Source organism: Pelobates fuscus, chromosome 1, assembly GCF_036172605.1.
Source record: "Pelobates fuscus isolate aPelFus1 chromosome 1, aPelFus1.pri, whole genome shotgun sequence".
Classification (NCBI taxonomy): domain Eukaryota; kingdom Metazoa; phylum Chordata; class Amphibia; order Anura; family Pelobatidae; genus Pelobates; species Pelobates fuscus.
The window spans coordinates 175,882,475-175,954,563 of record NC_086317.1 but is presented as its reverse complement, the minus strand read 5'-3'; the positions used below and the strand labels follow the sequence as shown (position 1 = coordinate 175,954,563).

Here is a 72,089-nt window from a genome sequence, read left to right as displayed (position 1 = left end):
AGAAACAATTCTGCAAACTCCTCTGACAATAACTCTGAAAAATCCAATTCCAATGGGAATAAACGCCCCTGGGTTAATAAAAACCAAGGCAATTCCCAATGGAGAAGGAATCCTCAGGGAAATAGGAGATATGGAAACAGAAACAACCAATCTGCTTCCAATAACTCCCAACAGTCTCAGCCATCCCAGCCAAATTCTAATGGGCAAAGACAAAACGGCAATGGGGGAAATAATTTGCGTCGTCAGGTTGGTCAATTGACAGACCAGATGGGCAAATTAATGGAGCAAATGACAAAGATCAACCAAGTCTTTGAAAATAATCCTTTTTTAGGAACAGCTCCCAGGATAGAGCCACCTGTGCAACAACAACAACAAGTGCCGCAGCAAATATAGCTACAGTGACTAAACAGGATAGGTTGTCAGTAGATGTAATGCCTAACCCTGTTTCCTTTCCAGGTACTAACAGTCAAATAAACAATAGTTGTGTTAGGAAACCTATTGCCAATCCCGTCACTTCACTTCCGGGTGAAGGAGGCGCAACGTGTTCCTCTGTTTTTTCATTTCAGCCAAAGGCTAAAATAGCCCCAGCAACCACTAGTTTCCAGGATCCAGCCCTGAAAGGGTTAACTGATGAGATGCCGACCACTAGTTCCCGCTTGACAGTTCAAGATATTCCTACAAAGGATGGGCCTGTGGGTAAGACTGAGCATTCCTCAGTACAGGTAGAAACTACTGCTGTGACCGGTAATGTATGGAAAACAAGTAATATGTTGACACATTCTAAATTCTTATGTGAATTAGAAGAACATGAAGGAAGGTACTACATGTCTGTAGAAATACAGGATTCGCTACCCCAGCCTTTCAAAGGGTTAATAGATACTGGTTCACAAGCCACGATCTTATCCAATACCTACTTCCAGCAGGTAATGGACTTAGCAACGGATAAACCGAAGCTAAGAGATTTCCCCAATGCTCTGTTGAGTGTTGGAGGAAATGCACTTCATGTTATTGGCAATACTTGGTTAAAGTTTAAAATAGGTAACAAAACCTTTAGACACCCGGTGATAGTGGTAGATCTCCCCTATAACCGACTGATTCTGGGTATAGACATACTCAGAAGACTTAACACAATTATTGACTGTGTGAATGGAATTGTATGGTCACAAGCTAAGGTTCCTATAACCTATGAGAAATCACATGTACAATCTGATCGTAACTGCCATGTGATAGAAGAAAGACCTGACTCGATTGAGGTACATTTTAGGAATAGTCAGTCACCTGACGTAACTATCCTGCAGGTGAATGACGCAATCGCACCTGTAGATGAGCATTCCGTAAGAATTGCTCCAGAGAGAATCCAGAATGTCTCTCTGGAAGGTGATGTTTTAACCATTTCTCTCCACAGGGACTATGTTGAATCTGTAGATCTGGCAGGTCATGCTCAATTCCTTGCCAGAATTGAAAGGGTTAATAACAACTTATTCTTTCCTATTCAGATAAATGACTTAGGAAGAAATAGGAATGCAAAGCTGGTCTTACAGAGTGAGAACAGCTATATTAGCAGAAGTCTTTTAAAGCAGATCGCTAATCCTAAAATGATCAGGTACGCTTCCCCACATGACAGGTGGATCCAGAACCTGGATGGCGAATCAGAGAGTCACAATGTGATAGCAAAATGTTTACTATCTATTTCCATCGGAAATAAGACAGTTAAACATTTATTCCTAGTGATAGACGAACCTCGCTATCAGGTTTACATTGGCAATGATGTCATACATCGTTTTGCCATACACCTTGACCTGATTAATTCCAACTTGTGGACAAGGTTAAAAGGTAATCCTTGTGGATACCTACACGAGGAAAACGCCCTGAAATCAGGACAAATACTCCCATATGCGGTAAGTATCCAAGTTCCTGGTGACATAACCATTCCACAAGGGACAAGTAACTTTCTTTTACCCCTACAGGTCAAGGAGGGTCAGAGATTAGAAAACCCTGATGCCCTAATCTGTTTATCCAACAGGATACAACAATTAGGGATGGAGGTAACGCATACACCAATGGTAAGTATTGGTAAGAATTCCACCTGTATAATGGTTAACAATGTTACACCCAATAGTGTTACTTTACCAAAAGGAACATTATTAGGTCTAGCATTGGATGCTGAGTACTATACATTTGGTTTCCAAAACCAAATTATAGGCCTCATCCCTGAAGAATACTTAACTGAGGACGAAATTGTCGATCAAATATTCCATTCCTCCCCAGAAGGATTATTTACTATCCTATCTGTATATCCCTTCAACGTCGAAGACGGCTCCTGTAAAATCGAAGAAGCATCAATCACCTTCGATCATCCGCTCAATGAGCAGGAATCACAAGAGTATCACGACCAAAGAGAAAAGGTAAGTCAACACCGAACTGACATAACTTCTAGGCTTGAAGAAGCTTATGAGATAGGCCAGCCTGAAATCTTTCCAGGATTTCAGGAAAGGCTAGAAGAGCAAATATCTTTAGCTGACGGTTGCTCCAACGATGCTGAGCGACAACAGTTAAAGGAAATCCTTTTGGAATTCCAAGATATTTTTGCCAAAGATTCCTACGACTGTGGGTTAACCAACCTCCACGTAGCCAGAATACAAACTGATCCAAATTTACCACCTGTATTTATCAAACAATATAGACTCCCATTAGCGTCATACGATGGTCTACAAGACATCATTCAGAATTTAAAGGAAAGGGGCATTATACGTCCAGTGCACAGTTCGTATAATAATCCGATCTTGGGGATTCTGAAACCTAATGGACAATGGCGTTTATGCGCTGACTTACGACAGCTAAATAAACGCGTCTATATGTCAGGATGGCCAGTGCCATACATAGACCAATGTTTGGTACAAATGCAGGGATCCAAAATATTCACTGCCATTGACTGTGCGCAGGGATATTGGACTGTACCAGTCCATAATGAAGACCAATACAAATTGGCCTTCACATTTGGAAAGCAGCAGTATACCTGGACCCGTATTCCTTTCGGTTACATAAACTCTGGTCATGAATTCGCTGTGTTCATGCATAAAGCTATGCCTGACGCACTCGAGAGAGGAACGTTATCATATGTTGACGATGTCTTGCTGAAAAGCACTTCCTTTGATAAACATATCATAGAGATTAGACATGTTCTCACTCAGTTGAGAGAGGCAGGGATTAAACTGTCTTTACAAAAGGCGCAATGGTGTCGCACCCATGTCAATTTCCTCGGACATGAGGTAACCTCTGAAGGATTAAATCCCCAGAGGAAGAAGGTTGAAGCCGTACTGAAGGCTAAAACACCTTCAAACATCAGGGAATTAAGATCGTTCCTTGGTATGACTAATTATTCCCGTAAGTTTATAGATAACTATGCAGAAATAACGAAACCTCTCTTACACCTGCTTAAAAAGGAAACTACCTGGAACTGGGGGGAACCTCAGGACCTAGCGGTAAGTGAACTGAGGAGGAAGCTCACTCAGGCACCCTGTTTAGCATACCCAGAGGGGGGTAAACCCTTCTATCTGGAGACAGGATATACCGATTTAAGCATAAGTGCTGTTCTGTATTAGAAGCAGGACAGTTTAAACAAAGTTATTGCATATGCTAGCAAGACTTTGTCACCTGTTGAAGTTAAATTCAACACGTGTGAGAAGGCGTCATTGTCGACTGTCTGGGCACTACAAAATTTTCGTAGCTATATCCAAGGTGAGAAAATAATTGTAGAAACAGCTCACCAACCTCTACAGTATCTGCAGAGTGAAAGAATTAGAGACGGTAATCTCTCTAACAGTCGGATTACTGCATGGACTCTATCCTTACAGGGATGGCCGTTAGAAGTCCGTTATAAACATAATAAGAGAAGCCCAGTTGCTCAAGGTTTAGCAGAATTACATGACTGTACTGCTCCATCTCTGGATGATAATGACACCGGAGATGACTTCCTAGAAGAGCAATTGCTATCCCCTTATAAAGTTTATGACGAGGAATATTGTCGACCACTACCGTGGGTATACATTGATGGTTGTTCATATCACCACGTCGCTGGTGCTGAACGGAAGTTAGTTGCAGGTATCGGAATCGCCTGGATAGGTGATTATCCCAATGTATCTATAGGATACAATATTAGTCCCAAAAGCAGTCAGATAGCCGAACTCTGTGCAGTATATAAGACCATTCAAATGGCACTAGAATATAGTATCAAAGAATTTGTTATCATAACTGATTCCAACTATGTTCGCAACAGTTTCGTCGAATATCTGCATAGCTGGAAACGTAACCAAATGCTGAAAAGCAATAACAAACCTGTTAAACATGGGAAATTGTTTTGTAAAATCGATGAGTTGGTTAAGGAACATGGTTTAACCATATATTGGAAGAAAACCAAAGGCCATTCTAAAATAGAAGGTATTGACAAGGATGGTAATGACTTAGCCGATTCACTGGCAAAACAAGCAGCCATCAATGGTGAAACCCTAAACATTGATGATCTCATGGGTTCAATTCACGTTGAAGCCATAACTAGACGACAGGCTAGAGATAATGCCGACTTAAATGTCGTGCAATGGAGTCATGAAGCTCCTAGTGAGGACCTGATTACCAGTCAGAAGAACGATCCTGTCATTGGTATATTCTATAAACATATAGAAGACCCTACTGCCAATCCCATCACAGATGAGGATTGCAAAGATAATGAAGATTTACGAATCTTGATGAGATATAAAGTCCAATTTAGTATCATGGATGGGTTGCTGGTCAGAACTTCTAAACATGGTATTCAACAATGGGTAGTCCCAACTGTATAGCGAGGGTTAATGCTCCAACACGCACATGATGCACCTACATCTGGGCATCGTGGTGATAAGATCACATATGAGATATTGCGTGATTATGCATATTGGCCACACATGTTAAGAGATGTTAAGACATACTGTCAGGGATGCTTGATTTGTCCGCAATATCAACCCCATGGTCCAACCCATCGTGCACCACTTCAGAAGAGGGGGGTGTCATTACCCTGGTCTGATATCCAAATTGACTTTATAGGTCCTGTAACAAGATCTTCAAGAGGTAACAAATACATGTTAACCGTTACATGTATGTACACAAAGTGGATAGAATGTTTGCCTTGTAAAGAGAACACGAGTACCGTGTACGCCACTTTGTTGATTAACCATGTCTTTTCCAGGTTCGGTCTGCCTCAAAGAATTGAGTCAGACAGAGGTAGTCACTTTACCAGCGAAGTAATGGCTAAGATGTGAAATATTCTAGGTGTTAAACGAAAGCTACATATTGCATACCGCGCTGCGTCTAGCGGGGGGGGGGGTAGAGCGATATAACCAGTCTATCGTTAATATTCTAAAGAAGTATGTTAAGGAGTCTGGTAAAGACTGGGACATTAAATTGCCCCTAGTTTTAATGGCGATTAGAGCTACACCTAGCACTGCTACCAAATTGTCACCTTTTGAATTGATGACAGGAAGAAAGATGGTTTTACCACAGCATTTACTATATCGTACTTCGGATCATAATTTGATCAATGCTGCCACTACGCATCAGTATATCGAAGATTTGCGCAAGCATTTACAACATGCGTTTGCTTTTGCCCAAAAGAATCTAGAGAAAGCAGCAACAGGGGTTAAAACCTATTACGATTTAAAAACCACGAAAAAGGAATATGAGATAACAGATCAAGTCTATCTGTATAATTTTGCGCGAAATCAAGTCAAGGAAAAGAAATTTTTACCTTCTTGGAAAGGGCCATATGTCATCATTGACAAAATTTCCCCAGTAGCGTACAAAATAAAAATTCCTAAGGATGGTGATTTTATTGAAAAGTGGGTTCACATTAACCAGTTGCGTGCTTGTCATCCTAAATCTCAATTAAGGATTATAGGTGTGGATTCGGATGCAGAAGGGTGAACGACTAACCTGGATGAATGCTTGATTCACGTGGTATAGTATGATGCGAAATGTTGTGATGTGTCATGATCTCATGTACGTTCATGTCATTAACCATTTCCTTGCCATCCAATAACTACATTTTTAAGCAGGTTACTAGCTTGTTTAACTGCCATAGGCATATTGCTGAGGAGTCAGTAATAAATGTAGTGAGGGATGAAGTTATAAAAATAGAATTAGAGAAAATACATATGTTAATGAATGGTAATAATGCGTTGTCCTAGGCCAAGTGATGTCACACTGTTATAAGTTTGTATACTTAACAAACCTTGAATCATTAGTAGATAAGTCTGAAACCAGTTCCTGATCCGTGACTGTCGAAAGATGTCCAAGAAGGATGTGGCGTGTTTCTGGATCGTACTGCTCCTGTGCCAAGAGCTACGGACCGACCCGATCGCAGAGATGGGACCATCCTCCGGCATCCTGATTCAAGAGACACCAGGGTTCATCTTAACAGAGAAAAGGATCCTTACCCGACGTGTGTTCGTCAGCTTGGACCCCAAGATTTCCATCGAGAAGGCGTACAACATTTCATCGATGCAGCTTCCTGAGTTACAGACTTGGTACCAGATGCACCTCCAAAGAGCACAGGACCGTGTGCGAAACATCTTGGAGCAAGCCCGGAAACCATTTGTATCCAGTTCTATTTCGATGAGTAACCGACCCAAAAGGTTCCTCACCGCTATAATTGTTGCATTAGTTTGTGCCACTGTTGGTGCAGTTGTCGCAACTGGAATGTCTGCAGCCAACTCTATTACTGTCCAAAAGCTGGATATGGAAATCTATGCGCTAAAGCAACACATTAACGATATTCATCAGGTGATAAAAGAGCAATGAACACTTCTCCAAGACGTGTTAACTATTGTGGAAGACACAGTTGTTACAACAAATTTGCATTCGGAGTTAATTGCCAAATCCACTGAGTTGCACCAAAGTCATGACTTATTTAAGCGTGAACTTTTATTTCTGCATGACCCAATATTGTTCCACACACTTGCTTTTCTCGACGAAGTGCAAACTGGAATGATCGAATTGGCAGGGGGACGCATACCTCTGTATTTTGTATCCAAGGATATTGTTCATGCGATGCTCGCCAATGTGGATGGAGAAACAATTGAGCCCATGCAATTAAATCTGGCCTTTGAGATGGGGAGCGCTATACCTCTCTTAATTGATCCGGAACGTATGGAGATTTGCTTTTTATTGGCCATACCATATGTAACTCCCAAAAACATTTTTCAAATGAAAACAATTTACAACGTTGGTACATGGAAGGAAAATATCCATATAAAAGTCCAAACCCCAGATGTTTTGGCTTTTCAACCGTGGATACCAGATTGGTATTCAATACCCATTTTGAATGACTGTGAAAAATTCAAAGACAATAATTTCCAATGTGATGGAAAACCTTTTGTGTACGATTCTACCAATGCTTTGTGTGGGATCGAGTACCTTAAACATGGCTCTGAAACATGTCAAGTGACTATGTCAAAAACCGACAGTAATGCGTTAGTGCATGCTATCTTAGTAAAAGATAAGTGGTTGGTAAGCACATGTCTTAAAAACATGAGTGTTTTTCGCAGGGACCAGGTGACTAATAAAGTAATTGCCTTACCAGCACCTGTATCACTGATCAAGGTACCCCACGAGTCTCGTATCACCATCGGTGACGTTACGCTATACCCAGTGTACACTGACGTCCTCGAAAGTGCTATTGAGATGGTGGATCCCTTCCAGAATCTAGATATCCCTCTAGATCCTAATCTTAAGTTCTTGCTGGACCATAAGCCCAACCACACTATCCAAATGTCAATCAAGAAAGATAACATTTCTGTGGACACATTTAAATACTCTGAGTTAGATACTGACCTTATTGATCGTGTTGACTGGGTCATCCATGTTAAGATTGTTATTGGGTGTGTTATGATAATGATGTTACTATGGTTGATTGTACTAAGCATAAAGTTCAAAACACTTACAGGTACAAAAATATACAAAGATGTTCATTCCACGCATGAGCCTATGTTAGAAATGATGTGATTGCACAATATGTCTTGTGACTTCCATAGTGCCTACTCATAAGCTAAATTATTTGGCTATGACAGGCACTAAAGGGGGGTTATGTCAGGGTATTTATATCGGCAGACATTTTGTGCTATGATAGAAATACAAAGTGTATATTCTGAAGTCATTGCTAAATAGACCAGACTCCATTTTGTATCTTCAAGTTAACTTGAGACACAAAATTTCTATCCTTTCTCTGAAACTGACTGCTTTGCCAAAGCTGAATGGAATGTGTATATAACCAAACCAAATAGATAAGACATTGAGAATGGGGGTGGACAGACTGTCTAATTACTAATGGAATATAATAAATTCTATTCCCAGACTTAGGTGACAGAGGAGATTAAACAATTAAATTTTACTTTCGATATTGTACAACGTCCCATTATAGTTTAAGGTGAAACTTAGTTCACAAACTATCAATTTTAGGAATTATAGCAGAATTTGCAGACGCATAGTCTGAAGAAATTCTTTTGATCTGACAGAAGATTTAAGTTATAGCCACCATAAAGATAACGTAAATGACGTCAAAAATAGCCACCAGGAAAAGTTAACTCTCTCCTGGATAGGTATGTGTAGTGGAACAATACTGCCATCTAGAGTCCAAATATTAAAATTATTACCTAGAAGGCAACCACACCCCACATTTGTGATTGGCTATCACTTAGAGGAATTTCCCCTTTAAAAAGTTAAGACAAGGGAAGAATTGGAAGATTCAAAGATTGAAGAGAGAGACATTACGACACTCTGGGGATTCAGAGAGATCCAGGCAGAATCGGGCGACCAGAGTAACCAAGAAACTCTCACACTCCATGCAGAGAAAGAGATCTATGACATTTAGCTACCTGAGGATATCTGATGAGAAAATATCTACTTAACTGGTAAATATACAGACATTTAATTAATTAATTAAAATTAATTAAAATTAATAGCATGATATATGACTGGATAAATCATGTTTGATTTCATATTTAGAAATCTTAATTATTAAAGAATATATATATGGTTATAGCATCCCATCTGCAGCTGGGATTAATATAGCCATTAATGTATTTGTGTGATTAATATCACGTTAGCATATAATGACCATTTATCCAGTTGTATTGATTGGCTCTAAAATAAGATAAAATATCTGTTTAGACAAATTAATTAAAATATCAGCTTATAGAACATAGATAGATTTTCTCATTGGATGCAAGGAAATGTTGAAATGGTGGATGACTGGTTAAATGTTATTTATTTAAAATTACATAGGAGTAGATCTTAACTATTTAGGAGGTCTAGCCAGCATTGAAAGGGTTATTTTTAAACTGCCAGCTGAAAGTTTCTTTACGATCTGCATGCTGAAACTTCACATTCTTTGTCTCTGTGAAAGGGTCGTAAATCTTGACACCTAATGTGTAGATTTTAAACTACGTCTTAGTCATTAGGAAATGTAGGAAATGTTGTTTTAAATTACCATATTGTATTACATATTCATGTTATACTGAAAATTCCATTGATTATTATCATGCATGTTACTTATATTATTATCATTTGAATATAAAAATAAATATCTATTTTTTTAACAAATTTGTAATTTTTAATTACCGGTATATGGTTTTACATTTTCACTTATAACGATAAACGTTCTTAGGGATCTGAGAATTGAAATCGTGGGCAATTCTCTCTGTTCACATTATTATCCCATAAATATCCCCACAGTCTGCCTGTGACAGTGTGACTGCCTGTACCTGTGTGTGTATGACTGACTACCTATAACTCTGTGTGTGTCTGTCTGGCTACCTTTACCTGTGCGTGTGACTGCCTGTACATGTGTGTGTGATTGTCTGCCTGTACATGTGTGAGACTGCCTGTAACTGTGTGTGGGTATATACTTGTAACGGTGTGTGTGACTGTGTGCTTGTAACTGTCTGTGTGGTTATGTGCTTGTGACTATGTGCATGTTACTCTGCAAAAATGCACACCTGCATACACACATGGGTCTACATACATATTTTTATCTGAATGAAATATCCATCTCACTCAGCCAATAAACCCTGCACAAAAATCACATACGAGCAATACACACATATATCAAACACAGTCAATACACCCATTACAAATATGGCGCACAGCCAACACATCACACAATCATGTCTGACACACACATGATAAATGTAGCTGTCTTCCGAGTTCTGGCCAATCAGAGCGTTGTCGCAGATTACCACAGGAAAGCTCTGATACTGTAAGTACCTGAGCTCATGAGACAGTTACTGATGGTCTGCACCCAATGAAGGCACTGACCAGATTCCCAGCAAACTGGATCACCAGAGATCAGTATGCCCCCCCTCCATGCAAGGTAATGACAAGGAAGAGGGAATAAATATGTGTTTGTTTTTGAATAATTATTCATTTAATAAATCCCCTATACACATGGATGGGGAGGGGGGCGTTGTTAAGATTTTTCGCACAGGGTGTCTGAAGGCCTAAGGCCGGCCCTGGGCAGGAGTGCTGAGGTTTGTCCCCTGTTCCAGCTAGGAAGCGGTCCTTGGCGGAGGTACCCAGCCAGGGGTACAGGGAGCTCCGTTACAACCCATATGGTGGATAATATCTGATTATTGACTTTTTTTTAACATAAAGAACACAAATAATTTGCTTTGCATGAATTATATACAAGTAGCTGTTCTTTTGCTTTATATGGTCAAAAAAAAAAAAAATGTTAATAGCACGATTTCAGCCCCCATGATACAAAGCAAATTATTTGTGTTCTTTGTGTTAAAAAAACGTCAATAGCAGGACTACATTTCCCAAGATGTAATGCAAATCGTTTGTGTATTTCTGTGTTTTAAATAAAAAAAACCAAAAAAACATTTTTAGTAATATACCAAACAACAATACGTAATCACTACTAGACATAGAAGCTTCGGTTTTTACAATTTTCACTAGTGTAGAAATCTGTTACACTCAGAATCCCTTCAAGGAAAACTCCAGTGCCAGGAAAACAATCTGTTTTCCTGGCACTGCAGGTTCCCTCTCCCTCCCACCCCCAATCCCCAGTTGCTGAAGGGGTGAAAACCCCTTCAGTTACTTACCTGAGGCAGCGACGATGTTCCTCATCGCTGCTTCCTCCTCCGCGCCACTCCTCCTTCTGACTCCGTCGGCCGGTGGGCAAGACTGATCCCGCCCACCGGCCAAGGAGACCTAATTTGCATTAATTACACTTGCAGGGTTAAGAGTAGTGGGAGTTGGCACCCAGACCACTCCAATGGGCAGAAGTGGTCTGGGTGCCTGGAGTGTCCCTTTCAGTATGCCTTTCTTTCATGTTTTAAAAGTGTCTGGGTGGCGGTGCGAGGACCGGGACCCAGTATGCCTTATGTTCAGAGTAGGAGTCACAGTGTGGAGGTGGATTAGCAGGGTCTGGTGCAGGGTAACCGCACGCCCCCTGGTGTTGAGCACCAGCATTTGTGCGGCCACATACCAAGACCCTGAATCAGCTAATGCGGATCCCAGGAACTAAGAAATAAGCAGACCTCCCAGGAGCTGAAAGGGGAGGCTCTGCAGCAAGAATGTATCCAGTACAGAAACAAGGAAAGACTAGGAAAGCACCAAACATGAAAAACAAGACAGAACTAATGGAACCCAGAACCACAGAAGGATAGGAAGCTAAATCCAGAATATGTACACAATGCATTAGGGAAACATTAACATTACATGGGCAGGACAAGACAGGACTGTACATGGACTGGGTATACAAACTAAAACAAGACAAGATAAGATAGGCAAAACAAGAGGAGAAATAACCAAGTACTATATATGAAAATCATGGGGATTTAGTCACATTATATGATCATACATTGCATAAACCTGCCAACAACGCCAATGTACCCCATATCTGGCAGGTCCTACTCTGCCTAATGCAAACTAAACCAACCAAAGAAAACACACATAGTACTTACCTGCAAGAAAGGGCAGAAGACTTGAGCAGCTGCCTGCAGGAACACTGAAACAAAAGGAATGATGGAAAACAAACGGGTGTGGCAACATAAAACAAACATTTAAATGAATCCAAGAGACTGGGAAATCCAGGGACGGAATATAGGAATGAACCCAGAAACCCAGCATAAAGAAAACCAGACGTAGAATAGAAAACAAGAAAAAAACAAGAAAAACTAAACAAGCATTGTAAAAAGAGTACTGGATACCAGAAGCCATAGCCAGAATGATCCGCAGCTAGGAACAGAATGTGACAGTATGTATGTATATTCTTGTATCCTAGTGGCTGCAGAACTCTCTGGTTTAATTTTTTGTGCCAATTAGATCACTATATATACTCAGAGTAGCCATGTTTGAAATTGTATCCCATTTGAAAAAGCCCTAGTGGCGAAACACGTTATGGTTATTTTAATTGTGTAATTTTCTTAATAAAAGGTTTTTTGGTTACAAGATTGTGCCAATCATCTTTTTAATTACACATTTTTATATTTGGAATTTTTTGCCTGGCCTACTTTTACCTGCTTTTATCTTCATGTGACTCCAAGTATATCCTGAGGTGGGGATCATACCACCCACATGGATACCATAGTGCAATTTGCCTGCACTCCACTTGTGAGTACAATTTTACTTACCGTATATACTCGAGTATAAGCCGACCCGAGTATAAGCCGAGGCCCCTAATTTTACCCCAAAAAACTGGGAAAACTTATTGACTCGAGTATAAGACTAGGGTGGGAAATGCAGCAGCTACTGGTAAATTTCTAAATAAAATTAGATGCTAAAAAAATTATATTAATTGAATATTTCTTTACAGTGTGTGTGTATGAATGCAGTGTGTGTGTATGAATGCAGTGTGTGTATGAGTGCAGTGTGTGCATGAATGCTGTGTGTCTGTGTATGAGTGCAGTGTGTGTATATGAGTGCAGTGTGTGTTTATGAGTGCAGTGTGTGTATGAGTGCAGTGTGTGTGTATGAATGCAGTGTGTGTGTATGAATGCAGTGTGTGTATGAGTGCAGTGTGTGCATGCATGCTGTGTGTCTGTGTATGAGTGCAGTGTGTGTGTATGAGTGTAGTGTGTGTATGAGTGCAGTGTGTGTGTATGAATTCAGTGTGTGTGTATGAATGCAGTGTGTGTGTGTGTGTGATGCAGTGTGTGTTTGTGTGTGTGTTGCAGAGCCTTGGTGGGGGGTGGGCATTTTTATTATTATTTTTTACATTATTATTTTAATATTATTTTTTTGTTTGTTTTATTAGTAATTTTTTTTATTATTTATTTTTATTATTATTAATATTTTATTAAATGTTTATTTATTTTTCGTCCACCCTCCCTGCTTGATACATGGCAGGGAGGGGGTCCAGTGGCATTGGCAGTTCAGTGGGGGGGGGGGGGGGGCTGGCAGGAAGCAATTACCTCTCCTGCAGCTCCTGTCAGCTCCCTTCTCCTCCACGCCGGTCCGGTCAGCTCCCTCTGCAAGTCCCAGTGTAAGTCTCGCGAGAGCCGCACTATGACCCCGCGGCTCTCGCAAGACTTACAGTGGGAGCTGACAGAGGTGCTGAACGGACCAGCGCGGAGGAGAAGGGAGCTGACAGGAGCTGCAGGAGACGTAAGTTACAGCTCTCTGCAGCCCCCTCCTACACAGCCCCCTGTCTGTATTATGGCAATGTAAGTGTCCATAATACAGACAGTGACTCGAGTATAAGTCGAGTTGGGGTTTTCCAGCACAAAAAATGTGCTGAAAAACTTGACTTATACTCGAGTATATACGGTATGTTTATTGCATTTTTATTTTACTGAGAGCACTATTAGTTGTAGTATTTTATTTTTTTCCTCTCCTGAGTGTTGGACATCCCCCCTCTGGAGGACTCCTATCATAAATCCTTTAAGCGGGGATTATACCGCTGTACGCTCTTCACACCCGAGCTGGATATAGCTCTTTTAAAGGTGAGTTGACCATACTTATCCAATTATTTTATCTTCACTTTTCAGTACACATTGCACCATTGGCTTTTTCCATTCTTGTTTTACATACGAGCAAGGAGGCTGAACAACTTAAGCAATTAAGGACACTACACCCAAAAACCAGCACTCCATAAAGACATTTACCTCTGTGTGAGACTTGGTTTTTGGCTTTTATTTTATTTTCTGGTTATCTCATCTTTTAGAGATTTTATTAGAAGTTTAGTCCCACTAAGTTAGTATATTTTTATTATTAATATCTACCTCTTGGCGCAGCCCTTCTTCTGTTTTTTGTACCACAAGATATATCAGTGAGAATGTATATAAAGGCCCCAAGATGCATTAAAAAAAATACCCCAGAAAGAGTGTAAAGGAGTGTAACGGATCGCCTGGCACCCCGACTTGGTACCTCCGTTAATGGATGCTCCTAGCGCTTCCTGAGGACTCCAAGCACTCTGGCAGACACCACAATCACCGAATCAGAGAAGCATAGGAATCCTCTCTAGCATATGAATGCTGTAGACCGTTGAATAGGAACCATACGAATAGGCTTACACTCCTAGCAGTCAACTGGAACAGCATTCAATAAATCCTTCCCCCAATAATGAGACGACACTTCACTTTGAGGGTAAAACAGGAACTCTGGACTGGCACATCCAGCCTGGCTTTTATTACAAGAGTACACATACAGGCCACACCCAGGGGGAGGCATAAAATAACCAATGACATAGATGTTACTTCCCACACATCCCCTCCCCTTAGATAATCCCATTATTCATACAGTTTAAAATATACTTTTTACACAATATTTATAACTTCAAAACCATACATCACATTCACACAAAATTACATATCCACAATCAATCCATTCAGGGGAACAACATATTAAAAAATGGCATGGATCAGACCAGGGGTTCAAAAGTTAGTAAAGTATCTTTTAAAACCCCTAGCTTTCCAGCTCAGACCGGTTTTTACAGAGCCTTCTCTGTGCTGGAGAAGTAATCCAATTATCTCCAGCACAGAGACAGACTCCATTAACCACATGGTTACAGAAAGACATAAAACACTTTAAAATACAGAAAGTTACTTTTTATCCATAACACACAGACATTTCACATATCCCCAGATAGCTGGGATCTGAGCGCACAAAACTACCGAATAGCGCGCAGATCCTATTCACACAGTACAATTGCCATGGAGCTAAAGTCTTTCCCATAGTCTTTCATTATATGAATAGGCTCCATGGTATAGCTATCTGGGTTAACACATTCACATAAAGTCTGGTCCATAGTCCAAAGGCAAGAGGCGGGCAAGCAGCCCCCTCCAAGGACACGTGGCGAGGTCGGTTTTGCCACAAGGAGAAAATACATAATAAAACTAATCAGGAAACAAGAGAGGAGAGAACGAGGGGAAGCCCAAATTATAGGCATGATGTCCCCCTACACAACAGATTTGATTGTGTAGTCAGACCCCCGGAGGAAATAAACTTTCAGGGGGAGATATAAGGACAGACACAAAGACCAGAGAGCAATAGGAAAATCACCAGGGAAAAGGAAAAGAAGTCTGGAAGAAGGGGAAATAGAGGAGGAACAACAATACAGAAAAGAAAGACAGAGGGATTTTTTTTAATTGAACTAATAGAACTCTAACTAATTCACAGATTAGACTTTTGGGGAAAGGTCTAAAATATGCCCACACTAAAGCCATAGACAAATTTAGCATTTATGTAGACCTCCAAAACTCTAAGAGAAACTTATGTCTTAAGAAATTATTTTTAAGAAAAACATTAAATAGAGGGGAACCATGCATGGATGTGTATAAACACTCAAATATTAAAGAACTCTCCTCCATCTACCCCATACGTATATCTCAGAAGAGAAAACTACCTTTGAAAAAATGGTCATGTGCGAAGTCAACAAATTGAAGAAAACAGAAAAATGGGAATATAATCTTAACTATGAAGACTGAAGGACATTAAGAAGTTTAAAGAAGGATGATACTTAAGTTATTAAACCGGCGGATAAAGGGGGTGGGATTGTCCTGATGGAAAAAGATAGCTATATCAAGGAATGTTTGAGACTACAGGGCGACGTGCAAACATATAAAAAAACTTAAGGGAGATCCTACACATGACATGAAAATTTCTTATAACAAATTAATAGACAAAGGAAAAATGCTCGTCATCTTAAATGCAAAAGAATCTAATTTTTAAAATGTACTTCATCCAAAGATCCTTTTTTTTTATTATCTCCCCAAGGTCCATAAGGATAGAAACAATCCCCCCAGTAGGCCTGTAGTGTTTAGTATTGGCTAACTATCTAGCAAACTCTCCCAATACATTGACAAGTGCTTGTAATCCGTAGTCTCAAAATGTCTGAGCCATCTTAAGGACACTCTTAGTATCCTGAATACTTTAAAGAACCAACAGTGGGAGGAGGGATACTATTTAGTTACAGCCGATGTCAGCTCATTACACACCATAATCTCCCATGACCTCGGCTGTAAGGCCACCCGATTTTTCTTGGATACATTTCAAGAATTCCCTAACGAGCAAATAGATTTCATCATAGATGGCATCCAATGGATCCTCAATAACAGTTACTTTTGGTTTAGGGAGGATTTTAAGCTCCGGATCTGTGGGACGACGATGGGCACCAGGTTAGCTCCAACTATGCTAACTTGTTTATGTCCCTATAGGAACATGAGGATATATACACACAAGACGTGACTGGGACACGAACCTGGTGCTCTATTGCCGTTACATAGACGATATATTATTTTATTTTATATGGAAAGGGGATGAATCCTCCTTGATGTCGTTCTTATCAACTCTTAACACTAACAATTGGGGTATCAAACTGGAGAGCAATCACTACTAACTTTATGGAATACAATATGAAGATAGTTTGATAAGCAGAGTTCCTGTAGTTTTATGGAATACAATATGAAGATAGTTTGATAAGCAGTTATATGTGAGAACCAGTTCACGTAGTGAAACATAAGGTTTAGCCTTTCCATTAATTGAACTCAAGAGGCACTGAAATAGATTAGCAATCAGTATTGAAGTGCCAGTAGAAGGAAACAATCCAATATATATATAGCTTGCCGTTACTTGGAAGGTTTGAAGAAATAGGAATATTCCAAAGGTAATCCGAAGTCAAATGGAAGGAGAATGGAGATCAGCGGTTTCAACAGTCCAGGTTCGGTACACGTAAATAGTAGTTTAGCAAGAGCTTGTTTGTAGCTGGTCTGAATGATCAGGAAGCTTCAAATAATCAAGCGCTTTGAATCAGGCGTGGTCCCTCTAAGTAGTGTGAGGAAGCCTGTGTCAGAGAAGGGGGAGTGTCATTGGTCAGTGAACCCAGAAGTGTCAGATATCTGAGAAACCGATAGTTAAGTTCTGACAGGTTCCCTTTTTGGGGTTGGGTTTGCTCTCTACTGCTATTACTTTATAAAAAAAAAGAGAAAAACAGTGGTGGTGGTGCACCATGCTGAAGTTATACAAAAGGTAACAAAGAAAGTATATAATTAAATGCAGTTGATGGAAGACAATTCTGTACAATATGTCTTAATAAAAAGAACAAAAAACATAATAGTGCAATACAGTTAGATAATATATGAAGATAATATTAGCAATGCCAATGGAACACTCACACTTTCAAGAGCCAATATAGCTCTATATCTGCAGACATAGACGGTATAATCCCCGTCTAGGGATACAGTGGTGAGATCCAGGAGTCTTGGTCCAGGTAGAAGTATATATAGGAAGATATAAACAGAAAGAACTCCAATGGTATAATACAGTAGGTAACATTGGATATATTAAGGAAATTATCCTACTTACAATACCCAGAGCATGGACCTGTTCTGGTATAAACAGGTTTGGGTGGAATAATCCCCACCTATGGATATACAGTCCATAATGGAATTGAGCAGTCTGGTTTCAGGTCCTCACTTTACGCGTTGTATTGCTGCTCATTTACAGATAGAGAGCACCACACACATACCTTTGTTCTTCTCTGTAAGCTATTACTTTATCACTTCTAGTTTTAGCCAATCTAATCAAGTTTTTGCACGCAATATTGGCTTACTTACATCTTATATAAAATGCCTCTGATTCGTCAATTTTAAATACCTAAATGTTTTAGTATACCCCATGTGCATGATTGCGTTTTCTCTTAAGCCTATGTGATGTCATGCACTCTCTTTGTTCAACTGCAAAATTGTTTAAATAAACATTGTAAACATTTTTGCCAGATTACATGTAAAATAATAAATTGTGATTATTTTACTGATAATGTAATATTAATATGAATCAAATGCTACAATTACTTCCTGTTGTTAGTTTGCCTGTTAATGCTGGATTGATAAATTAATAAAAAATAAAAAAAATGAACACTGGCCTTTGTAGTTTTACTTTTATTTTATCTTTTTTCTATAACAGGAACACTGCAATTCATCATGCATCTTATTGTTGCTCATAGAGTGAAGTTAGCAAAATATGCAAATAAAAACTTCCTTACATAGAACAGAGAGGATTCTGTAAAAAAACTAACCGAAACAAACAAACAAACAAACCTCCAATAACCAAACCAGACTATGTAGTTATGCGAAGCTCTTAGCTAGCTGTTGATTCTTAGGAATTGTCTAGAATTTTATCAACAAATTGTGGTTATCAATATTTAATTGGAATACCTTTTAATATTGATAGGGTACATTGTCACACTAGTGACACATGTTATATTAGAGTCAAGTTGTGAGGGACTGTGCAATTAATTAACCCACAATCTGTTGCAGTGAGGTCAGGTTCTACTTCTGCTTCCACACGTTACTTTTTAATGACTTGCATTATGAGCCTCTAGAGACCAGGAGCACAGCTGTTCTCTTGGAGATTGTCAATATCTACAATAGCTAGATCTTGTTCCAAATTAATTAAGAGTCTCCTGGTCATGAGAAGATCTAAATGGACAGAGTTGTGACAACTTTACCTGGGTGTACCACTGCTATTTGAGTTTAGAAACAGAAGCTGTTGGCTAAAGATTTTGAAACGCTTTGTAAGGTATGTTTGATTATTGATCTCCTAGCTGGATTGGAGTAATGTAATTTAAATATAGATATTATCTACAGAATAAATTATTAGTTTGACATTTTGATGAAGATGTATATCTGTATATTATGTGTTATTTTCCAAGTAAACTTTGGTCATAGTCACTTTTGGATTTTGTTTAGATTGTGTTTTATGACGAAGTTCTTTATATGTTGATTATCTTAATTACATGATTTAATTTGACTAATACTTATATTGCAGTGAAATCATATTACTGCTAACAGTTCTATTTCTGTAAAAGCTTAAAATTAATTTTAAGTCACTTTCACAATTTATTGTCATACATTCTATAAGCTCAATGTGTATATGTATGTAGACATATCTACCTTTCTATTTGTTTTATTAGAAAAATAATTACTGCAACAATAATAAAGCAAACTAATATAAAGAATGTTCTTACCTTTAAAAATGAATGTATTCCTTTTTATAAAGATATAAATAAAAGCTGTTAAATTCTGGCAGTTTGATTTGCAGGTGAGACAGATCCTACAGAATGGGTGTCTTAATGTTTATGAAGTACATGATGTTTCTCTTCAACGTCCTTGTTTTTGTAAGTATTTTTTATATAATTAATTGACCTCTATGCCACTTGCATAAATGTCTATGACAAGAACTGAATTACAAGTGGAGCATTTTAAGTGTTTTTAAACCTAACTTTTGGGTACTATTGAGAAGTGTTGAAGCAGAGAGCGGCAAAGGCCAACTTTCCAATACTTAATTAATTTAATTAAACTCAATGCTTCACTAATGTAACAGAGAAGTATTAAAATAAACTCAAATATTTTTAAAAATATTATTGAAAACAATTGCTGAAGTGCATATGTGTCTGGAGTCTTTCATATTTGTGGCTCATACAGATAGGCGTTCTTCGGCTTCCCTTAGCTTTGTGGTACATCTACTAAATTGTTAAATTAATGGACCACTATAGGCACCCAGACCACTTCAGCTCAATAAAGTGGTCTGGGTACCAGATCCATCTAGTGTTAACCCTGCAGCTGTAAACATTAGAGTTTCAGACAAACTGCTATGTTTACAATAGGGTTAATCCAGCCTCTAGTGGCTGTCTCACAGACAGCCGCTAGAGGCGCTTCCGAGCTTCTCACTGTGAAAATCACAGTGAGAAGACGCTGACGTCCATAGGAAAGCATTGAGCGTATGCAGCGCATGCACATTCAAATCTGACGTTGGGAGAGGGAGGAGCGTTCCCCAGCGCCGAGGGAGCCAGACCCTGGTGAAAGGTAAGTGTTTAACCCCTTTAGCCCCCTTCAGCCTGGCGGGAGGGGGGTCATGGGGGGGGGGGGGGAGGGAGGGGGGCACCTAAAGACCCTATAGTGCTAGGAAACAAGTTTGTTTTCCTGCCACTATAGTGGTCCTTTAAATGAAGTGTTCCTTTAATTATTCATATACCTTGCAAAGAGTAGTTTGACAGAGGATTATTTCCCTGCAGTTATAATTAGGGAGATTTGCAGGCCTCCACCATATAGACATTTAAGTCAGAATCCAATAAAAAAAATCCAGCTATTCTAGCCTAAATTTTGCAACTCAGTTGGTAGCAATAATTAATTATGTGCAAATATTTATATCTAATTATAATATATAATACATTATTTCTGCAGACAGGAGGAATATGCCTTTTAGGCATTGGTATATGGATTGTTGCTGATCCAGATGGATTCCAGAGTATCATCACTTCTAATCCTTTGTTGAGTGCTGCGGGGTATATTTTGCTCACTATGGGTGCAGCACTTTCATTGCTGGGATTCTTGGGTTGTTATGGAGCAATTCGTGAGAACAGACCACTCTTGTTAATGGTGAGTTCATCTAGCTATATGTACATATTCACTTCTCTTTTGTTTGTCTTTTTGTCACTAAAGCCATATTTATATGCCCTCAGCAATAAATCCAAATGTTTATTACTATTAGTATTATTGGTATTTATATAGTGCCTACCTATTTCATAGACCTTTACAATATTATGGATGGGGGAAATTTAACAATACATGGGACAATTACAAAATGATAGGTAGATGAGAACCCTGCTCAGACAAGCTGGAAGTTGTAACTACTTTGTAAACATGTTAAAACAAGTGTCTTGCAAAAAGTTTAAATTCTTCAAACCACATATATCTCTTAAGCATTTATATGTCATGCTGAATAAAACCAAAAACATTGAGTTCAGTGTAATAGTCAGATTACTATGACGTTCTATCCTATCTGACATGTGCTAGACAATAAGTTTTGCTTGTGTTCTAGTCTTGTGTTGTGTTTTGCTTGTGTTCTAGTCATTCTACAAAATTCTTTGAGCAGAAAAAGAAAAAACTCTCTGCTATTTGATACATCCTATTTATGTGCAAACCTGTGTAAAACCCCTAAATTTCCTTTTACTACCAAAATCTTATATACTAGTTTTACTTTTACTTTGTATTTCGAAGTAATACAAAATTACATTTACCACATAAAGACTTCCTTTCTTCTGGGCACTGTTTTACTTTAAAGACACTTTAACACTTAAGTTGCTCTCTGTGTGTCATCACTCCAGGAGGGCCAACAGCCCCGTCTACCGGTGGGCCAGCATCACTGCTGCGCTCAGTGGTGTATCCTGGTTTTGTGCTGCCCTAGGCAGGACAAAATTCAGGCGCCCCCCTCCCGCCCGCCTGCGCCACCCCCACCCAACCCTTCCCCTGCCCCACCTTCTAAATACACACACACACATTCACTGACAGATACACATACACTAGCTAACAGAAACACACACTCACTAACAGACACTCACTAGCAGATACACACACACTCACACTAACAGACACACACAGTGTCAGAAACACACACACACTAAGACATACAGACACACATACACACACACACACACTAACAGACATACAGACACACACACACACACACACACACACACACACTAACAGACACACACACTAACAGACACACACTAACATACATACACAGACACACATACACACACACACACACACACACACACACACACACACACACTAACATACATACACAGACACAATAACAGACATACACAGACACAATAACAGACATACACACACACACACACACACACTAACAGACATACACACACACACAGACATACACACACACACAATAACAGACACACACTAACATACATACACACACACACTAACAGACATCCACTAACAGACATACACACACTAACAGACATACACACACACACACACACACAATAACAGACACACACTAACAGACATACACACACTAACAGACACACACACACACACTCACTTTTTGATTTTTTTTATGTAACCCCCCCCAGCCTCCTTACCTTTGGGAATGCTGGAGGGGGGTTCCCTCTCTTCCTGGTGGTCCAGTGGCTGCTTGGCGGCGCTGGCGGGCGGCTGGCGAGGGAGCACTTCCTCTGAGCTGTCTGCTCAGCTCCCTTGCGCGCCGCAGAGTGAGGCTGGGAGGCGGAGCTGGATGACGTCATATTCCGGCTCCCAGCCTCACTCTGCGGCGCGCGAGGGAGCTGAGCAGACAGCTCAGAGGAAGTGCTCCCTCGCCAGCCGCCCGCCAGCACTGCCCAGCAGATCGCCCGCCCAGAGGGTTTGTCAGTTAGCCGCAAGGCTAACAAGGCATTTGCCCTGGGCATTTGGGCGCAGCGTTTTTTGCCGCCCCCTGGAAAATGCCGCCCAAGGCAAATGCCTTGTTTGCCTCGCGGCTAATACGCCCCTGGCTGCGCTGTAGCAAGAGGTGTAGCACAGTGTTCAACCTCCTGCCAGTCACTACATGTAGCGTGGCCAAGTGGACTGCGGGTAGAGGATCTTCTGACAGGAAGTGCGCATGGTGAGCACTTTCTTCCAAAAACAGAAGATCCTTATGACACACAAGGAGAGGGTGGGGGGTGAGATACATGAATGGGCTGGAGGGAGAACGAGACACATGGAAAGGCAGGGGAGGGAATGAGACACGTGGGGGAATGAGACACATGGACGGGCTGGGTGGGATGAGACACATGGAGGGGCTGGGGGAGAATAAGATACATTAAGGGGTAATGAGACACATGGAGGGGGTGGGGGAGAATGAGACACATGGGGGTGAGTCAGATGGAAGGGTGAGATACATGGAGGGGTGAGATACATGGAAGGGCAGATGTGAGGGTTTAGACACATGAAAGATCTGGGGGAGGAATGAGACACATAGAGGGGGGATGAGACACATGAGGGGGCTGGGGGATGAGGCACATGGAGGGACTGAGGAGAAAAAGAGACACATGGGGGATGAGAAACATGGAGGATGGGAAATTAGTCACATGGAGAGACTGGTGGGGGATAAGAAACAGAGATGATCTTGGGGGGGAGTATAAGAGGGGCTGGGGGAAATGTGAATGAGACACATGAAGGGGCTGGGGGGAATAAGTCCAATGGGGACCTGGAGGGAATGAGACATATAAAAAGGCTGTGGGGGAGAATGAGACACATGGAGGAGCAGGAGGGGAATGCGACAAATGTAGAGGTTGCAGGGGGAGGGGAAGGGGGGAAGGGGGGAAGGAGGGAATGAGACACAAGATGGGCCCTTCGGCAGTTTAAAAAACAAAACAAAATGTATTCTCCTTCCCTGTTGTTCCCTTGAAGTAAGTTGGGCATGCTGATCTCTGATGGTCTAGAATGTTGGGAATCTGGTCTCCGCCTCCATGTATGATAATTGTTATGTGATATATGGGTGCATTGACTGTGTGTGATATTTGTGATGGTTATTTAATTCAGATTTAAAAAAAAAAGTCATGTAGGTCCATGTATGAATCACCTTTTTCTATGCATCTGATCTCTATGTAAATATACTCTGCAGATGACTGAATGCATTTTTTTCTAAAAAAAAAAAAACTCCAGCAATTTACTTATTCCATAAACAAATAACATAAAAAATAGCTGCATGTACAATACACCACCAGTGTAACAAAACGTGATATAATATCACCACATATTGTTGGTGCGCTAACAATATCTTTCAAACTGAAATATATATGATAGTGAATTCTGTGAACCTGCAAACAACCCTTAATGAATAAACACTGTGGTAATAAACTCACACCAAAAACAAACCTACATTTTGGGTGACTTGCTAAGCTATTTTAATCTTTTTCTTTTGACAATTCACAGATGTATGCTTACAACTGAAATATGTTTTATAGTAAATTCTATGATATAACTACAGTAGTTTCCCATGCATATGTAAGTATACTGCATACTGTGCATATTAGTATACCGTAGAACTGTGCAGTAGGACTGCACCTCCAAAAAGCATTCTTTGATTATATGAGAGTATCATAGATCTGAAGCACCTTCAAAAGGCAGTGTCCAATGGTAAACACACAAAGACTGTCACTATGTAATACTGAAATGTAGTTAACTCAAAAGTGTATCATGAAGCTGTACAGCAACAAAGGTCAGTTATGTGAAGAATGCATAAGTGTAACAAACACATGCAAATATGCAGCATGTGCAAGCAACTTGAGCTGTGATTACTGATGACACAAGTGGAACAGAGCTGGTTAAGTATATTGTGCATCTGTGTGGAAGCTGCATGTGATTTTACATGTGTTTGGAGATTATGCTTGTGGGATTGCGTGTGTGTAGAGTTGGCTGTTTGTGGTGTACTGAATGTACATAATGGGGTCTATTCAGAGGTGTGACTAAAAACCACAGGGTCCGGTGTGAAAATTGCCTTTAGGCTCCCCCATATGTCTCATTCCCCCTTCCAGCTCACCATCATGAGTGTCATTCCCCGCCGCCCCTCCATGTGTCTTTCACCCCCAGCTCCCCCATGTGCCTCATTCCCATCCCCAGCAACTCTGTGTGTCTCATTTTCTCCCCAGCCCCTCCATTTGTCTCACAGTACAGCACATCCAGCTTTGTTTCTACAGCCAGAAAATCTAGTGAATATCAAACAATAGATACATTAAACAAAGAAGAAACAAAGTATTTATGTAGGACCCCATTGTAACAAACTGTTCCCTTTAGGTTTATTCGCCTAGTAAGTCAAATGGAAAAGAAAATGAAAAGAGTGTCTCTCTACTCAGGCCTTATTAATACCATGCAGTGAGACATTACCTCTAAAAAGTATCCTAACTATGTCAACTATCAATCTTATCATAAGGCTTCAGTGATATAAATTCATTTTATAACATTGCTCTCAGGTTTAGGGTCACCTAACCTCCAATTGGCCAGACCCCAGTTCACATCATGTAGGACCATTGTTTTAGGTAAGTATCAATATTACGTCTCTTTTTATTCTTTCCCTGACTACAGGGTTGCTTGTATAAAAAAGAGAGAGAAAAATAAACATTCCACTCTATGTTAGCTCCCCATAGTATTGTGGAAGGTACCGTCTATAGTCCACAATCTCTTTTCACAGTGCAAACATGCTGGGGATGCATGAATTTCTGGATAGATTCTATCCAAAATACCTTCCCCTTCGTTGTGAGGATCATTTGAGAAACGCTGTTTTATGTATGTGTAGTCGTTGGTTCTAAAGTGTGTGTTAGAGTTGCCACCTTTCTTGGAAAATAATTCCGACCATCTTAATTTGCAGAAATTATTATATATGCGTGAATCACAAGACATATCTCGTTTGCAAGGGTAGATTTCTGTAAGTCACTGAAAAACTACTTACACTTTCATTTTGCTGTATAGAGGGGTGATTGAAAGGCTCTCCTGAGTTCTCTCTCAATGGACTTTGCAGATGGCTGTCTGCATCATAGCCAAAATATATATGTACAAATATACAGGGAGCCTATTCACTTCCCCAATTATCTGAGATTTCAGCATTAACCCACCCTGACCTCAGTAGCTTCCAAAATCTTTTCTATTACCTCTTCCCTTGGCCTATTACTATGGGCTAATACTCCCACATATGTAACTGGCAATACCCTTGATCTTATTTTTTCTAATTCATTTACTATCTCTAAGCTCCACAACACTCCATTTCCTCTCTCAGATCACAAAATCTTATCATTTGTCCTAGAAAGCCCCCTCACCCAACAGCCTTACCCTAACCCTCCTCAACTAAGAAGGGACCTGGATTCCCTTGACCGCCAGCAACTCTCAGCTGATCTCCATTCCAAACTCTAATTTATCCCCACTTTCTCCTGTCCCTCTCTGGCTATCTCCTCACATAATGCTACCCTCACCTCTGCCCTAGATGCCGCAGCCCAGCTCCACCTCAAGGAAGACGCGCCTCCAATCTTGGCACACTAAATCAACCAACTACCTGCAGAGATGCTGAACTCTGCTGGAGGAAGTCCTGCACCTTGTCAGACTTCCTCCATTATAAATTAATTTTGTGTTCATATAGCACAGCCTTCACCCTTGCTAAACAATCCTACTTTTCTTCGCTTGTGAGTTCATGCTCATGCAATCCCAGGCATCTCTTCAACTCTCCTTCGTCCACCTCAAGCCACTCCTCAAACTGACCTTACAGCAGATAGCCTTGCATGCTACTTTACCGACAAGATTGCACAGTTAATGAAATAATTCTCCCCAGGGCTCGAGTCCTGCAGGAATGCATGGGAACGGCGTTCCTGCACTTTTTCCACTGCAGGAACGCCGTTCCCGTTCCCAGTCCTGCAGGACCTGCCTGCTACCTGCACGCAGGGGCCATCACACACTGTGTTCCCTCGCCAGCTCTAACTCTCGCGAGACCCGTGGCTGTGAGAGCGTTGCCACGGGTTACCATGGCAACGCTCCGCACAGGCGAGTCTCGCGAGAGCTAGAGCTGGCGAGGGAACACAGTGTGTGATGGCCCCTGCGTGCAGCGGCTGGCTCCCCCACCGGACCACCAGGTGATCTCCCCCTCCCTGACAAGGTAAGAAGCAGGGAGGGGGGAATAAACAAAAAAAATACACACAAAGTTTAAAAAAAAAAATGCCCCCCCCATCATCCTGCACACACACACACACACACATCATCCTGCGCACACACACACACACACACACACACACACACACACACACACACACACACACACACACACACACACACACACACACACACACACACACACACACACACACACACACACATCATCCAGCACACACACACACATCATCCAGCACATCATCCAGCACACACACACACATCATCCAGCACAAACACACACACACATCATCCAGCACACACATCATCCAGCACACACACACACACATCATCCAGCACACACACACACACACACACATCATCCAGCACACACCATCCAGCACACACACACACACACACACACATCATCCAGCACACACACACATCATCCAGCAAGCACACACACACATCATCCAGCAAGCACACACACACACACACACATCATCCAGCAAGCACACACACACACATCATCCAGCACACACACACACATCATCCAGCAAGCACACACACACACACACACACACACACATCATCCAGCACACACACACACACACACACATCATCCAGCACACACACACACACACACACACATCATCCAACACACACACACACATCATCCAGCACACACACACACACACATCATCCAGCACACACACACACGCACACACACACACACACACATCATCCAGCACACACACACACACACACACATCATCCAGCACACACACACCATCCAGCGCGCGCGCACACACACATCATCCAGCGCGCACACACACACATCATCCAGCGCGCACACACACACACACACATCATCCAGCGCGCACACGCACACACATCATCCAGCGCGCACACACACACACATCATCCAGCGCACACGCACACACACATCATCCAGTGCACACACACACACACATCATCCAGCGCGCACACACACACACATCATCCAGCGCGCACACACACACACACACATCATCCAACACACACATCATCCAACAAACACACACACATCATCCAACACACACACAAATAATTCAACACACACACATCCACACACACACATCATCCAGCACACGCACACACACATCATGCAGCACATGCACACACACGCACACACACACATCATCCAGCACACGCACACACATCATCCAGCACACGCACACACACATCATCCAGCACACACACACACTGCATTCATTATACACAATCTGCACTAATTACAAACACACTACATTCATTATACACACTCTGCACTCATTACAAACACACTAGATTCACTATACACACTCTGCATTCCTTATACACACTCTGCACTCACTACAAACACACTACATTCATTATACACACTCTGCACTCACTACAAACACACTACATTCACTATACACACTGCACTCACTACACACACACTACATTCACTATACACACTTTGCACTCACTGCAAACACACTACATTCATTATACACACTGCACTTACTACACACACTACATTCATTATACACATTATGCACTCACTACAAACACACTACACTAATTATACACACTATGCACTCACTACAAACACACTGCATTCATTATACACACTCTGCACTCACTACAAATACACTACATTCATTATACACACTCTGCACTCACTACAAACACACTACATTCATTATACACACTCTGCACTCACTACAAACACACTACATTCATTATACACACTCTGCACTCACTACAAACACACTACATTCACTATACACACTTTGCGCTCACTGCAAACACACTACATTCATTATACACACTGCACTTACTACACACACTACATTCATTATACACATTATGCACTCACTACAAACACACTGCACTCACTACAAATACACTACATTCATTATACACACTCTGCACTCACTACAAACACACTACATTTATTATACACAATCTGCATGCACTACAAACACACTGCATTCATTATACACACTGCACTCACTACAAACACACTGCATTCATTATACACACACTGCACTCACAACACAAACACTACATTCATTATACACACTCTGCACTCACTACAAACACACTACATTTATTACACACAGCACTCACTACAAACACACTACATTTATTATTCATACTCTGCACTCACTACAAACACACTACATTTATTACACACAGCACTCACTACAAACACACTACATTTATTATTCATACTCTGCACTCACTACAAACACACTACATTCCTTATACACACTCTGCACTCACTACAAACACACTACATTTATTATACACACTCTGCACTCACTACAAACACACTACATTCACTATACACACTTTGCGCTCACTGCAAACACACTACATTCATTATACACACTGCACTTACTACACACACTACATTCATTATACACATTATGCACTCACTACAAACACACTGCACTCACTACAAATACACTACATTCATTATACACACTCTGCACTCACTACAAACACACTACATTTATTATACACAATCTGCATGCACTACAAACACACTGCATTCATTATACACAATCTGCACTCACTACAAACACACTGCATTCATTATACACACTGCACTCACTACAAACACACTACATTTATTATTCATACTCTGCATTCACTACAAACACACTACATTCATTATACACACACTGCACTATATGCATAGGAGTGTAGAATTTTTTTTTTTTAAGGGGGGGGGGGCGGGAATCTTGGGTGAGTTCCCACACTTTTTTCCCCAGGACTTGACCCCTGATTCTCCCCCATTTGCTCCTCCCTCTCTCAACCACACATGGACCATCCCTTCCCTACAGACTTTCTCCCCAGCGACAGAACAGGAGGTGGCTTCGCTTCTCCTCTTCTCTCATCCCACCACCTGTCTGCTTGATCCAGTACCTTCCCACCTTATCAGATCTCTCTCCCCTTGTCTTGTACCATCCTTAACACACATCCAAAACTGCTCTCTTTCATCTGGTGTTGTCCCTGCTCGCCTTAAGCATGCAACTGTCATACTCATCATAAAAAAGCCATCCCTAGACCCGTCTTCCCCTTCCAACTATCGTCCTCTATCCCTGCTTCCTTTTTCCTTAAGACTTCTAGAACGACACTTGTCTTCACTTGTATGACTCACAATCTAAATTCCAACTCCCTCCTCAATCCTCTTCAATGTCGCCCACTCCACTCTACTGAGACTGCTCTTAATAAAGTTACAAATTACCTAATCACAGCTAAATCCGTAGGTCACTACTCAATACTAATTTTTCTTGACCTCTCTGCTGCCTTTGACACTGTTGATAATGTCCTCCTTTTCCAAACTCTTGAATCCCTTGGTCTCTGTGACACGGATCTCTCGTGGTTTTCCTCTTATCTCTGCAAACGTTCATTCAGTGTCTTCTTTTGCAATGACATCTCCTCCTCTTGCCCTGTCTCGGTTGGAGTCCGCCAAGGATCTGTTCTTGGTCCTCTTCTGTTCTTGGTCCCCTTCTGTTCTCTCTTTATACTGCCTCTCTTGGCAAACTCATTAACTCCTTTGGATTCCGCTACCATCTGCTTGCCGTCGACACCCAGATATATCTCTCCTCCCCTGATCTCTCCCTGCGGTCCTGCAACGTGTCACTGCTTGCCTTTCTTCAATTTCTGATTGGATGTACTTCTGCTGTATGAAACTCAATCTCTCTAAAACTGAGCTTTTTATTTCCCCCCTCATAATGCTGATCCTCCTCCATCATTTTCCCTGCAAGTTCATGGTGCTTGCATCAGTCCATCCTTGCAAGCTCGTTGTCTTAGTGTTATCTTTGATCCTGGCCTCACCTTTGCACCACATAGCCAGTATGTTGCTAACACCTGTCAACTCCACCTTAAAAAATATCGCCCCCATCTGCCCCTTTCTCACACAAGATGCTGTCAAGGAGCTTCTTCATGCTCTGCTAATCTCTCGCATGGTTTACTGTAATTCTCTCCTAGTTGGCCACCCCAAAAGCCAAACTGCCCCGTTACAATCGGTAATGAATTCTGCCACCAGGCTGATCTTTCTCACCCACACCTCACCACTATGCCAATTCTTACACTGGCTTCCTGTATCCTATAGGTGTCAATTCAAAATGCCATTACCTATAAAGCTTTAACAAATTCTAGCCCCTCTTACATTTCTTCCCTGATTCATAGATATGCCCCTTCTCAGTCTCTCCGCTCTACTGGTGTCACGGATTACCTTATTTGGGAGTCCGGTAGGCAGAGATTTATGCTCACCCTTGCAATTAAACACAGGTCAAGGTGGTCAGGTAAGAATTCACCTAGCATGTGAGTCTTTGCACAGGGGCTGTGCAGGATATTGCTCCAAGTCGCAATACAGGTAAGGACACTAGCAGGATAATCGTTATGGGTAAGCCAAAGTCAGAGGATGCCAGAAGTCAGGGTACATGGTAAGAAAGCCAAGGTCAGAGGATGCCAGAAGTCAGGATACACGATGCAAGTAAGCCAAGGTCAGGAGCCAGGAGCAAACAATCTGGATACACAAAAACAGGAACCAGACAGCAGAACCAGAGTCAATGAACTGACACTGCCCTCGGGGAGAGGAAGTGTCTTATACCTGTCTAAATAGGGATCTGCTTCAGATGGGCTGAGATTGATAGGAGCAGCCACAGGTAAAGTCCAGCCCCCAGTGCTGGAGATAAGGCAGAAAAAAACATAGACTGAAGCTAAACCGGAGAGTGGCTCTGACGCAAAACAGCAGGACTACGGTACAGAAGAACCCCTGTTGGGCCCTTCTGGGGTGACCACGTCTGGCCGTCTGGATGTTGATTTTCTCCTGTTCGCTGCTCGCAACCTCACTGCTAACTCATGCTTGCAGGACTTCTCGTGGGTGGTGAGAACAGCTCCCCTAGCCTTCAATTGTTTAAGAAGTCCCTCAAATACATCTGTTCAGAAATGCTAATGGACTCCCAGAGTAACTTATCTATAACTTATACTTATCCAAATCTGTCTCTTGCTCTCCTAAAGAGCCATAGTCCACTCTCACCTCCAGCTCTGCTGCTTGCTGCCCTGTTGTGTATTTGTACCCCACCTCATCTAGACTGTAAGCTTGTTTGAGCAGGGTCCTCATCTACGTATTGTTCCTGTGTCACTGTGTAAATATCCCATTTATTGTAAATTTGACCCCCTTTCATAATACTGTAAAGCGCTGCAGAATTAGTTGGCGCTATATAAATATTAATAATAATAATAATAAACACCAATTTATAGTAAATTATAATCAAAACTGCAAAATTTACATTTTACTTTTACAAAGCCAAGCTGTGCCTATGCTAAATTGGAGAATTTTATTAAATCAGTTAGTTTTGCCTATACTTTGCAATTGATATTTCAATTCACTATTTTTCACAGTTTAATGAAAAATGTGGTTTATTTCCTAAATTATAGAATTCAGTGTACCTAATTGAAAACTAAACTACAAAGTTAAGGTCAATGAAGCTGATTTTTTAATTTCTCCAGTTCTGCTATTGTTCCAGTATGATTATTTATGGCTTGAATTTCATTGCTTACATTTTTTATAGTTATGCGTGAGTCATTACTTGGCTACCACTACTATATGGATGTTATCAATAAACCATACACTATTAGTGACTTGTCGGAGACTTTTCTGGTGAGGTTGGAAATGTGTTGTCAGATAGCAATTACTACTAAATACTGTCTCTTGATAACATCAATTTGTGGCTACTACTTACCAACAAGGTTGGAAATTAGCTCATAGTCTTTAAAAGCCTTCAATAGATTATGGTTGGCTGTCTGTATGTCAGTCTTCCTCTTTCTCCTTCATGTGGTGGTAGAGCTAAACATGATGAATATGAACACATATGTAATCTATTACAAAATGTATTTGTTTTTAAGAACATCATTAACCATGAATTGATACACCTATCAAAATGAACTATATTGTTTTTCAAATATATATGGGTTCTCCATGAATTATTAGCCATTATTAGCAAACATGATCAAACATGACATAAACGTATTGTCTCTAGAATTAAAATGTATCACAACCTGATTTCAATTAAAAAAAATCAAATTTAAATCTTGAATAGTCAATAGTAAATTTTCAAATTTACTAAACAGGAAACACAATTGACTTTTTCCAGTTTGACCTTAAATTTGAAAAAAATCACTTAGAATTTTCCTTGAATTCTCACTTTAGTGAATAACCCTTGCTTTTTCAGATTGACTTTGTTTCATAATGAGTTTACTAAAACATGTCTTTATCTCTATAAACATTTGTCTGTAGTATAGCTATTAAAAGAGTGAGAAACCAAGATAATTATTTGCTTTGCTCAACATTAGATATTGTTTGAGTAGCATGGAGTATGAGAAGTATAACAACTACAACCGTCATTGTTACACCAAAAAAATCTTGTCTGATGTTACAAAGTACTGAGGACAGATCTAATTAAGTGTTTTTTTATTACAGTTCTTCCTTCTGATTTTACTCTTCTTCATTGTGGAACTTGTTGGAGTTATTCTTTCCCTGACCTATCAGAAATTGGTAAATTACTTAAACTTTTTTCTTAAAAATACGTGTAAAAATGTGCTGGTATTATTGAATATTTCTGTTCATTTGCACTGAGCTCTACGAACTTATCAAATAAGTCTAGAACCTTGTAATACTGTATTTCCCTATATATTATATTCATATGTATTTTATATGTGAAAAAAAAACCTGATGTGTGTATAACAGTAAAAAATAATCCTATACAGGTTTGCTTCCCATGTTTTAATGTAAAGACCTAAATACAATGTTAAAAGGTTACTTTAGCTCTTTATTAAAATAAATATATATATTTTTTAAGTTCACAATGCCCTACTGGTCCAAGTATAGCACCGGTGTGTCTAATGATGCTATTGTGCTGTGCTTTTTAGGGACAGTTCCCAGGGCACAGTCTTTTGGGGACATGAGGGAATATTGCTCAAAAAGCATTGTGCAGGCACTTCATTAGATGGGAAGGAGGGACATGACCCTAAAATAGGACTATCTTATCAAACTTGGAACAGTTGTGAGGACTGCTTACAGGTTTTCTTCACTGAAGTAATAATTCTTGGGAATTTCATGTGAATTGCAAATTTAAGACCTAAATAGATGAAATTGAAAAATTCTTCAGTTGGTTATGCTTCCAATTTGTTTATTTTGTTCCTAAATTTGAAATTCACTTTAGTTTAATTTAGAATTTGTAACAATTCTCATTTAAATGAATAACTGCTAGTCTGTTTTTCACAAAATTCCTCAGCCTTGAGCAGCTGTTTTTTTCCCCATGTGTTAAAGGATCACTATAGTGTCAGGAAAACAAACTTGTTTTCCTGACACTATAAAACCCTTTGGTCCCCCCCACACTCAGGGCCCCCCTCCCTTAGTGCTGAAGGGGTTAAAACCCATTCAGTTACTTACTTTGATCCAGTGCCGGGCTCCCTCAGCGCTGGTGACCTCCCCTCCCACTTCGGCGTCAGCTCCCGAGTTGTATCGGAATGCACATGCGCGGCCAGAGCCGCACGCGCATTTAAAACACCCATAGGAAAGCATTTCTCAATGCTTTCCTATGGACGTTCTGCACGCTGAATGCGATTTTCGCATTCAGTGTCACAGAAGCGCCTCTAGCGGCTGTCAAGAAGACAGCCACTAGAGGCTGGATTAACTCTGCAATGTAAACATAGCAGTTTCTCTGAAACTGCTATGTTTACATCTGAAGGGTTAAAACCTGGGGGACCTGGCACACAAACCACGTCATTGAGCTGATGTGGTCTGGGTGACTATAGTGGTCCTTTAAATACAGCACTACTATTCAAAATAAACTTCCTTATCTAGTGTCTTTTCCATCATTAATCAATTTCTACGTGAGTGTGATTTTTACATTTTAAGTTTATATGTTATATCTATTTTTGGTGTCATAACTTTACAGTACCCTTTTATATTGCTAGGTAATATAAAATAAAAGCAAAAAAAAAAAATAGAAATTGGAAACGGAACATGAATATGAATATTTAATAACATTTTTATCTCTTACTTGTACAGATCAAGGAAGAAAATTTTCTGATGGAGTTGAAGAGGTTTTACAAAGGGGATAATTCTACCGAAGTCTTCAGTCAATCTTGGAATACTATTATGATAGCAGTAAGATTCTTCTAATATATATTTGACTGTAGGCTTTTCTTGCTACCCTTTGGATTTTTTTCCTTACACCTGTTTTACCTGTTTGACATTGGCCTCAATTCCAATCTTTCTGCAAAATCCTGTCAAAAATGTGCATGATATTTTTATTGAATTTCAACAGGATTTAATGCAGCTGAAATTCTACTAGACAGACCTAATAAACAGGTGGATGGTTTTAAAAAAAAACCAAAAAAAAAAACCCTCCAATAAATGTACTAGAGAACTGCTTAGTTAGTCATTAACAAAAGAAATTAAATAAAAGACTACGGAGGTCACTATGACCTCCATATTATTACTAGGGAGGTCTAATATCTTCCCCATGCCCCCACTGATGAGGTATTGATCAATCAGTGGCTCGCCATAAAAAAAAAAAGACTCGGGATTGGGCAGTCACTAGTATGTATGGGGGCAAGCTAGTACAAGTTGGCATTTGGTGGGGGGGTTTAATTTAAAGAATTGGGGTTGGACGAATCACTATCCATTCCTTGTGCCCCCATGGTGGGTCTACTAATTAAAAAATAAAGCAGTGGTACATAGTGTACCCTCATTGTCAACTCAGTGGGACTCTAATAAAACAATTATGCAGAGGGCGGGACAGTATCCCTCCATATCCCACCCATGGCCAGTGGGAATTATATCCATTCTAATTATATCCTCAAGTCCTCACCCATGGGTGGCTGGTGGGGGCTCTAATAATATAAATAAACAGGAGAGACCTATTGTCCCTCCCCAATCATCCATCCATGGGAAGGATGTGGAAGCACTAATAATATTAATACATTGGTGGGACCCACACAAGTATCGAGCTAGGTTGGACTTGCCTGTCAGAGTGCTGTCATACAAGCCAACCATTCAGGGCAATCTGACTAAAGTTGTCTAGTGTGGGAAATTTTCCCACATGATGCAATAGCTTACAGAGTAAGCAGAGTTCTCATGTGGCGAAGATGGATTAGTTTAATTGAGTAGTGTTTTTTAAAATTACTTTTGTCATTGCTTTTTGCTATTTCTTTTTAATTTTTAGTAGTGGCAGAAGGAAAGTCAATCTGTTTTGGGGGCTGAAGTAATGAAGAGTTATTTGGGGTGGGGTCTAGGGGTTACGCTAGGTGCCTCCTTGAATATTATAGTTATGGCCCCCAATCTGCAGCCAACTGGTGGTGGCCAGGGGGTTGTCCCCCCTTTTCATTTATTAAATAGCCACCGCTTGCTAACCCTTTGTTGTGGCAGGAAAGTGGACAGTGATTTGTCCACATCCCATTATTTATTTTAAAGTCCCCTACCTGATCCTCACAAGTAAGTGCACTAGGAGGGGAGGAGGAGGGTTATATATCCCCAATTGGTGCCCAGTCTCTGATTGTAAATATTTAGTAGATATGCTCCCCAGGTGGGAGTATAGTGAGGACTTAAACCTCACTTATAGTAATAATAATATTGACACCACTAGGTTTTTTATTTGTGTATTTAATTATTTTTTTTTAAACTTTTTTTGTGTGGTGTCTGGCTAGCAAGTGCTGGTCAGGCGCCACATAATTAACCCTCACACTCCAGAGGGTAAGTTAACTATTTGTCAATATTTATTTATTTATTTGGCACACCCTATATTTCATGTCCTGTTTCTTAAGTTAACTATTTGCCAATGCCTGCTAGCACTGCCAGTGGGCAAATAGTTTAGATTTTTGTAAATCCTGCTTCTGGGCCCAGATTTGAAGCATTAGGGTTGGGATTTCAGCCATCCAGCAGTATTCGGTCCCTCTGAAATTCAAACCAGATCCAAACTCATCTGAAGCTTGATTTGCAAAATCTGGACATTATTGAGTAGCTTAAACTATATCTGGAATTTGCAGTCCGAATGGCCCTGTATGTAGCCATACAGGTTCCCCTCCATTCACCCTTGTAAGTAGCCCTGATAGTTTGCTTGCAATTCACAACCAGTATGAAAATAGTAACTCAAAATGACATAATGACTCACTTGTTAAGTTATAGCACAAATATTGCAAGAAGGCAATTTGTCAGTTTTTTAATAACATCTGAATAAATGCTTTAGGCGTGGTTATCAGCAATTAGATGCCTAATGCAGCTAGGGGGGGGGGGGGGGTGTGTGTGTGTGTGTGTGAAGGGGTGGGGGCTCTATTGCCAGACTACTTAACTTGTGCAATGGACAGGTATCATTGTAATTGTCAAGAGTTGCAATTTGCTAGGGAGGGTTAAACAGCTGTAGTGACATACATGACATGGTATCCAACACCAAGGGGTTAAGAGGTTTTACCAGAGCCATATTGGCCCAAACACAGCCCCAGAGAGAAAATGAGCAAATATTCACTCTCACTATTTACAAAAAATGAATTATGACCATCAATGGCAAGCAGCTGGCGAATCACACAGTTTGGAACATGATATTTTTGTTTGTTTTTTGCTTTTTTCCTTTTTTCAGGTTGGAGATAGAATAATGATATACTCACTTAGTTATATAACATGAGCCAATGCAAGTGTGTGCTCATTGGCTAGCAGTACTCAGCTGACACTCTCAGCTGGTGAATGCAATCCAGCTATGCTGTAAGCAGTGATGCCTGGCTCGTCCTGCAGGAGAAGACCAAATGCAAGACCAAATGCAACTGATGTGGCATGGTTTATGAGTTGGATGGTTCTTGGAGTGTTCCCTTAAACTGCTCCATCATTTATAACACAGGTAACATAGTAAAAGAAAATGTGAAACTCAGTTTTTAATCTTCACTATATAATTTATAGTTGTCTGAGATTATATAATGAGTTGGATACTGCAAGACTCGTTTTACTTTGTAGCGAACTAATGTTGATTTTGAAAAAATGATACAATGTAGGTCAACAAAATGTAACAAAAGTACATACATAGAGTTTCTCTATGACCAATCTGATAGGCAAATCTCCCATTTAACAGAAATGCAGGTTAAGCACCAAATTAAGAGATTGCTTAACCTGCATATCTGTTAAAAGGGAGATTTGCCTATCAGATTGCTCAGAGAGAAATCCTATGTATATACTTTTGTTATATAGTGAAGATTGCAAACTGAGTTTCACATTTTCTTTAAATACTATGTTACCTATGTTAAATGATGGAGCAGTTTAAGGGAACACTCCAAAAACCATCCAACTCATAAACCATGCTACATATTGCCTCTCGTTTGCTACCTGAGAGCAGTTCATTCAGCTTATGACTGATACTGTTACAAAGCAAATAGTTAAGGAGGCAAAGGAAGATGCTGGATGTGGAGGTCCTGGGCTGGTGTTGTTACACGTGGTCTGTGGTTGTGAGGCCTGTTGGATGTACTGCCAAATTCTCTGAAACACCTTTGGAGATGGCTTATGGTGGAGAAATGAACATTCAATTCACGGGCAACAGCTCTGGTGGACATTCCTGCAGTCAGCATGCCAATTGCACGCTCCCTCAAAACTTGTGACATCTTGTTAGCTTGTACTATTGTATTATAGCTCTGTGTGTACCTGATTAAATTGTGTGCAGTTTTAGTAATGGGTACCCATAAAAAAGTAAACTCCAGATAGCATACCAACTAATTTCTCTGTTGGAGAAAAAATTTGCTACAGGGAAAGCCTTGTGATGAGGATATGTCAAACAGATCTGTAAACCCAAACCTCAGAACTTTAAAGTAATTCGTAACCAGGGCTCGAGTCCTACAGGGTTTTGAACCACATTTTGGAGGGAAGGTGTCTGAGCGCTTTTTGAAGGGCAGGTACCTAAGACTAAAGGGAACAAACGCTGCCTGAGAGCCAGGTGAAGCACCCGCACCAGCTCGCAAAGTTGACTGGCAAAAGCACCAAACGCCCTGGAACCATTTTGGTCATAGGACTATGCGTGCAGATGGTCAGAACATTAACACGGTGGCATTTCCCCTACCCTGCATGGATCTGAGCGCCAGTTGGAGAACTTTGACACTCAGATCAGGGCTATTTTGAGATGTATGATATGTGACGTTACTGTATATATTTATGATGTTTTGGGGTATTTTTATGTTTTAGTGCTTGACTCTGTTCCTGGGAGATAATTAGCTTACAGGTCTTTAACTCAATTATCTCCCAAGCACAGAGATCTTTGGGAGGGGCTTGCATTGTACTGTGTGTACTGTGTGGAGACCCCCTGCTTAGGGTTGTGTATATAAGCAGGCAACTTGGCCATAATAAAGGAGTTCCCTTTCACCCTTCACTCAGTCTTGAATAGTGTTTGGGCGGATCAGCTTTACTCTCTGCAGGAGAGCTCAATCACTTGAAGCTGTACCCAGGACCCTGTTCCAGGGCAGGAAGTGACAAAGAGACCCCAGCCAAGCTGCAGTGGCTAGGGGCTGAAGCAAAGAGAGCTAGGAAGTGAGCTTGACATCGGGGTGCCAGGCGTGCCATCATAGGGAAAGTTTCCCCGAACACAGATTTGCAGGATTCCATGCCCTAATGAACAGGTCTATGTTTGGGGGAATTCTCCCAAATGTAGGCCTGCTTTCTAGCACATGTTTTTCCCAGAAATCATGCTTGGATATGGCTGTGCCTGTGAATACAGGTTGAACTCTTCTGTAACTCTTCTAATGCCAGGGGATTACTTAATGGGACCTTAATATAGACTTTAATCTGGCTGAATTGGACATCTCTAAAGATGGTGAAAAATGAGAAATAAAAAAAAGAAAACATTACGAGTAGACAAGTGGTTAATATGATCAGAAGGGTGTATGTTATTTGCCCATTAATGTATACAGTTTACAGATAAGTCTCGTATTAAGAGTGTTGGATAGGCTTTAATTCCTTCATTGCAGAAAGTATAGAGTATCTGATATCAGAGTTAAAGAAACACTGTCATTCCCCAAAGAAAAAAGTATTTCACAGAGAGAGGATCTTTATGAAATGCTTATTTTGGGGCTACTTTGTCTCTGTATATTTCTTCCGCCTGACACTTCTAGTCACGGGGTGGAACTACCCTTCTGAATGGGTTTTAAATGATGGTACCAGAGACCATTTGCTAAATATGGAATAATTCTAAATTAGAATCTGGACTTTACACAGTCTGGTAGGCTGTATGCTGATCATTCTAAGATGCTAACTAAACACCATTTTGAAAAAACTAATGGAGAGAAACAAAATATGAGTTATTTGATGTAGTCCATAAGCAAAGGAGTAGTGTTTTGTGCTCCATGCCGTTTGCTTGGTGGCAAATCCCAGTTTGCAGAGAGTGGCTTCAATGACTGGAAAAATGGCACAGCTCAAATAAATGAACACGAGTGTACAGCTAAATACAATCTTGCATGTTCTTTTTAAAATCAGGATCATGTACATTGGGGAGATTTGATGAAAGCCTTAAAAAGAGTTCTGATGAAATTCAATATTGTAGAAGTGTGTTAAAAAGAGTTGTTGCTGCTGTTAAGGCACTTGGCACTCGAGTACTTGCTTTCAGAGGGAAAGCTGGTGGTTTTGGTCAAACTACATGATGATGTTTGAATTCCTTTTGAAATTTGACCCATTTATAACTGAACACACTGCCCATTATGGCAATGCAGGGAATCTTGCCTCATTTGCTACCTAAGAGCAGTTAATTCAGCTTATGACTGATACTGTTACAAAGCAAATAGTTAAGGAGGCAAAAGCTGTGAAATTTTATTTTATTAGTGTCGATTCAACACCTGATCCCACACGAATTAGCTGGCCTTCATCTTAAGGTATATCTTTGAAGAAGTAAGTGCTAGGGATGTGCATGGGCAAAAAATTTGGTTTGGAAATTTGGGTAAGTAAAAAAAATTGTCTGTTTCGGCAACTAGGACCAAAGGCCAAAGGGTTTGGTTCGGCACTTCTGAAATTCGGTACCTGGGCAATTCAGGAAGTTCTGCAATTCAGAACTTTGGCAATTCAGACATTCATAAGCATCCCTTTCTTGTTTTGCCACTTTTCAAAAATCCGAAGCACTTTGCCACCACAACCACTTACACATCTGTAGGGCTCCCTAACCACCACAATCACTTACACATCTATTCCTGGCTCTCAGTGCCAGGAATTAGCTTATTGGTCAAGATTCCTGTCATCATTCATGTAATTTTCGGCAATTCGGCAATTTGATTCGGCACTACGGAAATCCAGAAATTCGAACTTCGGACATTCGTAAGCATCTGAATGTCCAAATTTCACGAAATTCAGCAGAATGTACATTCAGAATGAAATGAATTGCAAGTCTAGTGAGTGCAGACTCATGTAATGCATAGAAGCAGAACGATCACCAAAATTACCAAGGCTATCCCCTGTGAGGCTTCATACCGGGTACCCATGTTAAAAATTCACACAGCCAAGGAATGTCTCCAAGATAGCATGTAACATCTCCACAGATCAGAGAACTGTCTACAACATTCTATTATATACTGATTCTGAGCTCCCAGTTTGCAAGTGAATAGGGGGAGCAGTTTATTTATATATCAAATTGATATATAATTGTTTGTGCCTCTAAATAGACTTTCCAAGTCCTGGGCATAAATCAGAATAACAGGCTAAGGTGGACCTCACTCACTCATATGACCTTGATATTACCAACTGTCTTGGTCAATAATATGACAATGCAAGCAATATCTCCGGTCATTATAGAGGATTGCAAGCCATAATTCTGACACCCACTTGCAGTTTATATTCCATGCTCTGCACACTTTAAATCTAGTAGGGAAGTTGCACTGAAGCCTGTTCATTCTTTTGTCTCCTACTAATACCGTAACATTTTTTTTTTACTGCTTCCACTCATAGATGGGAGATTTTACAAGAACACTTATCATCTGTGATAGTTCAACACTCTAGCGTTAAAGAGATAATCTGACACATGGTGATCAGCCATGGAAGATGCCTGTCGGAGATTAAATCACTATTAGACTCAAGTAGTCCAAGTCTCAACAGCAATTAAGGAAAATACTGGAGAGGCACCAGGAACATGCAAGGAAGCTGAAGGTCTAACTAACTGCTCAGCTGAACGTTCTTTCTTGACTCTGAAGCATGTGAAAAGCTACTTGTGATCCAGAATGGGAGAGGAAAGGTTAAACTCCCTGGCAGTGTTGGCAATTGGTTCTGAACTAACAAAATCTTTAAACTGATGAGCTTATCAACAGCTTTGCCACACAGAAAGTTCAGTGAAAGCCACTTTACTTTACAAGTTTGATTTAGATATTCTACATAAAGTATTCAGTCTAATAATACTAGAAGTATTTACAGTTTTATTTATTTGCTGTATTGAATTGTGAAGCTGCAATGCCCCTACAATAGATAATGGACTTCTGGAAACTCTGACACAGGATACTGGATCACAGGACACTAGATCAGACAAAGAAGCACAGGATTCTGACAGGCACATCCTAGGAAAAACACAACCCACAGAGGCTACAGACCAGCTGTACACAGGGGCGTATTAGCCGCGAGGCAAACAAGGCATTTGCCTTGGGCGGCATTTTCCAGGGGGCGGCAAAAAAAGCCGCCCCCCAAATGCCCAAGGCAAATGTCTTGTTAGCCTTGCGGCTAACAGACATGCTGGGCTGCTGCTGGGCGGTAGGGCGGCGCTGCTGGGCGGGCGGCGAGGGAGCACTTCCTTTGAGCTGTCTGCTCAGCTCCCTCGCGCGCCGCACAGTGAGGCTGGGAGCCGGAATATGACGTCATATTCCGGCTCCGCCTCCCAGCCTCACTGTGCGGCGCGCGAGGGAGCTGAGCAGACAGCTCAAAGGAAGTGCTCCCTCGCCGCCCGCCCAGCAGCGCCGCCCGACCGCCCAGCAGCCACTGGACCACCAGGGAAAAAAGAAGCCCCCCCCCCCAGCATTCCCAAAGGTAAGGAGGCTGGGGGGGTTAAAGTAAAAAAAAAAAGCCACTGGACCACCAGGGAAAAAAGAAGGCCCCCCCAGCATTCCAAAAGGTAAGGAGGCTGGGGGGGTTAAAGTAAAAAAAAAAGCCACTGGACCACCAGGGAAAAAAGAAGGCCCCCCCCCCAGCATTCCCAAAGGTAAGGAGGCTGGGGGGGTTAAAGTAAAAAAAAGAAAAAAAAGTGTTAATGTGAGTGTCTGTTAGTGAGTGTGAGTGTATGTGTGTCTGTTAGTGGTGTGTGTGTGTGTGTGTCTGTTAGTGAGTGTGTGTGTGTGTCTGTTAGTGAGTGAGTGTGTGTGCCTGTTAGTGAGTGTGTGTGTGTGTGTCTGTTAGTGAGTGTGTGTGTGTCTGTTAGTGAGTGTGAGTGTGTGTGTGTCTGTTAGTGAGTGAGTGTGTGTGCCTGTTAGTGAGTGTGTGTGTGTGTCTGTTAGTGAGTGTGAGTGTGTGTCTGTTAGTGAGTGAGTGTGTGTGTGTCTGTTAGTGAGTGAGTGTGTGTGTGTCTGTTAGTGAGTGAGTGTGTGTGTGTCTGTTAGCGAGTGTGTGTTTGTCTGTTAGCGAGTGTGTGTGTGTCTGTTAGCGAGTGTCTGTTAGCGAGTGTCTGTTAGCGAGTGTCTGTTAGCGTGTGTCTGTTAGCGTGTCTCTGTTAGTGTGTGTGAGTTTGTCTATTAGTGTGTGTGTTTCTGTTAGCGAGTGTGTGTTTCTGTTAGCTAGTGTATGCGTATCTGTCAGTGAATGTGTGTGTTTGTGTTTAGAATGCGGGGCGGGGTAAAGGTTGGGTGGGGGTGGCGTGCGGGGGGGTGGGGGGGGGGGAGGGCGCCTGAGTTTTGTTCTGCCTAGGGCAGCACAAAACCAGGATACACCACTGGCTGTACATGGACATCATTCATTTGGATATAGGGATTTTGGAGGCTCCTGACTGGGCAATACTATTTATTAAAATAATACAAAGCAAATGGCTTTTGTATGTGAAACCACACTGGACACCACACTCTCAGATTCAACAAGTTGCATGTCAGTTTGAAATATTTATATATTTGTTTAATTGAAGTAATCTAAGTTATTAAATCACAAGTTTCATGATTTCATTTAAGGATGGTGTGAATGGTGTGTGATTGTGTGTTCTAAGGCTAAAGTAGTATAAACGACTAGATGTGTTGATATTTACAGTGGCACTGTCTTGTATGAATTATGCAAATAGTGTATGAATGTCAAACTAGTGTATGAATGTCAAATAGTGTATGAATGTCAAACTCCCTCACTAGCAGATGCGCACACACACAGAAGCTCACTCACTAGCAGATGCACACACACACACACACACACACACACACACACACAAACACACAAAAGCTCACTCACTAGCAGATGCACACACACACACACACACACATACACTCACTCACTAGCACTACAGACAAGCTCAATGACACACACATGCTCACTACAGATAAGTTCACTGACACACACACACACACACACACAGAAGTTCCCTCACTAGCACACACACACAAGCTCACTCACTAGCAGACGCACATGCACACAGAAGCTCCCTCACTAGAAGACACACACACACACACACACACACACACAAGCTCACTCACACTAGAACACACACAAAGCTTACCTGACCTGGTAGGTGAAGGTGTCAATGTCTGGCCTCTTCATTCCAGTGAGGTCAGGTCAGCTTCTGTCAGGGGGAGGGGCTTATGTTCGGGAGGTGGTCTTTCCTCCCTCAAGTGTTGCTACTCCCTTGTCTGTGTCCCTCCAAGTCAATGGCACTACCATCAGCTCTACCACTAAGGCTCGCTGCCTAGGTGTACTCTTTGACCTCCCCTTCACTCCTTATGTCCAATCAATCACCAAATCCTGCCACTTCCACCTCAAAAATATTGCGCACATCTGACCCTATTTAACGCCTGATCCAGCAAAGGTGCTTGTCCATGCCGCTATCCTCTCTCGCCTAGACTACTGTTATCCGCTTCTCAGTGGTCTTACGTGTTCCCAACATGCCCGGTTACAGTCTGTGACGAGACCAATCTCGCCACTGTGCATTGGAGGAGCCTGGTTGCCTGCCTGCTGCCTTTTGACCGGCATTTAAATACTTTATTTTCCTATGCAGAAAGGTCTAGTCATGTATTTCTGCCCGGGCGTTCGGTAGATTCTATCTACCGAACAAACAGCCGTCTATTGGCCTCCCAGGAGCCGTGGTTATCTGGCAGGCGCCATTAATTGGCCGCCCTTTAGCTGTGGTTAACAGCAGCTTAATTGACTATACTGGGTGGCCGCGGCTACGCATACTGAACACTGGATGGCAGCAGTTTGCAGTTCACACGCGGCCGGTTCATTCACGGATTTACTGAATTAACTAATTTAACCCAGATAGCTATGCCATGGAGCCTATTTGTGTAATAAAAGACTATGGCTCCATGGCAATTTGACTGTATGTGTGTGGTCTGAGCGCCATTCAGTATTAATGTGTGCTCAGACCTAAGCTATCTTGGGATATGTTGCATGTCTGTATTTTATGTAATAAATGTAACCTTGTGTATTTTATTGTATTTTACTGTCTTTTTACTGCCATGTGCTTAATGGAGTTTTGCCTCTGTCCTTGGAGATAATTTGATTACGTCCCAATTATCTTCAGGAGAGAGGAGGGATTGTGATGTCATTGCGGGAGTGTTTATCTGTGTTGTATGTTTTGATTGGATGTTCCACAAAACCCTGTGGGTGGGTCTTGTAAAATGTGTATATAAGGCCAATAAAGACACAGCTCTGTCTGTTCCTGCTTGACCCTCAAAACGGAACCTTGTCTCATTCTTGGGGGGATTTATTGTATGCTGTTCCAGTTCGACTGCTTGGAGTGTAAACCTTTTCGTATGTTTTTTCCTATTTGACTGTTTACCGCATTCATATGGTTTCCTGTTCGGCGGATTGGTGTCTTTGGTAGCTGCCTGTATATCTGGAAGGGGAATATCTACTAAATGGCTTTTAACCCCTTTTATGCCTGGGGGTGCCGTTACACAGTCTATAATGAATGCGGCGGCGAGGCTCATCTTCCTGTCCACCCGTACTTCTCACGCCTCCCTCCTTTGTCAGTCCCTACATTGGCTTCCTGTAAGATATAGGGCCATGGGCATTCGCAGGAATTTTTCTGGGGGGGGGCATAATTATAATGATATCCATGTTTAGCTCCTTTTTGACAGTGTCATGAAGGGGAGGGGCATAGCCATTATCAAATAAAGCCAGGGCGAATAGCGTTTTCACAACTATGGTGTCAGGAATACATGTTTGTATTCCTGACTCTATAGTGTTCCTTTATTCAAATTAAAGGAACATTCTGGTCACCATAACAACTTCATCTAAATGAAAATGATATGATACCAGGAGGCTCCTGGGTGCTCTCTTTCATTTAAGGGCTTAAACCTCTATCAAATGGTTTAACCCTCCAGCTCCAGATCTCCAGGTTGCTCAGTGGTATTCGGCTTCTGAAACGGAGTGTCAGGAAGTGCAGATTGACGTTAGGCATGGGTGCCACTGATTGGCTAGAGTCAGCTAGTTACCGGTTCATAAAAATGTTTTACTTTTTGATAAATGGGGAACTACTGATTGGCTTAGAGTGCCAGCTGACCGCTCTAGCTAATCAGCGACACCCCTACCCTACGGCACTCTGTGCTTTCTGACAATCAGTAAATAAGACACATTAACACTGAGGTTTTTTTTTTTTTTACCTGGGGAAATGAGAAGGTCCAAAGTTTTCCTGCCAGGCCCAAGTTCCAAAGCCTTATGATGTGGTGTCCAGAATACAGTAGAGGGATAACTTCACTTGTTCTTCTTGCCCCAATCTCCTTTTCTTATTCTCCATTCGACAGTCTTCTTATTCTTCTGACACTGTCTTCTCTCCTCCTTTACCTTTCTGCTTCTTTGTGATCCCTTTCTGCTCCTTGCAGACCCATTCTGCTCCTTCTCCTACTTTACTTCTGTGCTCCTTGCTTCCCCTTCCAGCTCCTTGCTGCCCCATCCTGATCCTTGCTGTTCCTTTCTGCTCATTTATGTTCCTTCTCCTTCCTGCTCTTTCTCCTACTTTACCTTCCTGCTACTTGCAGCCCTTTCTGCTCCTTGCTGTTCCTTTCTGCTCCTTCTCCTACTTTACCTTTGTGCTTCTTCTGATTCTTTCTGTTCCTTTACCTTCCTGCCCCTTTCTTCTCCTTGCAGACCACTATGGCTCCTTGCTTTCCCTTCTGGCTCCTTGCTTCCCCTTCTGGCTCATTAATATTTTTAACGGATCACCCATCAATGCTCCTAGTGCTTACCAAGGACCATTAGCACTGCACCAGACATCATAAGCACTGCAGACCCCACGAACCGCCGCAGCTTGGTTGAGGTCTCGCCATCTCCTACCCACCCTGGACCTACGACAAGGCTCCAGGATCCAGTGGGTGAACCTTCCTTCAGAGAGCGAAGCAGGTACAGCTCTTAGAAGAGTTAGTGATTAGAACCCAGGGGAGTATACAGAGTATAGCAAGCCCCAGTGTGATTATCGCAGTTCCCTACAATACGAGACAAGGCTATGAGTTGAGGGTAAGAATGTCTGAAGGTTTATTGAATAGCTTAAGTTTTTATACAGTTTTTCCCCACAAGGTTGATGCCCAGGTGGAGTCTTACATGCAGACACTCCCATACAGTGTACACTCCCTCCCCTCTGCCTGTGATACAATTAATGAAGACAATGGGCTAACTCAATTAACTCTGAGCAGAAAAAAACATACATTTTTACAAAGTCTGGAAAACACCCCAAAACACCACATATACCCATAAAAAACATACACATCCCCTGATAGCCCTGATCTGGGTGAACAACATATCTAAAAATCACCCAGATCAGAGAAGGGGTTCAGAAATGTCATGGAATTCTCTTTTTGACCCACCGTGCACATGGTCCCATGCCCAAAACAATTCCAGAGAAATAACGGTCGGTCTCTCTGTCTGGAGTACAAAGTACATACTGCACATGAGAACAGAGCCTTTTAAAGTGCATTGGGCAAAGTATATTGCAGGGCCCATAGTCCTGAGGCAAGAGGCTTGCCAGCAGGCCCCTCCAAGAACCAGTGGCGAAGTTGCTTTCGTCACACTATTCCTTTCTGCTCCTTCTCCTACTTTACATTTGCGCTCCTTCTGCCCCTTCCAGCTCCTTCCTGACCCTTTTTTTACTCCATGCTACCCTTTCCAGCTCCTTGCTGACCCTTTGTGCTCCTTCTTCTACTTTACCTTTGTGCTCATTCTGATTCTTTCTCCTCCTTCACCCCATCCCTCACCTTATCTGTAGGTTGCTCCCCCCATGCTTCACTTACCTAATTTGTAGGCTGCTCCCCCCCATGCCTCACTTACCTAATCTGTAGGCTGCCCCCTCATGCCTCACTTACCTAATCTGTAGGCTGCTCCCCCCATGCCTCACTTACCTAAACTGTAGACTGCCCCCCCAATCCCTTACCTAATCTGTAGGCTGCCCCCATGCCTCACTTACCTAATCTGTAGGCTGCCCCCCATGCCCCACTTACCTAATCTGTAGGCTGCTCCCCCCCATCTCTCACTTACCTGATCTGTAGACTGCCCCCCCCCAATCCCATACCTGATCGGTAGGCTGCCCTCCCCATCTCTCACTTACCTGATCTGTAGGCTGTCTCTGCAGTCTGGGAGTTGCTGGCTGCACTCAATATTTGCTTAGCTCTACACAATGCTGCTCTGACCTACTTATCCTCACTCATACACAAATAGGTCCCATCTAGGCCCCTACGCTCTGCCGGAGACCTACTTCTAACCTCTGTTCATACTCCTACCTCTGATGCTTGCCTTAAAGACTTCTCTACGGCTGCACCATTTCTATGGAGCACCCTTTCCCTCTCTTTTAGACTTTCACCCAATCTCTACTCCTTCAAAAAATCTTTTTCAAACGTACTTCTTTAGGAAAGCATATCAATTAAACTGTGAACAGCTTTCCCTTCCCGCACCCTGATTCCGCTCCTGCAACTGTCATCAAAACAAAACACTAAGCACTCAATGAACACTATCCTAGCAAATTACCTTTCTACCATACCCTTACCTTTTGTGTCACATTATCCCACTCCCTCTAGCATGTAAGCTCATTGAGCAGGGCCCTGAATCCCTCTGTTCCTGTGTGTCCAACTCTTCTGGTTACAAATATGTGCCTGTTAGTCCACCCATTGTACAGCGCTACGGAACTTGTTGGCGTTTTATAAATAATAATAATAATACCCCTACATTCACACACATACTCCATACAAAAACATGCTGACATTCAAACACACAGACATTGCTCACAAATACAACCCTGCAACGATGAGTAAATGGTAGATCCCCAGTTGGGAAAGCATTGAAGGAGTTGTAGGACAGTCAAGGATCTTGTCGCTACACGTGAACTAGATTTTTGGGACCAAAAGGTTTCTTGCACCAGGGCCAATCCTTCATTAGTTTTGCTATTCAACAGGCAGATGCTTCTCATGCTTGTTTAGAGACAGTTTTTTCCCACGAATACTAATTCAAAAAGCATCCTGTCCTTTTTATAATTCTTATTTTTATCATATCTTTATAATACTACATAATATATAGTTTACATAAAAAAAAAAAAAAAATAGTTTTTTTTTTAAAAAATGTGTTTATTACACTTCAAATTGAGAAGAGTGGAAAAAAAATGTAGAAAAACGTAGAACAATATAAAACGATGATCAATATTTCAGTGCTGAAAACTATATATATATAAAGCTATATAAAATTGTGTGTTCGAAAATCAGATTTAATCTTGTACACTTGTTTTTTTTTTTTAAATTTAGCTGTCTTGTTGTGGTATAACTGGACTAAGTGATTTTGGTAACAGTTCCAATTTCCATGACATGTATCCTTTGACTCCTTGGCCTGATGCATGTTGCCGGCGTAATGATCCTGTTTTGTCTGGAGTCATCTTGGACAGAGAACAGTGTATGCAGAATGAGCCCGGATTCATTAATAATCAGGTAATAAATACATAGTTACATGCGTCCATCACTTTTAGCCATTCTCACATTTGTTTTGCTGTTGATCCAAAAGAAGGCAAAAAAAATCAGTCTTCCAATTGTACAACAAACAAGGAAAAAATTCCTTCTTGACCCCAAAATGGAGGTCTGAAATCAAGAAGCTATTACCCCACTAATTAAAATGTATTTTCCTGTATATTATGTTTTTTTTTTGCAAATATTTATCCGATTGCTGCTTAAACATCTGTAGAGACCAGGGGTAGTCAACCTTTTAATACTTACTGCCCACTTCTGTATCTTTTTTGATGTTAAAATTTCCTTACCGCCCACTGGGCATGCATTAGCTGAATTTTTTAGAGCAAGAAAGGAGAGTTTTTAAGGAAGATATGTACTTTAAATTACCTTTTTATTTATTTTCTTGAGACATGGTTTCTACATTTTTTGCTCAATATAACAACTGCACAAGCAAAATTCCCACTATAACCAGAAGTCTATAAAGTAGTGTTTTCCCACATCTTCCAGTTATATATCTTTGGATTTCTATTTTTTTTTTTAAATAAAAAACGTTATTCTAGTCACTGGAATTATTCATCACTTACGGTTGGTTATGTTTTAGGCCAAACTACGCTTCACAGGGAGGAATTGTTAGAGTTTTGTTTTACAATCGGGTTTCAAGTATATAAAAAAATAAAATAAAATAAAAAAATGAGGGGTTTACTTTACATAATATTTAGGCTACCTTAAATGCAACTTGCTCTTTAGGTCCAGCCTAGCCCACACAATATTCTTAGGTTTCTTCTTCTCTCTTCACTGCTAGTGGTTCTGCGAGGCCTGCTCCCATACTCTAAACAATGTCAAATATAGGCACTTTGCATAGTTGTGCTGTGCAGGTCGCATAGTTAAAAAATGTTCACGCATGTCAGGTCCATTCTATCTTGACTCTTATAATGTTATAGAGAAGCCAACACCCTGCCACATACATTTTAGGTTCCCTTTTCCCACTCAGGCCAAATCATAGAGCCTCTCATGCCACTGGGCAATCTAGCAGGGCCTCACTTTCCCCATTTAGTGTAATATAATTTCGCCACTTGGCTTTCTTACCATACTGCCAGTTCCAAGCTGTTCACGCTTGGATGACTCATTGTAATTTTCCTCTGTCATAGCATGTCTGACGTTTCGATCCAGGATGATGGGTTGTCCTTACCAAGCACTCCTGCTAGGACCAGTTCTCCCTGCAGACTTAATGACCCTCCAAGTCCAGCTTCATGGACTAGGTTCCAGTGGGGAGGGTGCTATTCAGAGTAGTCTGTCGGAACTCCATCTTCCCTTACGTCATCCATTAGCACCATTAATAATTGCTTAGAGTCTTTGGAGACTTACAACTTGACCAGATGTACCGAAAACACTAACAGTGTTCCCATTGCGCCTCCCAACCAGAGCTAACCAGTGAATGTACCTGTTTCTTTCTTTTTTTTTTTTTTTTTAGTTAATTTATTTATTTAAAAAAAAAAAAAAATATATATATATATATATATATTTTTTTATGTACCTGTATCTCATCCTCCTTCCCACTTATTACTCTGGCCCACCAGGTGCCACCTAACTTACGGAAAGATATTTTGAAAGGTACGGACGTTAATTTAGTGTCTTTACTAATAGCTACACTAAAGAACACAGCTGTAGAAAATAAGGCCTATACATTGGTCACCTCCCTGTAGTGGACCTTGGGCATAAGTACAGTGGGTTTGCCTACTTTGACTATCATAAGTCATTTTCCGCGAAGGCTGCAGCCTCCCTGGCACAGTTTAATGTCAATACGGACTGGAGCCAACTTGATACAGAGTTGTTTTGTAGACACTTTGCGGGTCTCAAGGTGCCAGGTTGTGCAAATTTTGCATCGGCCACACATACCACCAACTTGTGCCCTAATGATGTTAGTTTATCAACCAATAGTCAGGCAGCAGCACAGTACACTTATAAACCACCCCAAAAAGACTTAAAAGACAAGCTGGTTCGACCGATTGTAATAACTTTAATGCTGGGGGTTGTGGATATAGCGCTTGTAGATTGTAGATTGTAACACGTATGCTCCAGATGTTTTAGAGCACATGCTAGAATCATGTACCATGTATTACATGTATCATGTAAATTTGCTCTTTCCCAAGCAGTGACTATCTCCGGTGAAAGTTGACGAGTTAATTGATCTTTTGTCAAATCACCCCTCCAGACATTTAGTTGAGTTTCTGAGCACTTGGTTTTCGGAATTGTTCCACACGGGTTTGGATCTTCTTACAGTATCTTAAACAAGAAATAGAGAATGGTTTTGTGATTAGTCCCCTTTTTGAATCCCCCGTTTTCTTGCTGGAGAAACAGTCCACTTGGTTTTGCAGAAACTTTGTGCTGGCTCTTACCGAATTCATGCAAATGTCCTATGGTGATTCATTATTTGGACAATTTCCTTATTTTGGAAAAACAATCTATTACTACCACAGGTTTACAAAAGTCACTACAGCTATTTGCTTGGGCATCCCGGCAGTTTTTGAAAAAAATAGAAGACCTCCGAGTCATTGCATCACCTTTTAGGTATACAACTTGATTCTGAATGTTGGTTGCTCGTTTACCTCTGGTTAGCAGGATAGTGGAGTATCTCAATGCTTGTCATATACATGGTTCCTATACTAGGAAGGAAATGCAGTCATTGATAGGTTCACTCAATTTTGCCATGAGGGTCATTCCCCAAGGACGGTCCTTTATATCAAGGTTACTCTACTTGTTGCACGGTCTCCCAGATGGCATGTGGGAAACATTTCTTTCTTTTTGGCATGGGAAATCGTTTTTGATTCCTCCTATTTCAGACAGTTCCCCAGTGGTTTGGACTAATTTGGCTGTCCAGTATGCTGGCCTACTAAGGTGTCACAATTGGGAAAATTTTGTCAAATTCTTGGCTCTGTTTGAAATATTACCAATTGGTGTGATGGCCCTTGTCTGGGGCCATAAATGGAAGGGACTAACCGTTAGATGCCTCACGGACAGTCAGTACGCAGCACATATCGTGAACAAAGGCAGGTCTTAGTCTCTCACAATCGTGAGACTTGGTCCGATACTAAAGTTTTTAGCAGCCTCTGGTCAGTTTTACATAAAATGTATACAAGTTCCTGGGGTCTGCAATGAGGTGGCTGTTGCTCTATTATGATCTATATTTCAGGAGTTCTTTCTAATCCACCCGTCTTCAGACCCACGCTCCAAGGATCCTCCAGTTTTCCGAGATCTGATTATGGACTAGAATTACTGTTGTCGCAGAATAAAATTCTGGCACAGGCCAGATCATCCTCTAACATGAGAAATACATACTTTAGAGCCTACACTATCTTTCAGAGATTTGTTACTGATTTTCATGTAATAAATGTTTTACTATTGAAACACTGATCGCGTTTACTACATTTTGCCACTTCTCTTTATAGTTAGCATACAATACCATCAAATTATTCACCTTGACTGACATTACATGGCAAACCCCTTACAACCCAAATTCAGGTTGTACACTAGAGCAATTTTAGTGAATCTTGGGCTCAATCCGGCATCTTTTACGGGGCACTCATTTCATATAGGAGCTGCCATAGCAGCATCCAGCCACAATACACCCACCCACATCATTAAAAATATGGGACGGTTGGAATCTTCTGTATGCCACACCCTAATCAGAGGCGGCTCTCTAATTAGGTGGTTTAGGCAGCCGCCTAAGGCCTTGCACTCTCTGGGGCCTCTCGGCTGCCTAAACCGCCCTAGGTAAGACTCTGTCAGGTCCTCTGTCAGTGACCAAGGACCCGACACCAGGAGGGGATCCGGCTGCTTGCTCTGTATGCCGCTGGGTGCAAGATCCCTCCAGTCTGCCAGGAGGAGAGTGCCCATCGCAGACACCGGTCTGCAGCTCTGCAGTGTGCAGAGCTGCAGACCATGTGACTCGCGAGATCTGGCCAATCAGAGCATTGCTGTGGGTTACCATGGCAATGCTCTGACCGGGTCTCGCGAGATATGTGGTCTGCAGCTCCTCACACTGCGGAGCTGCAGACCGGATATCCTGCCCACCGGACTGCCAGGGAGCCCACACAGGACCGCCAGGGATCCCACTGGACCGCCAGGGAATGAAGGACACTGGGCCACCATGGAAATCAGGTATTTAATCTCACCTCCTTCCTCCCAGTATCCCCCCTCACTATCGCCCCCCTCCCAGTATACTCCCTCCCACACCACCATTTCTGCTTCCTCCCAGAATCCCCCCTCACCATCACCCCTACTCTCAGTATACTCCCTCCCACACCACAATTACCCCCTCCCTCCCAGTATCCCCCTCACTATCATCCCTTCAGTATACTCCCTCCCACACCACCATTACCCCCTGCCTCCCAGTATCCCCCTCACTATCACCACCCAACTTGTATAATCCCTCCCACACCACCATTACCCCCTCCCAGTATCCACCCTCACTATCACCCCCTTTACATTAAGTGTATGTGTGTGTATATATATATATATATATATATATATATAGCATGTGTGTTTGTGCTTTAGGGTGCACACCCTAATGCAATAGGCTGCGCACGCCTATCATAGTATGAATGCATATTTATACTCTATCTGCTGGTATATTCCGACCACAAATAAAAGGTGGGAAACCTGGAATTGTGGGAGGGATTTAGTCGCTATAAAACCCCCACTAAACCCCTCCTTGTAACTGTATCATCAGCGTGTGGTGACCCTCCCACCGCTCCCTCTTATAACATCTACAACCTAGATATGCCCTCTTTTATTACATACCTGGGTGGTATGTTTATTCCTCATTCTCGGGTCCTCTACCAGAGGCCTGGGAATTTGAGGGTTCTGTGCAGTATCTTAGCTGTTCCTAGAACTGCACTCTTCTGGACAGCGATCTCATTTTCCTTTCTCTTTATTCTCTCCTTCTCTTTCCTTTACTTCTTTTTCTTTTCCATTTTTCTTTTATTTTATGTTAAGTAAACCAAGTAAACAGAAAATACACTACTTGGCTTGCTAAAGGAAAATAACAGAACGTAACTTGCCAAAGTTCAATATTAGCCACTCTAAACGCCACACTTCTTCCTGCCCATGCTTTCACATCACGTGCATCAGCTCCTCTTCCAGCGTGTTACATCACCATGCCTCTTTCTATCCCGGTCAGGAGTGCAGCCACGCCCACTTCCTTTTAGCAAGTGGTTGTGCTGGAACACCAAGGGTCGTGGATAAAACCCTCCACTGCCCACCATGAAAGCTTGAATCTAGTGGGCGATAGCGACCAGGTTGACTACCACTGGTATAGACTCTGATAAAGCCACTTCTGCTGCCAGAAATCTACATCATTATTGTTTTTACTGTAAAAAAAAGTCTTTCCTTTGCCTTAGACTAAATCTCCTTTCTTCCAGTCTAAATGAATGACCTCATGTCCTATGTATTGTCCTATTTATGAATAGATTTCCAGACTCTGGTTTGTATTGGCCCAAGTATTAAATTATATATAATTAGTCACTGATCATCTATTCATTTTGGAATGTATATATCACTTGAATATTAACAATATGTGGCAACCATCAACATGAACCTTCCCCTTATGTTTCGCTACCCTTTTCAAATCTAACCTATCCCTATTAGGCAATCAGATTTGAATGCACTGCAGTCTGCCATAGACAGATTTATCTGGAAGTCAACTTGTGCATTTGGTTTCAAAAGAATCGTTATTCATATAAATTTAAACTAGCCATTTAGTTTGTTTCATGATTCGGAGTTCCACTAAATGTTGATTTTATTCACAGATCAGGTAAGAAGTGACCAATAGAAGGAAAACAGGAGCAGCAGTAAAAAAAAATTAAAATCTATATTTAGATATATAATAGATATATTGGTCACTTAGATAGAATAAGTGTAAATTGTTTAGTATCAATTTTTGTTTTCTGATTATCCTATTTTTCTCTTTATTGGTTACTCTATTGGTTCCTTTTTCATCACTCGATCTGTGAACCAAATAGTAGTATGGAGGACATGTGATGGTTTAGCTGAACTATATAAGTCTACTACATTGTACACAGCGCACAGTAAACTGCACAATGCTTGCATACTTGCACAGCACAACTAAAGAAAAAAGGCTTTTAAAACGGATTCTTCAATTATGCTGTTCCCTGGATGCAACTCTACTATTGCTGCTGCAGCACACCAGCCTGAAAAAAAAAAAGAATTACTTTTTACAAAGAGTTTAAAATAAGACCTGCTACACTCAGTTCACATGTGCAATAAACTGACACACACTAGAATGCTATTTGCAAAGCACAAGCACTGAAGCACACGGCAAATTAAATAATCTGTCTCACAAGAAATGAAAATAAAATCACAAATCAGTAAAATAATTCTAAATCAGTGAATCAAAGTTGGTGTAAGTGGCACAGTAGTAACCCCGCCACCTTACCAGTCTGACACTAGGATTGATGGCACAGACTCTCTCTCACTTTTAATCTTGCACAGCAATGGCAAAACCAATCATTGGTGAATGTCTCCTGCAATAGCTGTAATCAGAGAGTCTGGTAGAATCCTACATGGAAATACATAGATTTTTTTTTTTTGCTAGTGCTCCTCAACATTTAGTAGCTATCCCCTAACCATGAATCATCTTTTTTCCACCTCTTGATTGGATAGGAGATACAGCTCACATCATCTATTGATATATTTTTCCTTCTTCTATCTTTTCTTTAGCTCCCATAAAGCCCAAGAAAAATCGATAGTGTCCCACCGCTTATAAAAAAAAAAAAAAAGACAGAAAAAGTAAAAAAAACACACTGCAATAAAATAATCCAATAATTCCCCTTGAGGACTCAGTTCAGAATGAGCTTGCAAGTTGAGGAAATCTCTTATAAGGGCTTTCCAGTGCCATGCACGTTAAGTTCGAGCATTCTGTCTGGTAGGTTTTTGGGCAATACACACTGCTACCCAGACTGTACACACACACCACTAAATGGTTGCTTTCAGCTTGGCCTGATATTTCTTGAGTTGGGAAGTCCAGGCTGTTAGGTCTCGTATGTCCACCCACAATTTCAGTGATCAATGAACTCTGGAGATCTTAGATCACAGAGAGGAAGTCATCTTTATTTGGATAGGAATGGACGGTGGTCTGCACATATGGGAGTGGATGAGGACATCAGCGATGAAGCTGGGATGGGGACGCAAGAGATGAGGCCCTTGGAAACTCACGCTGTTACTGTATACTCATATTCTTGATGGCTTTGACAATATGTGAATTATGATGGTATAGCCTATGCTATCTTGCTTGACAGTCAGGTCCTTCTCTTCATCTTTTTCACTATCTTTGATCAGCTTACCAGAGTAGGACTACATTACATAATTATGTTAATATTTAATTATCTGAATTAATTTGACTTTAACTATGATGTTTGCTGGAGACCTGAAATTTATTGCATTAATAATATGTTATATACAGGACAACAACACAGACTTTGTTGCTCAAGCAAGGTATTAAAAGTAAAAATGAATCTCTTTTTTTTTAACTAGGGTTGCTTTGCAACAATTGCCAGAAGTTTGAAAAAATACATATCTTTATCTGGATCAATTGGTTTTGGGGTCCTTGGAATTCAGGTATTGGAATATCAAATCAAATTCTGAAGGATGTTGCAAGTAGCTACTCCACGCTAATCCTATTCATTTAAACTGATTGACACTGACATTTTTTAGTTAAAGTAAAGTAGACTGCTCATCACTCTCATCAGCCTAAAATTTCTCATCAACATTTTGAGCTTAAAAGCATATTAAGGAGTTAAGGAAAATTTACAGAAAAAAAGACTGCACCTCTCATTATGTTGAACCTACACAAGATGAACATGGGAGGAAATGTAATCAGTTTATATTGAATGCCAGTAAACTCTGGCATTTAGAAGATAGAGCCATCAACACACAGCAATGTTGACATGATAGCTTGACAGGACACTCTGTGTCAAAACATTGACACTCCTTGTTTGAAATCCGAATAAAATCACAATTATACCACATTGCTGGGCTTCGAGGGCTTTATTTTCCAAATTTTAGGATATTAGTCCGGTTCATACAGCACAGACAACAAGCATTTTGTGTTTAACTGAGTGTCACACACCTTTTTCCTATCCTATGTAAACACTGATGCTAATTGTACAGTGTGCAATCAAGTATAGACTGAATGTAAAAGAACTCTTGTATTAAAATGTATTTGACTTATACCTTCCAATGATTTGTTAAACATACCCTCCAACTATTTCTGGCAGCCTCTATTATTCCTTTATATCTAGCTTACAATTTATTATTAAATTACCAAATTCCATCCACAATGACATTTCTCATATTAACTAAAGCCAAATACGGTCGTAATTTTGTTAGCTCAAGCAAATCTGCAGCAGTTGCCAGGATGCATTTGGTATACAGATTTAAAAAATTGCTTTTTCTTCTAATGTCCTTTTTCTTCATTATTTTTCATTCTTTCATCTGTCTCTTTCTTCTTCTTCTATTTCACTTTCTTACAATTCTGGATGGGAATATCCACAGAACGAAAAAATTACTTGGGAAGTGGATAACATAGAGATGACACACAATCCCTCATAGACAGTGGACAACCATCTGGTACCTTAGATACCCACTATGTACTAAACAGACAGGTCTTATAGCATACACTTGCAACAAATGCATAAGAGTTTGAATGCAATATCACTGACTTGCATGTATTTATTGAAATACATTACATGTTTTCTCATCCTGTATCCTGTGTAACTGAATTGCAATCAGACAAAACAGGTGCTTTTTCATTTGAATCCTATACAATGTATAGGAGTCAGAAGATTCACAAAGTACCTATTTTACTAAAATTCAGAACTGAATACATCGGGCAGGACGCACATTTGCAAATCAGCATTTAGCTTTTTTGCTAGCAGCCAGCAGGAAATAGTTAAATAGTGTACCCCTTATGATACCTTGTTTCACAGATTTCCTTGATATTTAATATGCAGTGTCTAGGTGTTAATTTATTATCTATCTTTCATTTTTTTTTATCAAAATGTAAGTCTAGGCTGTTGTGGGGCTCATAGATAACAATTTTTGTATGGAATAGTTTTTATTGTGATATTTATAGTAGAGATTACATTTTTATTATAATAGTGAGTTTCTCTATTAGATTTGATAGAAAACACTATAATAACATCAAATAAGAAATATAATTTCAAAAAATCATTTGGTATTTACCATGAATTATCGTTGTCACAACAAGCTATTTATGCTGATGTAATTTTATTGATTGTGTAATATTTTATTTCCCCAGATGTTCGCCATGTTCTTTTCTCTGTGCCTTTATTACAACTTTGATTAACCGATGGAGAATGCAGAAGTTTATCAGACATGTATATCAGTCACAAACATTTTTTTTCTTTACCTAAAAATTTTCATTTCAACAAATCATATCAGATTCCCCCGATTCAATCTACAAAGGAACGTCATGCAGTAATTTTCTCTGCAATCAATATTTGAAAAGCAAGACCAGAACTTCAAGTATTTAGAATTAAAATGTATCCAGTGGTAATAAATTACTGCTCTTTGCCCAGTGGCAGAAGTAAATACGTTTATACATGGGGAATAAATTGGTAAGTAGTGCAACACACCGAGTACAGTATTTACAGATAAAAATAGTAAATTAAGACCATCTTGGACCATGTTTTCTTTATTTGCATGATAGTAAGATAAAATGTGTTTGCTACTGCTATTTTTACATACAACATTATATTTCGTCAAGTTCATTGAGCAAACATTGTATTATGAAAACTGACCATGCCAAGTATTTAAATAAAATTGAATGGGATTTGGTTGCCTGGTCATAATACCCTGAAGCCAAGGAACAACTCTACAGCTGTATGTTAATATATAATATAAATAATATATAAAATAAGGAGATACAGCATAGCTAAAATATTTCACACATATCTGTGATGTACTATAAAATGCAGAACTATAATACATTAATATAACATACAAGAAAAAAAACATGTCCATTCCGGTGTAGGTTTATCGATGATGTAATCTAATTTGGAATGTTTAAAAAAAATTGTTTGATGATTTTACACAATAAATCAATTTAAACAATGCTTAACTAAAGTTTGTTGACTAGGATTTTTATATCCAGATTTCACATTATGTAGTAAAAATGACATAACTGAATCAAGGTGCTAATTTAAATCCACACATGACCAATGTTATGTCCATTGAAAAAGATGTCATATTGAACATGGCTAAATAATATTAATAGAGAATCTTAGAGGAAGCTAGATTAGAAGAAAAGATATAGAGATCTGAAAAATAAATACAATAAAAAAAATAGTAGAAGGACAGAAAGCTCAATTAAAAATAGTGTGTAAGATACAGCCAACTCTTTATAGGTAAATGGTTTGACTACTTACCTGGGTTCCACTGGGTACCATGCCCCCTGTCTTTTTGAACCGGAAGCTCTCAGCTGGCGGTATGGAATGTTCTTTAAATGCAGAACTTGCACAATCCTACAAGAAAGTTGAATCAAACCATTTCATATACAGCAGAGATATTTGAAACTAATTCTCCAATCAACTATCACTTAAAACTTATTTTGCCCATATAAAGTGATTGCTTCGTGAGATTATAGCTGCAGTGATGCTCGTAAATTGATGGAATCATAAGCAACATATGTATTGGAGAGAAGAACATAGAAACTCAAGAAATCATTATTAAAAATTAGTGTTTTTTTTTTTTTAATTTTTTTTTTTTGCAGTGCATAGAGTGTTACAGCTTTACACGGGGTACCCCAAAGGCAATCCTCGTGTTGGTCAGACAATAGGTACAATGGGGTATACGTTTGTATGTGCACATTTTTTGTTATAGTCTCGTTCTGAGAAAAGGATATACAGCATTATTTAGTCGATTAATTACATAGAGGTGTAAGTTATGTAGGTATGCTATACATGTCATATACAGTTACTTAAACAAATAGTCGCGTTATACATGTGTAGGCACTGAGTTTTGCGTGCTGATGGTGCTTGTCCAGGATTGTTCCCAGGCGGCTCACCCGGGGAGGCAGGGTGCAAGATTTAATTACAGGCAGCGCGTGGGGCACATAATATACAATATGGCCTGAGACATAGCTGTTATAAGCGATATGTGAGTGCAGGCTGGATAGTGGTTACTGCAATGGTAGTGTTGGCATGGTGTGTGTTACGGTGTGTGGGGTGTAGGCAGTATGCTGTGGTCAGAGGTGTAGTATGTAAATGGCACATGTGTTAAAGCCAGGCAGCTATCAGACAAATTATAGGGTTATACCATCCAGTCCGTTATAGAGTTCATGTAGTGGCACATGCGTCAGGAATCCCTGACCTGGTGTGTCCGGTGCTTCATGGGTGGCAGTGGACATGTAATCAACCAGTGTTGGTTTCAGCTCGTCAGCGCGACCCGGTGTTAATCTCCTTGTAGGCTGAGGTACCTCTCCTGATGTGTCGCCTGGGCTTGCCCCTGTTAGGATTTGAGAGGAGCGGTCTCCAAGGTCGGCGTTGGGGGTTGCTGTTCTGGCGTGTGGCTCCCAGCGGTTGGCGGCAGAATCATGAGTATGGAGCTGATTCTCTGCAGATTGGTTTCACCGCCGCTCTCCGTTACCGGTAAGCCTCTGCTGCTGCCTGTCTTCCGATGGATTGTTGCTCTGACAGGCGAGACTGTTGGAGGGTGAAGTCCCCGTCTGTTCAGGCTTCCCGAGCCCGTGCTTGTTCGTTGCCCACGGTGCACGTGGCAGTCGCCATCTTGTGTGGCGCGGTCGGGCCCTCAAGCGTGTCTATGGCGCCTGTGTGTTCCGGCTGCCATGCCCCCGGGTGGGGACCGGGATCACCCCCCCGGTCCATAGGGGGGGGACCAGGGCCGGATCCGCTCTAATTCGAGCCCCAGGCTGGGTGCTGAGTGGCAGGATAGCGGAGCGTCGGCCGCCCGCTCCACTCACCGCCGAAGAAGGCCCGGGTTTCGTAGTCCTCTCCTCCAGGGGACTGCAGCTTGAAAAGCCAGCCTCTCCCTGGCTCCAGCAGACCCTCTGCTTTGGGCAATATAGTAGTCGGTCGCTACATGAGCAAAGTTAGGTTTTTCAGGCATATTTGGGTTCGAAGCAGCAGGAGCTCCTTCTGCTTGCGACCGGCCAGCTCGGCGGTCCGGCCCCGCCCCCTAAAAATTAGTGTTTTAAAGAAAATTATTACAGTTGTAAAGAAGCTCTAACCATAAAAAATATTCCAGGTGTTTAGAATGTGCAGAAGACTAAATAAATTTTTTAAAAAGTAACAAAAGTTGTAATATTTAATGTATACAATATGCAGAATTGAATGTTTAGATATAATAATGATTATTTGAAGAGAAAAATGGAGAAAATAACATGGACGATTTTTTATTACATGCTCCATTCTAAATCCAATATTTGCTGCAGTTATCCGTGAGGTAAACAGCACGAAGGATACTAATCATTAAATTATGTGTTGTCTGGTTGTGCCTGTACAAAGTCGTATGTCTTCCACAGAGTTTCATGAGCTGTATGTAATAAAAATTTTTCCCCAAATGTGTGATTTATTTATATTAAATACACTCATTTTATTTAACTGAGATTTTTTTTTTCACTTAAAATGATTATTCATTAAATTGAGTATTGTCTGGAATTAACCAAAAATTTAAAATTGTAGGCCCACATAGAAGATCTGGAAACACTTATATACAATTATATACAATTCCATGGTGAATTTCCAATAATTTTTGTATAGTTATCACCTGTATATTGTACACATAAGTTGGATAAAATTGACACACATATATGTATGGTATCAAAAAAAAAGCTCTATGTGTTCCTTATAAAACAATATACAATATGCATGGGTGCTCTAAATCAGAAAGAGGAAAATTTGGTTGAACATAAACATCAAATTGTGAAAAGGAGATGTAGGGAGGCAGCACCTTTAGTAATCTCCTTAAATCCAATTGAGTATAAGGTGATGAAAAGAAAGAAATACACGTTTCTGGTCCAGGTGTATTCGCTTGGACGGTATGATCCCCGTCTATGGATATGCTGGTATAGGTTCTGGTCCTCTGTTGGGAGATACCCTCAGGCCTGTCAGCAGTGGGCAGCAATCACCAGTTGCTGGAGATGTTTTCTTTGCATTGTATTTCAGCAGTACAGGTACACCAGCAGAGACATATAAAAACATAACATAGTGCTCTCTATATGGATAAATAGGAAATAAAAAGGATAAATGTAGGTATACTCACAAAAGGAGAGCAAAGTGAAGTTTTGCTCAATCCAATAAAGCAAATTGAAGTATGGGATCCGCCCGGTAAAATCTTATAAGATAAAATCAAGAAGGTCCAAATAAAGTAAAAATTAGTTTTATTAGGAAACAAACTAGGCTTTCTCAAAGTCTTCCCTACATCCCCTTTTTTCACATTTTATCTACAGCCAGAAGAAAGATACTTTGGTTTGGGAAGTCCGAGCAGCTATTGCAGAAGCGCTAGAAATTCACTTTCTATCAAGATGGCGACGACGGCTCTGAAGACGATAGCACACCACAAAACTGGCCAGAAACCGGAGAAGCCTTGACAAAAAGCTACTTAGCTCAAGCCTTGGTGAATCTCTCCCAAAAGCTAATTAGATCATGGCAAAATACTGTGGAGTCCCTATGCAAGGATGTTCAAGACATAGGCAACAGAACATCACATATGGAATCCAAAATGGACGAAGTCGCAACAGCACATAACGACTTAGCATCCCATGTGGAAAGCTTGGAAGAAAAACTGCTACTCACCGAAGCCAATCTAGCAGACATGGAGGATAGGTCGCAGCGAAACAATCTGAAGCTGCGAGGTGTGCCAGAATCGGTGCTTCCGGTTGATCTACAGCAGTGGTTTTCAACCTAGGGGTCGCGACCCCTTTGGAGGTCGAATGACCCTTTCACGGGGGTCGCCTAACAGGGCTGGACAGAGGCGGCTCTCTAATTAGGCGATTTAGGCGGCCGCCTAAGTCCTCGCGCTAAAAGGGGCCTCGCGGCCGCCTAAATTGTATCATTAGAGAGCTGCAGGCTGCTGTGATTACAAAAATGTCAGCAGCCTTTCCCGGTCAAAATCTTGAATGGTTTAGCCCCTTTCTCGCCGCCCGATCGCATCCGCGGTATATTACTGTTCGTTTCATCATGTTTCATGATGATGCTGGAGTGAGTCCCCTCCGCTCCGCCTTCTGACCTGGCAATCCACCAATCCACATTCCGCAATGCCGATTACATCATGACGCAACGTAACCCCTTGCATTCCCCCGCCCGCGGTACCAAGAAGAAGAAGAGAAGAGGAAGAAAGAAGACTAGCTGCTGCTGCAGTAAAGTGAGCAGAGCACAATAGAGAAAAAGGTAAGCAGAACAGAGATAAGGGGAGAAGAGCAGAGGAAATGGGAAGGTTGAGCAAAGAAAAGGGATATTAGAGCAGCAGATAAGAGGAAGGAGAGCAGCAGGAGAGCAAATAAAATGGGAAGAAGAGCAAAGAAAAGGGAAGGTGAGCAAAGAAAAGGGAATGAGAGCAAAGAAAAGGGAAGGATATCAGAGAAAAGGGGAAGGAGAGCAAAAAAAAGGGAAAGAGTAGCAGATAAAATGGGAAAGCGAGCGAAGAAAAGGGAAGGTGAGCAAAGAAAAGGGAAGGAGAGCAAAGAAAAGGGAAGGATAGCAGAGAAAAGGGGAAGGAGAGCAAAAAAAAGGGGAAGAGTAGCAGATAAAATGGGAAGGAGAGCAAAGAAAAGGGAAGGAGAGCAAAGAAAATGGAAGGAGAGCAGAGAAAATGGGAAGGAGAGCAGAGAAAATGGGAAGGAGAGCAAAAAAAAAGGAAGGATAGCAAAGAAAAGAGGAAGGAGAGCAAAGAAAAGGGAAGGATAGTAAAAAAAGGGGAAGCGTAGCAGATAAAATGGGAAGGAAAGAAAAGAAAATGGGAAGGAGAGCAAAGAAAAGGGAAGGAGAGCAAAGAAAAGGGAAGGATAGCAGAGAAAAGGGGAAGGAGAGCAGAAGGAGAGAAAAAAAGGAAGGATAGCAAAGAAAAGGGTAAGGAGAGCAAGAAAAAGGGGAAGAGTAGCAGATAAAATGGGAAAGAAAGCAAAGAAAATGCGAAGGAGAGCAAAGAAAATGGGAAGGAGAGCAAAAAAAAAGAGGAAGAAAAGTGAAGGAGAGCAATAAAAAGGGGAAGAGTAGCAGATAAAATGGGAAGGAAAGCAAATAAAATGGGAAGGAGAGCAAAGAAAAGGGAAGGGGAGCAAAGAAAAGGGAAGGATAGCAGAGAAAAGGGGAAGGAGAGCAAAAAAAGGGGAAGAGTAGCAGATAAAATGGGAAGGAGAGCAAAGAAAAGGGAAGGATAGCAGAGAAAATGGGAAGGAGAGCAGAGAAAATGGGAAGGAGAGCAGAGAAAATGGGAAGGAGAGCAAAAAAAGAGGAAGGAGAGCAGAGAAAAAGGGAAAGAGAGAAAAAGGGAAAGAGAGCAGTACCCCTAATTTTTCCACAGTAAAATGGTGGTATAGTATAAATATATATTGTTTTTGTGATTAATCACTATACTTTATGTTCAAAACAATGAAAATACATCCTGCATATCAGATATTTACATTACGATTCATAACAGTAGCAAAATTACAGTTATGAAGTAGCAACGAAAATAATTTTATGGTTGGGGGTCACCACAACATGAGGAACTGCATTAAAGGGTCGCGGAATTAGGAAGGTTGAGAACCACTGATCTACAGGGATACATATGAATATTGACACCCCGGAATATTGTCGCCAAAGATTACCAATGACACCAAATTGATCTTATGAATGATCGCATGACTAAGAGTGGTGGGAGGAGGGGGGGGGGGGGGGTAGACTAGCAGGGAGCCCACCTGTAGAAGAAGTACAGTCGAACAGCTCCAGGTGGAGGGGAGAACCCCCCAAAGCACTTGTAACAGAACCCTACCTTTTGCCTGGGAATAATTATTGCTACCGGCCCTTTAAAAACTAACCAGGTACATATACAGCAACAGAGACCATGGATATAATGGAATATGCTTACCTGGTTCATGTGGATTATTTTTCATCACAGTTCGGTACCTTTACCAGCATTTGTTTATTTATACGACCCATACGGTAGGGACTCAGCATGCATAAATACGAATGCAAACTCTCGAACACCGGACCACCCTGCTATCCAATGATGTGGTATTTTACCTCCCTGATCGGCACATACAATCCCTATGAGAAACGCACAAACTCTTTGTTTCAGTTCCTGGGTGGCCGCCATTTCGGGACTTTTACACGTGTTCGCGGCCATCTTAGTTCATGAACAGCGGTGATTTGCCGTTGAGTGTCTGAACTAAAATCAGACACTCGAGTAGGCGAACACTGCTGAGACCTCCATAACATTGTAAATTTGTGCTGAAACTACCGACCGTCCTGCCGTTCGGTAGACAGACTATACCACATACAGGGATTCTAGCGACCATCAAGATATCCACGGATGGCAAGATTTGTGTGACTTTTCACCGCACGAACGAGGACCGACCGCATGGCCAAAACTATTGGAACTATTGAAACTATTTTCGGCTAGTGTGCCTGTGCGGTCGGTCAAAAATTTAAAGCCCCATAACTCCCGAACCCCTTAACCGAATGGGATGATTTTTAAATATGTTGTTCCCCCAGATTAGGGCTATCTGGGGATACTGGATTTATGAATGTACCCCGAGTATTTGGGGTACATCCAAAACTAAGGTAAAAATGTGTGCTTGTTAATCATGTTAAATGTTTATCTGAGGGGAGGAGATGTGTGGGTTGTACCCTGTTTGTTATTGGTTACTGTACTAATTATGTAGGTGTCTCCCTTGCATGGGCAGAATTGCATAAAAGGAGAATCCTTGTCATTCAAATTTAGTTCTTCTTGACCCTTCAAAATGTAGCCTCGTCTCGTTCTTGGAAAGGGATTTACTGCATAACCACCTTGCTCTTTTAACAGCTATCCCTGACTCTTCTCTTGGATCTCGTGTATGGGAATAAGTAACTTCATTACTACACAGCAGCTTGCCAGGAAAAAGGACATCTCCAACGGCTGATACCCTCTCACTACCTGGGTAGCCGTTACAGCACTACTCAGCCCTTTCAAATGACGAATAAGACCTCAGAGGTCTAATAATAATTAGCAGCAATCTTGTGAGCTATTGCAGAAAACCCCCACACGATAGCCCCTCATGTAGAACTGCCATCTGAGATGTTTCTAAACCTGCGGCTAAGTTTAGCCGTACCCTTTTTCTTAAAAATTTTTTATAGAAAAAAAAAGAAAAAGTATTTAGGTTCTGTCCAATGTACAAGGGAAAAGCTCAGCCCATACGCCACACCACAGGAGACTGATGTTTCCAAACTCCACGGTGCACAACTGTTGCACCAGTTCCCCACGACAGGGAACATGTATATACCCAGTTTTTAACCCTACCCCCACCACCAAACCCAAGTTATGCACCCCCCAGGTCGAGACACACTCAACTATAAACAACACACTAACAAGCACTCCTCTAGCAACCACACAGTTAAAACAACCTGAAGATACAAACCATTAACACGTGCGGTTTAAACACACCGCACAAGCGACGTGTCCTCATGGACACAGCTAGAAAAGAAAGAATAGACATACTTTGTGTTCAAGAAACACACTTCACGCATACTAAGATACCCACATTTGCGCTACGGGAATACCCCATTCAATATCATTCCACATATTCCACTAAATCAAAACGGAGCTTCAATACTCATATATAGATCACTATCATATGAACTACTCCAAGTAAAAAAGGACACCCAAGGCAGATACATCATACCTCATTGTATTATAAATGACATAAAATACACGATAGTCTCTGTATATAGCCCCAACACCAATCAGAGGAACTTTTTACACAAAGTTCTAACTAAAATTCCGAACCCACAATTACAAAATCTAATTCTATGTGGAGATCTCAACCACACTCTGAACCCACACACGGATATGACAGTACTGAGAGACACTAGGAGACATGCTGCCCTGAAACCCCAATGTAAAGCTCTAACAAAACTGCTTCTGGAATTCAATATTTACGACACATGGCGCACAACACGCCCAAATAATCGTGAATACACGCACCATTCAAGGGTCCACAAAACTAGCTTGCATATTGACTACATTCTAGTAACGGCACACCTGCTCACCTCAATCACAGAATGTAAAATTGGAGACATAACATGGTCAGATCATGCACCTACATCCTTGACACTACAAGACAAATTCCAATTTCGGGGAACCTCACCCTGGAAACTGAACGACACTATTTTACACAACCAATCTTTCAAGGAATCGCTAGAAAGGGAGATAAATCACTACTTTACAACAAATTGTACACCCCAAACACAACCCCAAAATACATGGGTAGCACATAAAGCAGTAGTAAGGGGATTAATCATCAGTCGAGCGGCATACCTGAAAAAAACAGCACAAAATGATTATACCTCGTTACTTAAACTACTCAGAGACCAAACGAGCGCCCAACTTATCTCCCCAACCCAGGAAGGACAGACCAAAATATACTAAACTACTAAAGAGTGGAAGGACAGACTACAAAATATACCAAACTACAATAAATCACCTATTGTTTCAGAAAACCTCGCACATACTAAGCAAATTAAAAATTACACAATACTCACAGGGCAATAAAGCAGGGAAAGCTTTGGCATCCTTACTACGGCAAACCCAAGCTCAGTCTAAAACACAACACATGCTCATCTCCACGGGTACCAAAATAACAAACCCTCAACACATAAATGACACCATGGCGGAATTTTATAACAAATTAGCTAACTTAGCAAAAGACGACAAAACACACCAACCAACGAGCCAAGAAATACAAGATTTCTTGGACCAAGCCCATCTCCCCACGATCAGTCCAGCACAGCAAGCAGTGATCCAAAGACCGATCACCTGTACAGAAATAGAAAAAGCCATTGATTTTCTATCAACGGTTTCACAAATTTGTACTACAAATGCTTTAAATCCACCTAATCACCTCACCTAGAAGAAACGTATAATGCAATCATAAAAACAGGCCACATACCATCTGAAATGTTAAAGGCCCACATAGCCACACTACCCAAACCAGGAAAACCACCCAACAAACCACAAAACCTAAGACCCATCTCCCTATTAAACACAGACGAAACTCCTAGCGAAAATATATGCAAACAGACTCTCCACCATTATTCCTTCAGTGATTCACAGAGACCAAGTAGGATTTGTGAAGGGAAGGCAGGGATCGGATGGAACCAGGGCCGGACTGGGGATACAAAGCAGCCCTGGAAAAAAAAATCTATGCCAGCCCCATAAGTCATTGCGCCATATATTGTCGCAATATATACATATATATATATATATATATATATATATATATATATATATATATCTTTTTCTAATATAATATATTGGTCCTTTCAGAGTAAAACATTTAATCATACAGTAAGCATACTCACATGCAGACACAGACAATCTCACTGACACACACAAGCTCATTGATACACAGCCTCATAGAGAAACAATTTCACTAATATAGATAAGCTCATTGACATAAAAACACAAGCTCACTCACTAGCAGGCACACACACACAAACATACACATGCAAGCAAGCAAGCTCACTAGCAGGCGCACACACACACAGCTTAATGTAGTGGTTCTGGTGTCTATAGACTGTCCCTGCAGGCTTTTGAATGTAAACACTGACTTTGCAGAGAAAAGGCAGTGTTTACATTGCTTCCTAGTGACACCTCTAGTGACAGACACTCAGACGGTCACTAGAGGCGCTTCCTGTGTCAGTGCGGATTGGCTGAGATCATCAAGCTTGATGATCTCAGTCATAGAGGCAGAGACCAGCACGACGTTGGAAAAAAAAAAAGGTGAGTAAAACACTATTTTTAAAAACACACACAGACACCACGACTGACACACACACACTCACCATGACTGACACACACACACACACACACCATGACAGACACACACACACACACACCATGACAGACACACACACACACACACCATGACAGACACACACACACACACACACACCATGACAGACACACACACACCATGACAGACACACACACCATGATACAGACACACCGTGACACAGACGACACAGACATACACACAGCATGACACATACAGACACACACACACAGCGTAACACAGACAGACACACACAGCGTAACACAGACAGACACACACACAGCATGACACAGATAGACACACAGCATGACACAGACAGACACACAGCATAACACAGACACACACACTGCATGACACAGACAGACACACAGCATGACACAGACACACCGCATGACACAGACAGACATACACACACCACATGACAGACACACACACACCGCATGACACAGACAGACACACACACACACACCATGGCAGACACACACACCATGATACAGGCACACCGTGACACAGACACACACGACACAGACAGACACACACACACACACAGCATGACACAGACACACACAGCATGACACAGAGAGACACACAGCATGACACAGACAGACATACACACACACACACAGCATGACACAGACAGACACACACACACAGCATGACACAGACAGACACACACACACACCGCATGACACAGACAGACACACACACAGCATGACAGACACACACACACTCACACCATGATACAGACACACCGTGACACAGACACACGACACAGACAGACAGACACACACACACAGCATGACACAAACAGACACACATACACAGCATGACACGCGCACACAGCATGACAGACACACACAGCATGACAGACACACACCGCATGACACAGACACACACAGCATGACACAGACACACAGCATGACACAGACACACAGAGCATGACACAGACAGACACACAGCATGATACAGACACACACACACACACACACAGCATGACAGACAGACACACGGCATGACACAGACACACACACAGCATGACACAGACAGACACACAGCATGATGCAGACACACACACACAGCATGACACAGACCGACACACAGCATGACACAGACATACACACAGCATGACACAGACAGACACACAGCATGATACAGACACACACACAGCATGACGCAGACACACACACACAGCATGACACAGACACACACACACACACCATGACAGACAGACACACACACAGCATGACACACACACACACACACTTCCACTGACATACATACTTTTGGTACCTGTGGGTGGGCAGACTGATAGCTGTGCTGGCGGCCGCAGGGAGAACTTGAAAGGCGGCCACAGGGGAAGCTCTTCATGAGGCCGCTGGGGGAGCAGGCTCTTCTGGGGGAGCAGGCTGTTCTGTCTCTGCTCCCCCTCCCTCGCGCGCAGCTTAATGAGACCGAAGCTGGAATATGACGTCATATTCCGGCCCCGGTCTCTTTCTAGCGTGTGAGGGAGGGGGAGCAGAGACAGAACAGCCTGCTCCCCCAGAAGAGCCTGCTCCCCCAGCGGCCTCATGAAGAGCTTCCCCTGCGGCCACCTTTCAAGTTCCGACGGCCCACCGGGAAATTTCCCGGTATCCCGGTGGGCCAGTCTGGCCCTGGATGGAACAAGGAAATTGTTGAATCTAATGTCAAAAGTGCGAATCTCAGGAAGACTCAGTGTGTTTATTTCACTAGATGCTGAAAAAGCATTTGATAGGGTGCACTGGGGATTCCTTGAGTCGGGGCTAAGAAAACTACATTTCCCACCAAATTTCATGTCACTACTGAAAGCATTATACTTAGTCCCGTCGGCCCGTGTAGCTAATAGTGGTTTCACATAAACGGAATTTAGAATCACAAATGGATCACGCCAGGGGAGCCCACTATCCCCCCTGATATACATCTTGGTCTTAGAGCCC

General features: G+C 41.3%; 1 protein-coding gene across 1 annotated transcript; it reads left to right on the top strand.

The window, feature by feature from the left end:
• Nucleotides 1-18,967: 18,967 nt before the first annotated feature.
• Nucleotides 18,968-59,470, top strand: LOC134590393 (tetraspanin-18-like). The gene is made up of 8 exons (XM_063444398.1): nucleotides 18,968-19,047; nucleotides 19,570-19,645; nucleotides 20,712-20,906; nucleotides 33,454-33,528; nucleotides 35,047-35,145; nucleotides 49,872-50,051; nucleotides 57,618-57,701; nucleotides 59,404-59,470. Exons 2-8 carry the CDS (start codon nucleotides 19,589-19,591, stop codon nucleotides 59,449-59,451), a joined length of 738 nt encoding a protein of 245 aa, XP_063300468.1. The 5' UTR covers nucleotides 18,968-19,047; nucleotides 19,570-19,588; the 3' UTR covers nucleotides 59,452-59,470.
• Nucleotides 59,471-72,089: the final 12,619 nt, after the last annotated feature.

Excerpts from the sequence above, each read along its gene's own strand:
- LOC134590393 (XM_063444398.1), top strand. The coding sequence starts at position 19,589 with ATGGGTGTCTTAATGTTTATGAAGTACATGATGTTTCTCTTCAACGTC. Across the intron at positions 20,907-33,453 it reads ACAGACCACTCTTGTTAATG|TTCTTCCTTCTGATTTTACT; the intron begins GTGAGTTCATCT and ends TTTTTATTACAG. Across the intron at positions 50,052-57,617 it reads CCGGATTCATTAATAATCAG|GGTTGCTTTGCAACAATTGC; the intron begins GTAATAAATACA and ends TTTTTTAACTAG.